Source organism: Monodelphis domestica, chromosome 4 (genome assembly GCF_027887165.1).
Source record: "Monodelphis domestica isolate mMonDom1 chromosome 4, mMonDom1.pri, whole genome shotgun sequence".
Lineage (NCBI taxonomy): Eukaryota > Metazoa > Chordata > Mammalia > Didelphimorphia > Didelphidae > Monodelphis > Monodelphis domestica.
In genome coordinates, this window is record NC_077230.1 from 224004601 (window position 1) to 224076689 (window position 72089).

The 72089-nt window shown below is 36.4% G+C and overlaps 3 protein-coding genes and 1 pseudogene across 3 annotated transcripts; 2 read left to right on the forward strand and 2 right to left on the reverse strand.

Annotated features, from left to right (window-relative positions):
• Window positions 1-9566, reverse strand: part of LOC100618854 (olfactory receptor 10G9-like) — a 10446-nt pseudogene extending 880 nt beyond the window's left edge.
• Window positions 9567-32018: 22452 nt separating this feature from the next.
• Window positions 32019-33308, reverse strand: LOC100030333 (olfactory receptor 10G7-like). The gene has a single exon (XM_001379833.4). It carries the CDS (start codon window positions 33001-33003, stop codon window positions 32071-32073), a length of 933 nt encoding a protein of 310 aa, XP_001379870.2. The 5' UTR covers window positions 33004-33308; the 3' UTR covers window positions 32019-32070.
• Window positions 33309-53134: 19826 nt separating this feature from the next.
• Window positions 53135-54188, forward strand: LOC100030343 (olfactory receptor 10G6). The gene has a single exon (XM_001379841.4). The coding sequence runs from the start codon at window positions 53145-53147 to the stop codon at window positions 54186-54188; it is 1044 nt and encodes a 347-aa protein (XP_001379878.3). The 5' UTR covers window positions 53135-53144.
• A 7085-nt stretch (window positions 54189-61273) lies between these two features.
• On the forward strand, window positions 61274-62215 carry LOC100030353 (olfactory receptor 10S1). Its single transcript, XM_001379849.5, has one exon. The coding sequence runs from the start codon at window positions 61274-61276 to the stop codon at window positions 62213-62215; it is 942 nt and encodes a 313-aa protein (XP_001379886.4).
• Window positions 62216-72089: the final 9874 nt, after the last annotated feature.

Below are 72089 nucleotides of genomic sequence, written 5' to 3' on the forward strand. Positions count from 1 at the left end.
GCAGCGGAAGCCCCAGGCAGTAACTTTCACCGGGACTGTAGAAGGCCCTGAGGGTTCTGCTCTCTGAGCCCGGCAGGGCTGCGGCTTCCGGGAGCCTTGGACTCTGCGCTCCTACCCCTGAGGTCCGAGGGATCTCGGGTTCTGGCTTTTGAGGGGAGCCGTACCTTTTGAACCGGGTCCAGGTCCAGGAGGAGGGTTCCCAGGGTCTGTGCTGTTGATCGTTTTGAATTTCGGCGCCTTAGGAGCTTATCGTTTGAGATCGGTCAGGAAGGGTTTTCAGGAGATCTGAGCTTTAGCTTTCTCTAAGCCGCCATCTTAACCGGAAGTCTCAAGACCTATCTGTAACCCATGATCCAGGGCAAATCATTTCATCAATTTGCACTTTGGCTTTTCCTATTTCTAAAATAAGAATAAAAATTTCAAGATTTATTTCATATGGTGATTGTCCATAAAGTGGTTTGTAAATTTAAAATTTCTTTAGAAATGCTGCTTGATAAATAAATTAATATGTTTTTAAACTCATTAAGAGCAGAAGTTGTAACTTATCATTTTAAATTCCTTAGAGCACTTAGCATATTGCCTTACCCCACAGTAGTAACTCAATAAATATTTGCTAAAGAATAAGAAGGAAAGGGGGAAGGGCAGTAGTGAATCAATAAATAAATCTATATCTTTTTTCCACCAAGGAAAATATGAATCTAATTACTCAAATTTATAAGGAACTAAATCAATTGTACAAAAAAAATCAAGCCATTCCCCAATTGATAAATGGGCAAGGGACATGAATAGCCTGTTTTCAGATAAAGAACTCAAAACTATCAATAAGCACATGAAAAAGTGTTCTAAATCTCTCATAATTGGAGAAATTCAAATCAGTATCTCCCAAGTTGGAAAAAGAAAAACACTTAGTTCCCTCAGGACTTTCCCTCCTTTTCTTCTGGCTCAGACAGTAAGGGAGAGAGAGAGAGAGAGAGAGAGAGAGAGAGAGAGAGAGAGAGAGAGAGAGAGAGAGAGAGAGAGAGGAGAGAGAGAGAGAGAGAGAGAGAGAGAGAGAGAGAGGAAGCAGAAACAGAAGCAGAAGCAGAAGCAGAAGCAGCAGAAGCAGAAGCAAGAAGAAGAAGCAGAAGCAGAAGCAGAAGCAGAAGCAGAAGCAGAAGCAGAAGCAGAAGCAGAAGCAGAAGCAGAAGAAGAAGAAGAAGAAGAAGAAGAAGAAGAAGAAGAAGAAGAAGAAGAAGAAGAAGAAGAAGAAGAAGAAGAAGAAGAAGAAGAAGAAGAAGAAGAAGAAGAAGAAGAAGAAGAAGAAGAAGAAGAAGAAGAAGAAGAAGAAGAAGAAGAAGAAGAAGAAGAAGAAGAAGAAGAAGAAGAAGAAGAAGAAGAAGAAGAAGAAGAAGAAGAAGAAGAAGAAGAAGAAGAAGAAGAAGAAGAAGAAGAAGAAGAAGAAGAAGAAGAAGAAGAAGAAGAAGAAGAAGAAGAAGAAGAAGAAGAAGAAGAAGAAGAAGAAGAAGAAGAAGAAGAAGAAGAAGAAGAAGAAGAAGAAGAAGAAGAAGAGAAGAAGAAGAAGAAGAAGAAGAAGAAGAAGAAGAAGAAGAAGAAGAAGAAGAAGAAGAAGAAGAAGAAGAAGAAGAAGAAGATATTACCTCCTTAGAAGCCCTCATTTAAGGTCTGACTCTGCCAACTGCCAGAGACCAACTGCCACACAGAATAATCCTTAGACTTGAAACTGACACTCTGTCTCAGCTCTGTTTGAAACTCCAATTCTTTCTCAAGCCAGTTTCTCTACTTCTTATCTCTAAACTAATATAAGAAGACTTAATTTCTAATATCCTTATAATTTCCCCTTTGAGCATATAGAGATAGAAATATCTCCTGTATGCTTGCTATTCTATGTAATTCTAAAGCTATACCTAAGCTTACTATTATTATATCCCCCAAATAGTCTTAATCTTATGCTTATCTTATCCTATTTTTATTGCTACACCTTATTTATGCTAACCTGCACTAGGGGTATAAATCAAAGAAAAGAAAATTTCAGTGAAAACAAATAATTAATGAAATAAATGCAAGTGCAAAACACACAATTACATAAATTCAAATGCAAAATACAAAATAAAAACTTTGAAAAACTTTTGAAACAATAAAATACAGTTACAAAAAAACAATTTACTTATGTTTTACAAAAAACTAAAGTCTCTCTAAAATAAAACTATGCAAAACTCATGCAAACTGCTTTTAAAAATCCTATTTAAACAATTTAAACAAAATTCTTTGCCATGCTAAGACCTTATCCTATTGGTAATACAGAAAAAAACCAACTACGTTAAACCTCAAATCAACTTGCTATATTAATAAAATCAAAACTTTGCAATAATTTAACTATATACATAACCTATGTAAATATACAGATCTACGTAATTTCTACACATATGTATATGTTATGTACAAATTATATTATAGACTGTGTAAATAGTATTTTCAAACTATTTACATGTTGCAGTAGGAAAATAAACTTCCCCCTCAAAACAGTGTCAGAAAACCTTAAAGATTTTCTTTAGAAAGATATTCATGTTCTCCTGATGCTATCTCCTAGGAACACATAAAGTCTATGTGTTCACATACAAATAAATCACCTTATTAATTTAATGTGTACAATCATCATTATCTTCCCAAGGTGATTTATCTGTACTGATTCATTTCACCTGGTTATGATGTTGCAGAATTGTGAAAAATGTGTCCTATATGTTTATGTTATTTTTTAGTGAATACTTACCAAATCTTTAAAGTCAACTCCTCTGCTACTGTCTTCTGTCTTCATGCTGTTACTATGTAGTGTTTGTTTGCAACTATAGTGAAAGTATATAATGTTAGAATGGGGCAAAAATCTTACAGTTCATGTCCATAATAAATCTGTATTCTTCTTTGTGTTTATTTTTTCTGCAATGTCTTTGTTTCAGTTCAGTTGTCCTTTCCCCTGTCATCTTCTCTGTTTCTTCTATGTTGTTTTCTCCTTTGTCTTGATCTTGATTTCTTGTTTCCATTTTCTTCTTGAAAAATTTCTTCTTCTTACATCTTTTTGACTGTAGCCATTTTGTCTGATGTAATCTCTTCTGCTGCTATTGTTTTTTTTTTCACATGCAAGCAATGCAGCCATGATTCTTTCTCTAATACACAAACAGCTGAAGGTATCAAATAACATGGAAAGGCCCTACCAAAAATGGTTGTGTTGCGCTAGTTCTATTAAAGCTTTTTTTTTGTAAACTAAATCTCCAGGTCTTATCATATGGAGTGCATAATCTAAAGGACCCCCTTGAGTTAATCCTGGGTTATTTGTTTTGGCATTACCTCACCCTATCTCTTCACAATCACAGACTTGAAATTTGACTTTGCACTTCTGAGAAAGACTGCATTAGAAGTAGGGGACAATAGATGCAGGAAAAAGCCTTTGATAAAATACAACACCCATCCTATTAAAAGCACTAGAAAGCATAGGAATAGAAGCTCTTTCCAAAAAATAATAAACAGTATATATCTAAAACCATCAGCTAACATCATCTGCAATAGGGATAAACTAGATGCATTTCCAATAAGATCAGGAGTGAAACAAGGATGCCCATTATTACCTCTATTATTTGACATTGTACTAGAAACACTAGCTGTAGCAATTAGAGAAGAAAAAGAAATTGAAGGCATTAAAATAGTCAAGGAGGAGACCAAGTTATCGCTCTTTGCAGATGCCATGATGGTCTACTTAAAGAATCCTAGAAAATCAACCAAAAATCTAGTCGAAATAATCAACAACTTTAGCAAAGTTGCAGGGTACAAAATAAACCCACGTAAGTGATCAGCATTTCTCTATATTTCCAACACAGCTCAGCAGCAAGAATTAGAAAGAGAAATTCCATTCAAAATCACCTTAGACAAAATAAAATACTTAGGAATCTATCTACCGAGACAAACACAGGAAATATATGAACACAACTACAAAACACTCTCCACACAACTAAAACTAGACTTGAGCAACTGGAAAAACATTAACTGCTCATGGATAAGATGAGCCAATATAATAAAAATGAACATCCTACCCAAACTTATTTATCTATTTAGTGCCATACCCATTGAACTTCCAAAATTTTTTTTTACTGATTTAGAAAAAAAAATAACAAAGTACATTTGGAAGAACAAAGGATCAAGGATATCCAGGGAAATAATGAAATAAAATGCAAAGGAAGGAGTTCTTGCAGTACCAGATCTCAAACTATATTATAAAGCAGCGGTCATCAAAACAATTTGGTACTGGCTAAGAGACAGAAAGGAGGATCAGTGGAATAGACTTGGGGTAAATGACCTCAGCAAGACAGCATATGATAAACCCAAAGATTCCAGCTTTTGGGACAAAAATCCATTTTTTGATAAAAACTTCTGGGAAAATTGGAAGACAGTGTGGGAGAGATTAAGTTTGGATCAATACCTCACACCCTACACCAAGATAAATTCAGAATAGGTGAATGACTTGAACATAAAGAAGGAAACTATAAGTAATTAAGTGAACACAGAATAGTATACATGTCAGACCTTTGAGAAGGGAAAGGCTTTAAAACCAAACAAGCCTTAGAAAGAGTCACAAAATGTAAAATAAATAATTTTGACTACATCAAATTAAAAAGCTTTCGTACAAACAATACCAATGTAACTAAAATCATAAGGGAAGCAACAAATTGGGAAACAATCTTTATAAAAATCTCAGACAAAGTTCTAATTACTCAAATTTATAAAGAGCTAAATCAATTGTACAAAAAATCAAGCCATTCTCCAATTGATAAATGGGCAAGGGATATGAATAGTCAGTTTTCAGATGTAGAAATCAAAACTATTAATAAGCACATGAAAAAGCATTCTAAATCTCTTATATCAAAGAGATGCAAATCAAAACAACTCTGAGGTATCACCTCACACCTAGCAGATTGGCTAACATTACAGCAAAGGAAAGTGATAGATGCTGGAGGGGATGTGGCAAAGTCAGGACATTAATTCATTGCTGGTGGGGTTGTGAATTGATCCATCCATTCTGAAGGGCAATTTGGAAACTATGCCCAAAAGGCGCTAAAAGACTGTCTGTCTGCCCTTTGATCCAGCCATTGCACTGCTGTGTCTATACCCCAAAGAGATAATAAGGAAAAAGACTTGTACATGAATATTCATAGCTCCCCTCTTTGTTGTGGCCAAAAATTGGAAAATGAGGGAATGCCCTTCAATTGGAGAATGGCTGAACAAATTGTGGTATATGTTGGTGATGGAATACTATTGTGCTCAAAGGAATAATAAAGTGGAGGAATTCCATGGAGACTGGAACAACCTCCAGGAAGTGATGCAGAGTGAATGGAGCAGAAACAGGAAAACATTGTACACAGAGACTGATACCCTGTGGTACAATCAAACTTAATGGACTTCTCCATTAGTGTCAATGCGATGTCCCTGAACAATCTGCAGGGATCCAGGAGAAAAAAACACTATCCACAAGCAGAGGACAAACTGTGTGAGTAAAAACACTGAGGAAAAGCAACTGGTTGACTACAGGGTGGAGGGAATATGACTGAGGAGAGACTCTAAATGAACACTCTAATGCAAATACCCATAACATGGAAATGGGTTCGAATCAAGAACATATGTGATACCCAGTGGAATCGCACATCGGCTATGGGAGAGGTGGTGGGAGGGGGGACAGGAAAAGAAAATGATCTTTGTCTCCAATGAATAATGTTTGGAAATGACCAAATAAAATAATGTTCAAAAAAAATAAGAAGAGAAAGACTCCTCACCACCCTGAATATCTAGTCACATGCAGGAAAACAAGCAATGTTCTTTATATGCCTAACATCTAGGGGGACCTCATTAGACCCTACAAAGATTCTGTGAAGGTCCAAAGTAAGGAAATGAAAGACTTTTTATTACTTACCTGAGGCTCTTGTTCGGTGGTTGGGTAAAAAGGACTTCCAACTATTTGCCTCTTGGCATGCTCCACACTTCTTTGAACCAACTCTTCATTGATGAACTCTTCCACAAAAATACGGGATCCTGCTGTACAGCACTGACCTTGATTGAAGAACACACCCTGGTGGGCCTGCTCCACAGCATAGTCCACTGCAAGATAAAGTCCCTTTTCTCTGTATTGCTCTTCCCCACTAGAGAAGCCAGCACCTGTGCCTTATCCCCAAAGCACCCAGTGCAATATTATACATAAAATGGGCAGGAAATGGAACTGACGTGAGATGTCCATGGAATTGGTGTTTGGTGCCCGAGAGGTATGGACAATAGTATCCCTTGCATTTTGAATAGGAACAAGAAAGAGAATATACCCTTCACTTTTCTGATAAACATGTATGATATTTATATAAAAAAATAAAACCATGCTAACATTAAAAAAAAGAAGTAGGGGACAAATATTTATTAAACACTATTTAACAGGCACTGCTCCTAATAATAACTTTTTGAGATAGGTATTATTATGATCCCCATTTTAGAATTGAGGAAACTGAGACAGATGAAGGTTATGTGTATTGAAGGCCAGATTTGAACTCAAGTCATTCTGACTACAGGTCCAGAACTCAATTTACTCTATCATCAGGCTGCTAGTTGCCACCCAGACTATAGTCTGTTCACCCTCAAATTAGGTGTAATATATTCTACCTTGAAACTATTTTGAGCCAGGATTAGAATTTTGTAAACATTACAAAATGACACAAGGCACCCATTTTCTTTTAAGTAAGACTTTTCTAGATGTTTGACAGGGTCCAGAGAAGTAAACAATGAGTACATATTAGATAGTTATTTTTCTTTGTTTAGAGAAGCATGGTAGTCAAGGAAGAATGCCAACCTAATCTAAGGAGACACAAGTAAAGTCAAGATATGACAATAAGTAATTATGAAATACTTAGTTTATGTAAGACATTTTGCTAGGTAGTAGTGATAGGAAGATAAAAATGCCAATTTGTCCTAAGGTAATTATAGAAATAAGCTTCTACTAAAGTCATCACTCAATATCTCATTGATTACTATGGCACTGGTTTTCAAATTCCACGCCAATGGATTACAAAATCCAGCACATCTTGCTAAATTAGAAAAGTTTCATGAACAGGTTGAGTGATAAATTGAAAATGTGTCATTGGAGGACCAACATCGCTAATTTAAAAGAAGCTTAGCCCTAAAAAGGTGTCATATTTACTTATCCAAAACAACTCAGAGTGTTACTTACTAAACCTTAGTAATTAAATAATGGAGCCATTGCATTTTGTGTCCTGGAGGAAAATTCCTCTAATACAGAAATGGATCTATGGTAGCAATGATATAGCTATTCTCTCCAATGATACCTGTTCATATTTGTCCAACCAAGGTTATTTTTGTTCATATGCTCCCACAAAATCACAATAGGGAATATACCCAAAATATTAGAAGCTACAATGAGAAAATCAGGCAGTAATAAGCAAGTATACTACCAGTCTTTTATCTTCTTTTAAAAATCAGAACTGTAGGCATTAGGAATGAACATTTCTCTAGTGTTTAACTTAATTTTTTGGAACCACTAAAACTCAAAAGTCATATAAAAAATACAAAATACAATCTAAAGGAGGGGTTCTTATGCTGAGGTTCATGTCTTTTAAAAATTATGAACTGTTTTTCATTAGAAATGGAATCCTTTGTAACTCTATATATCTTTATTTTCTATATCAAAAAAAAATTACTATGAGTAGGGGACCCAAGGTTTGTCAGTCAGTCAAAGGGCTCCAATATAGACAAAAAGGTAGGAACTTCTGGTAGGGAGTTACATATAAAATTTTATTAAAATCTCATTGAGCACCTAAAGATATCCACCTTCTAAGAATGCAACTGTAGCTTCATTTGAGAAGGCTAAAGATAGCTAAACAATCTTCAGACTGCCAAATAGTGTTCTGAATTAATATTTTCGATTTTTGTCATACTAGAAAAATATATCTATAGATTAAGTTGATAATATTTTTTATTTCTGTTGACCCCAAGAAGTTGATCAATGTCTTCTTATATAAAAATTATTATTCATCCCTAAATTAAAGATTTGTCCTCTATTATAAAGATTTCCCTGGGGTGGTAAAATATTGAATTTTTCCCTACCTCTCATACATTAGTCTGGAGTCATTTCAGTAATTCAGTTTTTCAAATTCTTGTTTTCTGTCAGCCAGAAAAGTATACAATTGGATATGATAGAAAGAACATTAAGGCATAAGGAGAAAGGTGATTGAGGATAAAAAATGGAAGGTGAAAGGATATCACATATAAACAATACCTATTTTATAATGTTTGCATACGATAGACATTGGCTTTTGCTACCCAAAATATGTAAATCTTTGACTCTCAAGAGTCTTGAATTTATCATAGAATCATAAAATTAGAGCCAGAAAATTAAGATAAACACTCTAGTCCTCACTCTCCACACATATATACAGATGAGAAAAGAAAGATCCATAGAGGCAAAATCCAAGATCAAACATTGAGTTAGTGGCTTATCTTTTGAGTTGTTATTTCTACTGCCCAACAACACAAAGATGTTACAGTCATGGCAAATTTATTTATATAAAAACAATTAAGGTGACATTCTTCCAGTTGTTATAGACTATACAAAATTCCCTCGATCTTTCAGTCTGAGCAAAGCCATCTTTACCTCTTTGTTCCTCAGTGTGTATACCAGTGGGTTCATTAGGGGTGTGATCACTGTTTGGAAAATGGCCACAATCCTATCCATAATGTATTTTGAGCCTGGTCTTAGATAAATGATGAGAGCAGACCCAGAGAAACAGAAGACCATAATACAATGGAAACCACAGGTCTGGAAGGCTTTGTGTCTGCCTTCTGCTGTGCAGATCTTCAGGATAGCACTAACGATGGACACATAGGAAAGGAAAATAAGGAAGCCACATCCAGAGGCCACTGCTACAATGTTAACAAAGGTCACTCTCTCATTTAGTGATGTATCTGCATGGGCCAATTTGAGAATGACTGGTACATCACAAAGGTAATGTTCAATCTGGTTGGGGCCACAGTAGGGCAGGCAGAAGATCAAGGCAGTCTTGACTGCTGAGTGGATAGCACCACAAAGCCATGTGCTTCCTGCTAATAAGGCAGAAATTTACCCATTCATCATGGTTGTATAGCTCAGGAGATAAGTGATGGCAAAGTAGCAGTCATAGGACATGACTGTGTAATGGAAACATTCAGTGCTCCCCAGACCATGAAAGAAGCTGTGCCACCCAACTGTGAAATGAAATAGCCCAGCCATCTGGGAAGAGGAGACCCATAAGTATCTTAGGCACAGAGACTGTGGAAAACCATATATCAATGAAGGAAAAGTTGGCCAGAAAATAGTACATGGGAGTGCGGAGGTGGGAATCTACCTTGATCACCAGCAAGATGAGCAGGTTCCTAACCAAAGTCAGTACCTAAATCACTAAGAAGATCCCAAATAGGGTGGTCCCCAGGTCTGGTGTATGGGGAATCCCTGTGAAGATGAAAATAGTCACAAAGGTCTCATTCTGTCTGTCCATTTAGATAACAGACTCTTTTCCTAAACAAATAAAAATCATTCCATGAAATGGAAAACATTTAAAAATGCCTACTATGTGCTAAACATCCTATGGGGCTCTGGAAGTACAAGCAGAAAAATAAAACAGTTCTCATACTGAAGAATTTTATAATATCTCAGAGAAAATAACATATACTCCTCGAATTGTAAGGAGGATGAAAACTGACATTCTCTACATGTAATCCATATGATTATCCCTTAGCCTTCCTGACCACAATGTATCTCATTTGAAAAATGAAGATAATAATCTCTATATTGTGTTCTCCACACTATTGTTGTGAGGAAAATGGCTTTAGACATTAAAGAACTGAACAAATGTGATAAATGTGTGTCCTAGATAAATAAAGAGTATAATCATGATTCCCTGAATTGGTCAGTTGATGTGATACTCAGAAAATAAACAAACAGAAGCCATTTTCCTGTCTTTGTGCAAGATCACATGACATCTGTACTTGCAATTCTATGCTTTGAGACTGACTATTATAACTCAAGAAAAACATATTAGAGGAACATAGCATGTTTGCAACTATAATGAACTAGAAATTTTTGAGTCTGGCTTCTAAGAAGTGACTAAAAAATTAAGAATCAAGGGATATTTGATGGCTGAGCATACTTAAAACAACATCTATAAATTTATGAAGGAAATAGCTGAACATGTACATGGTTATCAAACCTTTGCATATACAGTGTAGTACACTGAGGACAACTTCTTTAAATTAGAAACACATATCAAAATAATAAAATTAACTAACATGTTGTATAGTGAGTATAAACCATTTCCCAAAAGTGATTTCCCTAAGAAATTATCTATCTATCTATCTATCTATCTATCTATCTATCTATCTATCTATCTATCTATCCATCTGTGTATCTATCCGTCTATCCGTCTATCTATCCATCTATCTATCTATCTATCTATCTATCTATCTATCTATCTCTATATATGGATAACATAAATGGGTTAAAATATAGGTCAGTTTCCTTGCAATGCAATATTTGTAGTAGAACTTAAAGACCTCTTAGCTCAATTTATTCATTAAACAGATGAAGAAATTAAGTTTGAGTAAGTGACTTTCTCAAAGCAATTAGGTGGCAATGGCTAGAAACACCTGAGTTCAACATTGCTAATGTAGAAATTTGTTTTGCATAATTGTACATATTTATAATGGAATCTATTTCTACTGCCTTCTCAATGCATAATGGAGGCAAGGGGAAAGGGAGAAACTTTGGAACTAAAAATAAAATAGAATTTCGATGTGCTTTTGAAAAATGCAATACAAAAATACAATTTGGATATGTTTAACAAGATAAGTAAAAATTCAGTATAAAAAAATAAAGACCTGAATATGAGTCCTGCCTATATATTTGCTACCTGTAATCCCAGATAAGTTACTTAGCCTCTCTGAACCTTAATTTCCTTGTCTGCAGAGATAAAAATGAAATTTGTTTTGCTTTCTTTGTGAACAAATATTATCATTTATTATATGTCTATCACTGATAATTATGTCACATCAGGATAAGATTTTGAATATTATCTAGGTTCCCTTCCAATCCTTTGTTTTTCCTTGCCAAATGAATAAATTTTGGATCAGAAAGTTCTGATCTGCCCCAAATAAAACTATTCAAAGGAGGAGAATCAAGTCTAAAAGCCAAGTCTTCTGAGAATGATAACTGCCAATCCTTTATTCCTTTGAATACATCATGCTCATAGAATTTGAAAATATAGGTGTTCTGTTTACAAATGCAAAGATTTTACCATTACTTAAATTACCATTACTACCTCTCTAGATGACAGGAAATTTGAATGTTTTAATTTTATACTGGAACAAACTGTATAGGATGAAAGGACAAGACATAAATAGGTATATAGATATATGCATGCATAAATACATACACATGTGTATGCATATATATATACATATATATATATAACTAGAGCTATAAAAATAGGTTAATATTAAAAGAAATAGGAAAAGAAACAAATGGGGGTAATTTACATGTCACAAAGAAGCTCAGGGTGGGAGGGGGGAGAACATTAATACACTGGAAGGGTAAAGAGGTTGGAGATAGGAAATACTCAATTCTTACGTGCTTTGAAATTGACCCAAAGAGAGAAGAACAATCCAATCCACTGGGGAAGAGAATAGATTTGCGCCCTGTAGAGGAGCAGAAGGGTAACAAATGGACTGGTGGGGAGAGAGGCAGTAGATGGGAGGGAGGGGGTGAGGGGTTAATTTTAGAAAGAATACAGGGAAAATAAGGGAGGGAAGTAGAAAGGGAAGTAAAATAAGGGTGGGAACTAGGGGGACTGATTAAAAACAAACATTGGTGGAGAAGGAAATAGTGAAAGAAGAAAAGGCAGGAACAGGAGTAGAAATCAAAATGCTGGGTAAAAATACACAGCTAGTAATCATAACTCTGAATGTGAATGGAATGAACTCACCTATAAAATGCAAGCGAATAGCAGAGTGGATTAGAATCCAAAACCCTACCATATGCTATCTACAAGAAACACATATGAGGAAGGTAGATATGCATAGGGTGAAAGTTAGAGGGTGGAGCCAAATCTATTGGGCATCAACTGATAAAAAGAAGGCAGGAGTCACAATCATGATATCCAACAAAGCCAAAGTAAAATTAAATCTAGTTAAAAGAGATAGGGAAGGTAATTACATCCTGATAAAAGGTAGTATAGAAAATGAGGAAATAAAGGAGAAACTAGAGAAGCTCAAGGATGAAACAGATAGAAAAAATATACTAATGGGAGACCTGAACCTTCCTCTATCAGAACTTGATAAATCAAACCAAAAAATAAATAAGAAAGAGGTAAGAGAAGTGAATGAAATCTTAGAAAAATTGGAGTTAGTAGACATGTGGAGAAAAATAAATAGGGATAAAAAGGAATATATCTTCTTTTCAGCAGCACATGGTACATTCACAAAAATTGACCATCTATTAGGGCATAAAAACATTGCAAACAAGTGCAAAAGAGCTGAAGTAATGAATGCAACTTTCTCAGATCACAATGCAATGAAAACAATAATTAGTAAGGGAACATTGAGAGGTAAATCAAAAATTAATTGGAAATTAAACAATATGATTCTTCAAAACCAGTTAAAGAACAAATCATAGAAACAATTAATAACTTCATCAAAGAAAATGACAATGATGAGACATCCTTTCAAAACCTATGGGATGCAGCCAAAGCAGTACTCAGGGGGAAATTTATATCCTTGAGTTAATATATTAACAAATTATGAAGGACAGAGGTTAATGAATTGGGCATGCAAATTAAAAAATTAGAAAGTGAACAAATTAAAAATCCTCAGATGAAGACTAAATTAGAGATCCTAAAACTCAAAGGAGAAATTAATAAAATTGAAAGTCAAAGAACTATTGATTTAATAAATAAGATTAGAAGCTGGTACTTTGAAAAAACAAATAAAATAGACAAAGTATTAGTCAGTCTAATTTAAAAAAGGAAAGGAAAAAACCAAATTGACAATATCCAAGATGAAAAAGGAGACCTCACCTCTAATGAAGAGGAAATTAAGGCAATCATTAAAAACTACTATGTCCAATTATATGGCAACAAATATGGCAATCTAGGTGATATGGATGAATACTTACAAAAATATAAATTGCCTAGACTAAAAGAGGAAGAAATAAATTACCTAAACAACCCCATATCAGAAAAAGAAATTGAACAAGCCATCAAAGAACTCCCTAAGAAAAAATCCCCACGTCCAGATGGATTCACAAATGAATTCTATCAAACATTCAAGGAACAACTACTCCCAATATTAAGCAAACTTTTTGACAGAATAAGCCAAGAAGGAGTTTTACCAAATTCATTTTACAACACAAACATGGTACTGATCCCAAAGTCAGGCAGGTCAAAAACAGAGAAACAAAACAATAGGCCAATCTCCCTAATGAATATAGATGCAAAAATCTTAAATAGGATATGAGCAAAAACACTCCAGCAAGTCATCACAAGGGTTATCCACTATGATCAGGTAGGATTCATACCAGGAGTGCAAGGATGGTTCAATATTAGGAAAACCATCCATATAATTGACCATATAAACAAGCAAACTGACAAAAATCACATGATTATCTCAATAGATGCAGAAAAAGCCTTTGATAAAATATAACACCCATTCCTATTGAAAACACTAGAAAGTATAGGAATAGAAGGGCCTTTCCTAAAAATAATAAACAGTATATATCTAAAACCATCAACTAACATCATCTGCAATGGGGATAAACTAGAAGCCTTCCCAATAAGATCAGGAGTAAAACAGGCATGCCCATTATCACCTTTATTATTTAACATTGTACTAGAAACACAAGCAGTAGCAATTAGAGAAGAAAAAGAAATTGAAGGCATTAAAATGGGCTTTGAGGAGACCAAGTTATCACTCTTTGAGGATGATATGATGGTCTACTTAGAGAATGCTAGAGAATCAACCAAAAAGTTACTCAAAATAATCAACAACTTTAGCAAAGTTGCAGGATACAAAATAAACCCGCATAAGTCATCAGAATTTCTATGTCTCCAACCTATTTCAGCAGCAAGAATTAGAAAGAGAAATACCATTTAAAATCTCCCTAGACAATATAAAATACTTAGGGATCTATCTGCTGAGACAAACACAGGAACTATATGAGCACAACTACAAAACACTCTCCACACAGTTAAAAGTAGATCTAAACAATTGGAAAAACATTGATTGCTCATGGGTAGGATCAGCTAACATAATAAAAATGACAATCCTACCCAAATTAACTTACTTATTTAGTGCCATACCCATTGAACTACCAAAAAACTTCTTTACTGAATTAGAAAAAAACATAACTAAGTTCATTTGGAAGAACAAATGATCAAGGATATCCAGGGAAATAATGGAAAAAAATGCAAAGGAAGGAGTTCTTGCAGTCCCAGATCTCAAACTATACTATAAAGCAGTGGTCATCAAAGCAATTTGGTACTGGCTAAGAGAAAGAAAGGAAGATCAGTGGAATAGACTTGGGGTAAATGACCTCAGCAAAACAGCATATGACAAACCCAAAGACTCCAGCTTTTGGAACAAAAATCCACTATTTGATAAAAAAAAAAACTACTGGGAAAATTGGAAGACAGTGTGGGAGAGATTAGGTTTGGATCAACACCTCATACCCTACACCAAGATAAATTCATAATGGGTGAATGACTTGAATATGAAGAAGGAAACCATAAGTAAATTGGGTAAACACAGACTAGTATACATGTCAGACCTCTGAGAAGGGAAAGATTTTAAAACCAAGCAAGCCTTAGAAAGAGTCACAAAATGTAAAATAAATAATTTTGACTACATCAAATTAAAAAGCTTTTGTACAAACAAAATCAATGTAACTAAAATCAGAAGGCAAGAAACAAATTGGGAAACAATATTCATAAAAACCTCTGACAAAGGTTTAATTAGTCAAATTTACAAAGAGCTAAATCAATTGTACAAAAAATCAAGCCATTCTCCAATTGATAAATGGGCAAGGGACATGAATAGCCAATTTTCAATTAAAGAAATCAAAACTCTTAATAAGCACATGAAAAAGTGTTCTAAATCTCTTATAATCAGAGAAATGCAAATCAAAACAACTCTGAGGTATCACCTCACACCTAGCAGATTGGCTAACATGACAGCAAAGGAAAGTAATGAATGCTGGAGGGGATGTGGCAAAGTCAGGACATTAATTCATTGCTGGTGGGGTTGTGAATTGATCCAACCATTCTGGAGGGCAATCTGGAACTATGCCCAAAGGGCGCTAAAAGACTGTCTGCCCATTGATCCAGCCATTGCACTGCTGCGTCTGTACCCCAAAGAGATAATAAGGAAAAATACTTGTACATGAATATTCATAGCTCCCCTCTTTGTGGTGGCCAAAAATTGGAAAATGAGGGGATGCCCTTCAATTGGAGAATGGCTGAACAAATTGTGGTATATGTTGGTGATGAAATACTATTGTGCTAAAAGGAATAATAAAGTGAAGGAATTCCATGGAGACTGGAACAACCTCCAGGAAGTGATGCAGAGTGAATGGAGCAGAAACAGGAAAACATTGTACACAGAGACTGATACCCTGTGGTACAATCAAACTTAATGGACTTCTCCATTAGTGTCAATGCAATGTCCCTGAACAATCTGCAGGGATCCAGGAGAAAAAACACTATCCACAAGCAGAGGACAAACTATGGGAGTAAAAACACCAAGGAAAAGCAACTGGTTGACTACAGGGGTTGAGGGGATATAATTGGGGAGATACTCTAAATGAACACCCTAATGTAAATACCCATAACATGGAAATGGGTTCAAATTAAGGACACATGTTATACCCAGTGGAATTGCATGTTGGCTATGGGAGGGGTGATGGTAGGGGGGGGGGAGGAAAAGAAAATGATCTTTGTTTCCAATGAATAATGTTTAAACGTGCCCAAATCAAATAATGTTTAAAAGGGAAAAAAAACATAGAAAAAACAAAAAAAATTATATTGGAGAGGATAGATAAGAGCATTCATGCTTGCCATTGTTAGATAAAGAATGCTAGATGAGAAGGATCATGGGCCTAACAGCAAAAAAAATTATCCTATTTCTATTTTTTAATATCTCTCTCATTTATATTCCAACCCCCCCCCCATACTTTAGTATTCTCTTCCTTTCTTAAGTTGATTCTTAGGAGAAAGTTGTTCAAAAATCTTAGTAGAAAATTAGATACAACACTCCTCAACATTGTAACTGAGCATATCAATCAGTCAGTCCAGAGCAACAGATTAGAAGAAATGCTGGTCATATTGCAGATGTGAAATGTGCCAAGTCTCAAGCTGAGTTGAGTTTGTAAAACCCCCCAAAACATGAGAAACTACCAGTTTCAGCACTGTATTAGGGAAGAGTACAATTCTACATCAATATTTAAATATAAATGAAAATGTTTTGCCAAAATGTGATCCTAAAAGTCAAGTATAAAAAAGTGGACAAAGGAGGAGAAATAAGAGTTGACTTGAGTCAAGGAGAAAGGTTTCCAAATTTTAGTTGAAACAAAAATGTGAGAGGTATCAGTTTTCTATAATTCTAATTCCATCTCTCAGTGAAATTACAATTTCACTCATATTAAGTTCTAGATTAGGTCTCTGTATCTTAAGATCTGATGCAAAACAAGCCAACCAACAAGCAAAACCTATAGAAGTTATCTTGGGAAAAAATGTAATGTTATGGAAAGTTCAGTACAAAAAAATTTCCCTTGTATGTAAATTTTCTCTAAAGGAAGTGATTCTCCTATTTCTTTGATTTTACCTACATTTCTGTACATTTCTGTGATAGGAGTGATGGCCCAAGCCCTTAGATAGCTGAGGCAAAGAAAAGAGATCAGTCCCTATCACTCACGTGACCAAAATGGAGAAACTGTCTCAGGGGCCTCCACCTCCAGCTTCCTTCAGAGCAAGCTTCTCAGAACACAACCTCTCAGAGCAAAACCTCTCCAACCTCTCCTCTCAATCCTCAGACCCCGCTATCTTTAAGGAAATCATCCAAGTTCCCTCCCCTCAGTTCTCACATCTACCAATCAAAAAAATGTCCATGTCTTCCCTGTGCCAATGGTGGCTCTAGCTTAACCCAGGACCGCCCAGAGGTCTGTGGCTTTGCACATGTCTGTTGAAGGTCATATTCTCAAATAATTAAATCTTGATCCTTTGCTGCAGCCCTTCCTAAATCCTGTTACCCTGAGTAGGGTAGAGATTGGAAGTTCCAAGACCTGGTTCTGTCATTCCAAGTATCTCTATTGTATCAATTCTAAAATCAATCACGACTCAAAGAACTTCCTGTTCTATGCTTAAGCATAGGTCAAAGCCCTTTCCATTGTTCAGCAAAAGGTTTCTGTCCTAAAGTAATCTTAAGTAGGGAGGAGAAGGACCCTCCTATGCCAAGGGTGGGGGGGTTCACATTCCAATAGAGTATCAGTAGGAAATTTTTCAAGTATGAAATTTCCCAATGATGAAATTTCCAACATTTATAAGTCTAAGAAATTTTAAGGTTTACACTATGAAAGTCAAACCTTTCCAGTACTACCTTTTGAGATCAGGAAAGTGTTAATTATACAATTTGCTTGAGGGGGTAGAGTTGAAGATGAGTGCAAAGTCTACAAATTTGAATTCTGCCAGCTACCAAACAGGTCTTTGTTACCAATCTGGCATACACCTTACTCTTTCTAATCACTGAACTCAGATCACAATAAAACAAAATTACAGTCCCAAAATCATAATTGAGGCAGTAAATACTACCTAATCTACTCAGTATCTTAATAGGACATCCCCCTGTAACATCTCTGACAAGTGATAAATCCAAGGTCTAACCTTTTCTCTAAGATCTCCAGTGAGGAGGTCTTCTCAATGTATTCTATTACATTTTTGCCCAGTTAGTTCTACTCAATATTATGCTTCTTTTTTTTCTCTTTCTAAATCCAAATTTATGTCTGTGCATTATACATGCATTTCTATTATTTCTGTCATCTGGAATAAAACCAAACAAATATAATCCGTCTTTATAAAATGACATCCTGCATATTTTTTTATTTTTTTGTTATTTGAATTAATTTATTTAGTCGATTTAGAACATTATTCCTTGGGTACAATAATTACATTATTTCCCTCCTTCCCCTCCACCCACCCTTCCTGTAGTTGACACACAATTTCATTGGGTATTACCTGTGTCCTTTATCAGAACCTATTTCCATGTTGTTGGTGTTTGCATTAGGCTCTTCATTTAGAGTCTACATGCCCAGCTATATCCCCTCAATCCATGTATTCAAGCAATTGTTTTTCTTCTGTGTTTCTACTCCCACGGTTTTTCCTCTGAATGTGGATAGTGGTTTTTCTCATAGATTTCTCCAAGTTGTTCAGGATCACTGCATTGCCACTAATGGAGAAGTCCATTACATTTGATTGTACCACAGTGTATCAGTCTCTGTGTACTATGTTCTCCTGGTTCTGCTCCTCTCACTCTGCATCAATTCCTGGAGATTGTTCCAGTTCCCATGGAATTCTTCCACATTGTTGTTTCTTTGAGCACAATAGTATTTCCATGTGCTCAGTTGAAGGCTCCTAATCCTCCTGGGCAAGCAAGAAGGCCAGGGCAAAGAGAAAGCATCCTTCGAGGGGTTTGAGTCCAGCCCACAGCAGCCCTCTTCTCCAGAGTCAGAAGGGAACAGGGAGGTGGAGGAACAGCCACAGCTGCTGTCAGAGAAGTCCCTGGAGGAGGGGGCTGGATTGGCTGCTTCCTCGGAGCAGGAGACCCAAGATGGGAAGGTAGAGCATCAGGAGGGAACTACTCTCCTCAAGAAGCCCACTTTCCAGTTTTTGGAACAGAAATATGGCTACTTTCACTGTAAAGACTACAAGACCAGGTGGGAGAGTGCTTTTGTCTGGTGTATTTCTGGGAGTAATAAGGTTTATTTTAAACAACTCTGTCGCAAGTTCCAAAAGAGATTTAACCCTTACTGAGTAGAAGGGATCCAGATGGAATACAGTATTCCATCACCACTCTATACCACAATTTGTTCAGCCATTCCCCAATTGAAGGGCATCCACTCATTTCCCAATTTTTTGCCACCACAAAGAGTGCAGCTATGAATATTCTTGTCGTGTCTTTTTCCTTATTATCTCTTTGGGGTACAAACTCAGCAGTGCTATGGCTGGATCAAAGGGCAGACCTCCAGAATGGTTGGATCAATTCACAACTCCACAAGCAATGCATCATTGTTCCGATTTTGCCACATCCCCTCCAGCATTCATTACTTTCCATTGCTGTCATGTTAGCCAATCTGCTAGGTATGAGGTGATACCTCAGAGTTGTTTTAATTTGTATCTCTCTGATTATAAGAGATTTAGAACACTTTTTCATGTGCTTATTAAGAGTTTTGATTTCTTTAACTGAAAATTGCCTATTCATGTCCATTGCCCATTTATTAATTGGAAAATGGCTTGATTTTTTGTACAATTGGGTTAGTTCTTTTTAAATTTGAGTAATTAGATCTTTGTCAGAGGTTTTTGTTATGAAGGTTGTTTCCCAATTTGTTTCTTCCCTTCTAATTTTGGATGCATTGGTTTTGTTTTTACAAAACCTTTTTAATTTGATGTAATCAAAATTATTGATTTTACATTTTATGATTTTTCCTAGCTCTTGCTTGGTTTTAAAGTCTTTCCTCTCCCAAAGATCTAACATGTATACTATTCTGTGCTCACCTAATTTGCTTATAATTTCCTTATTTATATTCAGGTCATTCACCAATTCTGAGTATATCTTGGTGTAGGGTGTGAGATGCTGATCCAAATCTAATATCTCCCATACTGTCTTCCAATTTTCCCAGCAGTTTTCATCAAATAGTGGGTTTTGGTCCCCAAATCTGGGATCTTTGGGCTTATCATAGAGTATATTCCACTGATCCTCTTTTCTGTCTCTTAGCCAGTACCAAATTGTTTTGATGACCACTGCTTTATCCAAATGAACTTGGTTTTTTTTTTTTCTAATTCAGTAAAAAAGTTTTTGGTAGTTCAATGGGCATGGCACTAAATAAGTAAATTAATTTGGGTAGGATTGTCATTTTTATTATGTTAGCTTGTCCTACCCATAAGCAATCAATGTTTTTCCAATTGTTTAGATCTAGTTTTAATTGTGCGGAGAGTGTTTTGTAGTTCTGTTCACATAGTTCCTATGTTTGTCTCAGCAAATAGATTCCTAAGTATTTTATGTTGTCTGGGGTGATTTTAAATGGCTTCTTTGTGACATATAAATTTACCCCCTTTTGTTTCTTTTCCCATTTCTTTTAGTATTAGCCTCTTTTTTAGCTCTAGTTGTGTATGTATATATATATACGTATATCTGTATATATATATATACACATGTATATGCATTTATGCATACATATATCTATATTGTCTTGTCATTTCATCCTATACAGTTTGTCACTGTTCCCTCTAAGTGTAATTCTTCTAGCTGCCCAGGTGATAATAACAATTTTTAAGAGTTACCAATGACTTCTTTTCTTATAGGGATACATATCATTTTAACTTATTGGGTCTCTTAAAAACTTTTTGTTTATTTGTTTGTTTTGTTTTTCTTGTTTTTCCTTCTTTTAAAATTACCTTTTGATGATTCTCTTGGGTTCTGTGCTTGGGCATCAAATTTTCTGTTCCGGTCTAGTCTTTTCTTTACAAATGCTTGGAATTCTTCTATTTTGTTGAATGACCATACTTTCCTCTGCAAGAATATAGTCAGTTTTGCTGGGTAGTTGATTCTTGGTTGTAGACCTAGTTCCCTTGTTTTCTGGAATATCATATTCCATGCCTTTCGGTCCTTCAGTGTAGGTGCAGCCAGATCCTGTGTTATCCTCACTATGATTCCATGGTATCTGAATGACTTCTTCTTGGCAGCTTGTAATATTTTTCCTTGGTCTGATAGTTCTTGAAATTGGCTATAATATTCGTGGGTGTTGTCAGTTGGGGATTAAGTACAGGAGGTGATCTACGGATTCTTTCAATATTCACTTTTCCCTCTGGTTCTAGAATGTTGGGGCAGTTTTCTTAGATAATTTCCTGTAGTAGTATGTCCAGGCTTTTTCTTTTGTCATGGTCTTCTGGTAGACCAATGATTCTTAAGTTGTCTCTCCTAGAATGGTTTTCGAAATCTTCTGTTTTGTGAATGAGATGATTCATATTTTCCTCAATTTTTTTTCATTCTTTTGTGTTTTTTTTTTATAGTATCCTGATGCCTTGTGAGGCCACTTAATTCTAGTTGTATTCTGGTTCTTAAAGACTGGATTTCATCCCTGGCTTTTTAGTCATCATCCTTCTTGTCTGATTTTCTTTGGAGGTCATCTTTCATCCTCTTTCCCTCATCTTTCATCTCCTTTGCCTCATGTTTTGTCTTCTTTGCCTCATCTTTCATCTCTTTTGCCTCGTTTTCAAGCTAGTTGATTTTTGGTTTTCAAGACACTATTTTCTGTTTCCAGATGACATCTTATTTTTTAAGTTCTTTTCCCAATTGTCTTCAGCCTCTCTTAATTGTGTTTTGAATTGCATTTTGAGTTCTTCCAAAGTCTATATCCAATTCACTGGGATTTCTGTTTTATTGCTTGATATTCCCTCCTCCTTCTCTGTTCCATTTGCTCTTTGTTCATTGCCTGTATAGAAGTTGTCAATTGGAATTTCTTTTTTCTTTTTCTGTTGTTTGCTCATATTTACCCCTTATTTGCTCCCTGCAATATCTGTGCTCTTGCTCCTCTCATTTTTTTGGTTTTGGGGTTTTCTGTCAGTCTCCCCCCTTGGAGCTTTGTCAGGAGATCTCTCAGTGCAGTCTGTGGGGAAGGGGTGTTGGAGCTTGAGCTTCCCTGTCCTCTGGAGGCTTTGATTAGATTAAAGTCCAGCAGTCTGTGAGGGAGGGGTGTTGGAGCTTGAGCTTCCCTGACCTCTGAAGACTTTTAATGGGATTAAGTTCAGCTGGGTTGGGCTAGATGTACTCTGAGGCTAAAACCTCCTGGAAGGCTAGAACACAATGGAGGGTCTCCGCCACTGTGACCAGGATGCTTGCTCTGTGATACCTCTCCAGTTCCTTCCCTGCTTCCTGTTTTTGACACTCTGAACCTGGCACAGCCCTGCCTGCAAGGTACTCCCTCCACACCAGTGCCTTTGCCCACCCAGAGGTTACAGCTGCCACTGGAAGTTAATACTCTATGTGGGGGAGGGGTCCTGGAACCTTCCTTCTTCCTTACCCTTAAACCCGAGTGTTCTCGAATTCCAGATTTGGGGGGGGGGCATACCTTTTGAATTGAGTCCAGCAGGAGTGTTCCTTGGCTCTGTCTTATTGTTAGGTTTGATTTTCATTCCCCTAGGAGCATTTAGTTTGTAATTGGTAAGGAAGGGTTTTCAGAGGTCTGAACTTTTGCTGCCTCTATGCTGCCTCCCATCTTGCATATTTTTGAAGATCACCCCACCCCAATTTTTCATTGAGCAATTGAATAGTGCCATTAGAGGCAAGAGATGTCTTTCTCTACCCCTAGTCCCAAGAATTACCCTTTCCTTCACCCCCATTTCTTTACAAATTCTTCTCCATTGCTAGAGTTTGACTAAGGAATTGTCAAGTTAAATTGAATTGGTGAGAAGAGTTGAGAGTACAAAACTAGAGCTGGGATCCTATTCCTTATATGGTAAGGCCAAGAATTGAGACCCTTGCTCATTTAAAAATAAGAGCACTAACTTTTCCAAAAAAAAAAAAAAGGATTGACATAGAATTAAAAGTTAGGGAATTGAGGTAAAGTGATATCAGGGTCACACAGATAAGAAGGGTCTGAGATCAGACTTGAGCTCAGGACCTCCCTTCTCTAGACATGCCTCTCTAGCCACCTATTTTCATTTAAAAATAAATTATTTTATTTTAGTTAGTCAAGATTCAACTTTTGCCCCTATACCCTACTCAACCCTCACATATTCCTGCCCTACCAAATTGAGAACTTGAAAAACTAAAACCCACATCCAAAAAAACTGTCTTATCCTTCATTCTGAGTACTTCATCTATCTGGAGATAAGTAGTACATTTTATCTCTAATCCTCTGGAACTCTGGTTGATAATCATACTAATAAGTATATAGCATAATAGTATTCTGTAACCTTTATGTTCCATATTTTCATCAACCATTCCCCAATTTATGGCCAGACCCTTAGATTTTCATTCTTTGTCATCTTAAAAAGAATTATATAAATGTTTTTATACATTCTTAGAGTTTGTTTTACCTAGTACTAAAACTTCCCTTAGTCTACTATCCCTCTAATTTGTCCTCTTTTCTTCCCTTCCATTTTCCTGTTGATAGAAATGGATTTTCACACTTAATTCTGTGTATTTTTCCATCTTTTGATCAGCTTAGATAAGAGTGAGGTTCATGTGTTAACCACTCCACATCTGCTTTCTCCATCTTGTTTGTATAGATATCTACTTGTGCATCTTGGTTACATAAGATGCATTTCCTCAACTATCCTTTCCCTTTTTCTTACACCTTCAATGTATCCTTCTTCCCCTCTTTTCCATTATTTTTTTCAGATCATCAAGGCATAATAGAACTTCTCCCAGACTGTTTCTAATTGACTCCTTCTATGAATCCTGATGATTTGGATGTAAATTATTTATCTTTGTTTAATACTTTATTCATTCACGTTTACCTTTGAATACTTCTCTTCATTCACATGTTTAAACTTCAAGGTTTCTTCACACTTGTCTTTTCATCAGGAATGTTTGGGATATCACTGTTTCATTAAAAGTCTTTCCTCCCCTATACTAGCATACTCATTTTTCTGGATAAGTTAATTTGGGCTTATAAGGAAGGTATTAGAAAATAAGTACTTTTTTTTAGTTCAGAGATAAGAAGTAGAATGACTGGCTTGAGAGTTTGAAGCAGAGCTGAATGAGAGCATGTCAATTTCAAATATTGACAGTTATAACCATTTTTCTGTGTCAGTTACTCTGACTGGCAGTTGGGAGTTGGTCTCTGGAAGTTGGCAGAGACACACTCAGAGACTCTCTCTCAGGGCTGGAGGAGGTAATGTAATATTTATTGGGAGAAGACCCAACTGCCACTCCCAGTTGTCCCTTCCCCCACCAACTGTTAGTCTAGTTTCCTTTCCACAGTAACATCCTTGCCTCTTTCTCTGTCTGAGGGAAAGACCTGAAGGAGCTCAGTGTTTTCTTTATCCAATTTGGGAAACACTATTGACTATTTATTTCTGTCTTAATAAATTAGTTTAAATCTGAGAAGACCAAAGAAAGATCTGGTCTTTGGTTTGGACTCTGAGTCTGTTAAGACTTAGAGTACTAATGTGATTCTTGTTGAGACTCAACCAGCTAGCCTTTTGTTATTTTATAACTGGAAGGCAAAGTTAAGGATTAGAAGGATAATAGTGGCAGTTTTATTTAGAATAGGATAAATTTGGGTTAGTCAGATCAGGGAGAATTAGTGTAGCCTGTGAAACACAGGAGAAGCAGATCCTTGTGGAACCAGGGAGTTTATTTGGGTGGATTTAGAATCCTTTAGAATTAGAAATTCTTTTTATCCTGATATATTTCAATAAATATTTTATTTTTTACAATAAGAGTCTATTTAGCATTCTTGCGTCTGACCCTGAAGGGAAGATCACATTTGAGGTTCATGTCACTTTATCACTGAAGATACTTTTGATTACATCTAGCAGTTTTGAACCTGTATTGGCATAGTTTTCTCATCTACTTATGTAACTTAACATTATTATTTTTACAGACTCTAAGTTCATATCCTTTGCAGAAGTTTTTTTTTCTTTGACTTAGAAATTTTGGAATTGATTATGATGTTCCTGGGAGTTTTAATTTTGAAGTTCCTTTCTGGAGGTAACCAGTGGATTCTTTTTATTTCTACCTTTCCTTTTGGTCCAAAAAGATCTGAGAATATTTCTTTTAAAATTCTTTGAAATAAGGTGTCTGGGAACTTTTCTTGGTTATAGTTTTCAAGTAGTCTAGTGATTCTTAATTTCTCTCCATCTGTTTCCCAGATCAGTTGTTGCTCTGAATTTTTTTCAATTTTTTTCCATTTTTCAGCTTTTTGCTTTTGCTTTAATGTTTCATATCTTGTGAAGTCACTGGTTTCTCTTTTGTTCATTTGAATTTTTAAGGAGTTTGCTGCATGGGCAAGGTTTTGCCCCTTTTGTAGCAAGTATTTAATTCACTTTCCAATTCTTTCTGCTATAGCTCTCATTTCTTTTGCATTCTTACTCAATATATTCTCATTCTATTAAATAAAAACATTTCTAAAGATTTTTTTTAACTCATGCTTTATCTCTTCCAGATATTTCTGCCTATGCTACATTTTTCTTTTAGGTATTTTTGTCTAAGGCATCATTTGTACATATTTTGGAATCATTTTCCTCATTTGTGTTTGTGTCTTAAGCATCACTAATTCCATTGTGATGGAATGTATGATATGTGATATGGTTCATTTCTGGTTTACCCATTCTTTCAGACAACTTTCCAACTTCAAATCTGAAAGTATTATTGTACACTGTAGAACTTTTGGAAGAAAGCTGTGGGCTGGCCCTATTGTTGCTTTCTTTTCTTTTGGGGGAGAGTAGCAAATAAGAGAAAGATGAAAGATTTGTATATATACCTCCTGGAAAAAATCATGAACATTTTCTGCTAATACCTTAAATAAAACATTTTTTAATATTTTGATCAACACTAAGAAAACTGTTTAGATAGAATTTAATTTCTAGGAAAACATCAATTTTGGGTCTTGCATTTGGTACCTTGATAAATGAGAAGGCATAACTTAATGTCAAGGATTTCTTGTTCTTTCATCTTATTATTTTTATTTCCAAATTACATGTAAAATTGATATTTAATGTTTTTCTTTTTAAATTTTAAGGTCAAAATTCTCCTCCTATTTCCCAACCTCTCCTCCCTACTCCTACCCCCTCTTTAAAACAGTAATCAATTTGATCTAGGTTATACTTATGTGATTATGCAAAACATTTCCATTCAGGTCATCTTGGAGAAGAAGGTATATAAATATATACATATATGTATACACACACACACACACACACAATTCTTTAAACCCTGAAAAAAATTAAGTGAACAATTGTATGCTTTGATCCGCATTCAGAGTCCATCAATTTTTTTTTCCTTTGGAGGTAGAATAGTATTTTTCACAAGTCCTTGAAAACTGTTTTGGATCATGTATCACTGAGAATAGTTAGTCATTCATAGTTGATATTATATAATATTGGTGTTACTGTGTATAATGTTCTCCGGGTTCTCTTCACTGAACTTTATGTCAGTTCATGGAAGTCTTTAGTACATTCCTGGATCTCTTTTTTCATTTTCCAATTCTATTTTTAAGAGTTATTTTCTACAGTGAATTATTGTATATCTTTTAGCAAGCAGTTGATTCTTTTCGAGCTCCTCCAGTAGTTCTTTGGGGGCTAAAACCATTATGCATTTTTCCTTAATGGTTTCACTTGTTAATGTTTCAGAATTGTAATCCCCTTGTGAGTTTGTGTTTTCATCTTCCCTATCAGTAAAGTAATTTTGTATAGTCAGTTTTTTCTTTATCGTTCATTTTTTATGCTGTGCCCTGCTCCAGTGAATATGGGCAGCCTGCTTGCTTTGCATGCCTGAAGAGCTTGTGTGTGTGTGTGTGTGTGTGTGTGTGGTGGTTTAGGGCTGGTGTATTGTTACGAGTCTTGCAGCTGATTTGCTCAGATGGTGCCAGTACTGTTTTGAGCAGGATTTCAATTCCCTCCACTACTGGTTTGCCAGACAATGCCTGCGCTGAATTATTTTCCCCTCTTACAAATCCACTATATGGGCCTTTCCTACTTACCTACTGCAATGTCATTGGCAAGGAAAAAAAAATTTTTTGGCTGCTGCCCCAGAATTAGTTTTGGGGTGGTAGTGGTTTATAGTTGTTTGGAAGGAGATCTGGTTAAACTCATAGTGTTCCTTCCTTACTCTACCATCTTGTCTCCCATAATAAGAACACTCCCCCATTTTATTTTAACTAAAGCTTGTCTTTGTAATAGAGGTTCCAGATAAGCAAACAATGGGTACAAGCCAGATGGAATTATTCTTTGTTCAGAGGAGACTAGAACCCAAGGAAGAATGCCAATCTAATTCTACCTGGCCCAAATAAAGTCAACTCATGACAGCAAGAATTTATTAAACATCTACTGTATGTAAGATACTTTGCTAGGTATGAGCAGTAAGAATATAAAATGTCAAATTATCTGAAGGTAATTCTATAACAAGAAGCTTCCACTAAAATCATCATTCACTACTTTATTAATTACTGTTGTTGTTCAGTTGTTCATTTCAGTCCAACTCTATATGACCCCATTGGAGTCTTCTAGTGAAAATACTGGAGTGGTTTGCCATTTCCTTTTCCAATATGTCACCATTTTACAGCTGAAGAACTGAGGCAAATAGATTTTAAGTAACTTACCCTGGGTCACACAGCTAGTAAGTATTTGAGACTGGATTTGAACTAAAAATTATCCTGATTCCATGATTACCTCCAAGGTTACCACTGAACTGCTCTTATTAGTTAATAGGGCAATGGTTTTCAGATTCCTTAACAATGGAGCACATGTCCAGTAGGTTTTAGCATAATGAAAAGTATATAATATATATATACTTTTAATAATATATATTATTATATGTATATAATAATAATAAAAATAATAATAATATAATAACATAATGAAAAATGTATATGTTGGATGATGGACTGAAAATGTGTCATTTGAGGAACAGCCTAGCTAATTATAAAAGAAGCTTATCCTGAAAAAGTTAATCAAGTGTCAGGTTTCCTTTTCCAAAGCAACTCAGAAACACTATTTACTAATCCTTAGTCAATAAGCTTTGGAGCCATTGCATTTTATGCTCTGGCGAAAGAGCCTCTAAAACTGAAATGGAGTTGGAAATCAATGAAATTACTATTTCCTCCAATGATACCTGCTCATGTTTGCTGATATGAGGTTATTCTCCATATTCTCCCTCAATTCAAAATACGGAATCCATTCAAAATGCTTGGAGAAGAATCTACATTGAAGAAATTAGGAAATTAAAAGCTAGGAGGTTAAAAGTCTATGTTGATTTATATATCATAGAAATGAATACTGGGAATGAACATTTCACTAGTTTTTTAGTTATCTTTTTGGGTCTGCTATAGCTCAGAATTCAAATAAAAGAATAAAATCTACTTGAGAATAGGAGTTTTTAAAATGAGGTTCATGAAAATGTTATTTTAATTCAAATTATATAAAATCAAATAAAACAATTATTTCCACAAAGAAAAAATGTACATCAATAAAATCACAAATTTCATATGTTTAACTTATTTTTCTTCATATTTACAAAATGAATCCCATGAACAAGTTTCTTATCCTCACCTCATCCTTTCTGCATTACAGAAGGTATCATCTAGGACACCAACAAGTTCATAGAACTGTCTTTTCATTTTTAGTTTACAATCTGGGGGTAACATTCAGTTTATTCTAGTATTGATTTTGAATCTGTGTGTAATGTTCTCTTGGTTCTACTCTTTCATTGTTTATTATCTTGTGTAGTTCTTTCTACGTTTTTTTAATTACCCTGCTCATCATTTCTTATGGCACAACAGTATTCCATCACAATTAGATACGCATAAGTTCATCTCCTATTTATATATCTGATAGATATTATGTTCCCTGTTCTTCTAATTTACTTTTGATATTTCCTTTTATATCTAGATCATATATCCATTTTGATCTCAGTGAATGGTGCAAGCTATTGGTCTATACTTAGTTTCTGCCAACCTACTTTCCAGTTGTCCCAGCAATTTTTTACCAAATAATGACTTCTTATCTCCAAAACCTGTATCTATGCTTTTGTCAAATACCAGGATACTATAATATTTTACTGCTATTTGTTATATATCTATCCTGTTCCACTGATATTTCTATTTCTTAGTCAATACCAGGTACTTTTGATAATTCCTGCTTTATAATACAATTTAAAATCTGGTACAATACTTATAGATCCCCTTACTTTATATTTTTTCACTAATTCTCTTGATATTCTTGAATTTTTTTGGTAATTTAATTGGGATGGCCTTGAATAAGTAGATTAGTTTAGATAGGATTGTCATTTTACTTATATTGACTCTACCCATCCATGAAAAATTAATATTTTTTTAATTATTTGAATCTTACTTTATTTGTGTTAAAAAGGAGTTTTATACTAATGTTCATGCAAGGAGTCAGCTGGGTGGCTCAGTGGATTGAGTCAGGCCAAGAAATGGGAGGTCCTGGGTTTGAAGCTGTATGACTCTGGGTAAGTCTCTAAACCCTCATTGCCTAGCCCTTACTGCTCTTCTGCCTAGGCACCAACATATAGTATTGATTCCAAGATGGAAGGTCAGGTTTTAAAAAAAATAATAATAATGTTCATGCAGTTCCTGGGTTGTTTTTTGTTTTTTGGCATATAATTTCAGGTGTTTCTATCTACTACTATTTTAAATGCTGTATATATTTCTATCTCTTCTTGTAGGACTTTGCTAGTAATAAGTAAAAATGCTGATGGTATACATGGATTTTATACTCCTGCTACTGTGCTAAAATTATTGATGTTTTCAATTAATTTTTGTTTGAACCTGCATGAACATTATTGTTATTTTCCACATATGCCACTGTCATCTTCAAATAGAGATAGTTTTACTATCTCTTTGCTCATTCTTATTCCTTCAACTTCTTTTTCTTTTCTCATTCCTATTGATAGCACCTAAAAATATGTTGAATAATATTGGTGATGGTGATGATCCTTTTTCACACCTGATCTTATTGAGAATGCTTCTAGCTTCTCTCCATTAAAATAATACTTGCTAACTGTTTTAGAGAAATGCTTCATGTCATTTTCAGGAATAATCCATATTCACCTATGCTTTCCAGTGTTTTTAATAGGAATTAGTGTTATATTTTTTCAAAGGCTTTTTCTGATTCAATTCATATAATCAAATGGTTTTTATTTCTTTTGTTATTGATATTATCAATCATGTTCATAGGCTGCCTTATATTAAATGATCCCTGCATTCCTGGTAAAATTCCTATTTGGTTACAATATGTTTGATATCTTTGTAACATAGTGATGCATTCTCCTTTTTTATTTATGATTTTTGCCTTCATATTCATTAATGAAATTGCCCTATGATTTTCTTTCTCTATTTTTTGCTCTTCCTGGTTTAGAGATCAGCTCCATATTTGTTTTGTAAAGGAGTTTGGTAAAACTCCTTCTTCATCTATTATTTCAAATGATTGATTTAATATTGGAATTAGTTGATTTTTAAATTCATGGCAGATTTGCTTATAAATGCATCTGGTCTTGATGCTTTTTTCTTAGGGAATTCATTTTTGACTTGTTTAATTTCTTTTTCCATGAAAATTTTTTAAAAATATTTTATTAACTGCATTTCAACAGAAATGCTTTCCTTTGAAAATCTATATATTTTCAAAACTATCAATAAGCACATGAAAAAGTGTTCTAAATCCCTCCTGATTAGTGAAATGCAAATTAAAACAACTCTGAAGTTCCACTTTATATGTAGCAGAGTGGCCAATATGGCAGCAAAGGAAAGGGATAAATGTTGGAGGGGAAGTGACAAAATTGGGACACTAATACACTGCTGGTGGAGTTGTGTTGATCCAATCATTCTGGAGGGCAATTTGCAACTAGGCACAAAGCCCTTTGATCCAGTCATACCATTGCTGGGTTTGTACCCCAAAGAAATAATATGGAAAAAGACATACAAAAATATTCATAGCCACACTCTTTGTAGTGGCAAAAATTGGAAAATGAGGGGATACCCATCAATTGGGGAATGGCTGAACAAATTGTGGTATCTGATGGTGATGGAATGCTATTGTGCTCAAAGGAATAATGAACTGGAGGAATTCCATGGGAACTCGAAAAACCTCCAGGAATTGATGCGGAGAAGGAGCAGGCAGAGGGGATATTTAATCATATAACCATGGGAAAATATCCTAAATAAAAAAGGAAAAAAGAGAAATTCTATATATTTTATTTTCTGCCTGTAAAGTTAGTATAATGAGAAGAGAGCTCAAAGATTTTGCAAATTGTCAAAGATATCCATTATGCAAAAAAATAGAAACTTTTGTTCCAGAATGTTATGTTTTTTCCCCCTAAGGAATAGTATCCTCCTTCTATAAGCACTATTATACAAAAGGCCAGAAGCTGTCTTAAGGATATAATGTTTTAAAAGTGAAAAAAATATGTTTTTGTCATAATAGGAGAATATATCTGTAAACAAGGTTGACTTTTCTTTCATCTCTGTGGGCCTCAATTAGTATTTTAGAGTCCTTTTATGGAGAAATGATTACCCATTTCTGGGTTAAGGAATGGTTTCCTATTCAATGTAAAATTTTCCAATCATTTAGCTTTTCATATTCTCGATTTGAATAGGGTTCAATAGAAAGAACATTAAAGAATAGAGAAACAAGGGGTAGAGGGTAGGAAAGTGGAAGGAAAAAGCATATCCCATAAAAACTTTGTCTTTTTATGATATTTTCCTGTTGTTTGCTAACCAGAAAACACAAATCTTTAACTTTCAATATTATTAAATTTATTAAAGAATCATAAAGTTAGAGTTAGAAGAATCTTAGAACCTCTCTAGGTCAAATCCTCCAAACATATTTTACAGATGAGGAAAGTGAGGTCCATCGAGGTAAAATTTAAGGTCAAATATTGTTTAAATAACTTAATTTTTGGATTTAATACTATTTCTCCCAAGTTGTAACACAAATAAGACACAAATGACAAATCAATTACTTTCTACTAAAAAAAAGGTGATGTTATTCCAGTGGTTACAGTCTACACATATTTCCCTTGATCTTTTAGCCGGAGCAAAGCCATTTTAACCTCCTTGTTCCTCAGTGTGTATACTAGAGGGTTCATCAGAGGTGTGATCACTATTTGGAAAATTGCTATAATCCTATCCATAACATGTTTTGAGCCTGGTCTTAGATAAATGATAAGTCCAGGTCCAAAGAAACAGAGGACTACAATGCAATGAGAAGCACAGGTCTGGAAGGCTTTGTGTCTACCTTCTGCTGTGCGAATTTTCAGGATTGCACGAACAATGGACACATAGGAGAGGAATATCAAAAAACAACATCCAGAACCAATCACCCCAATGTTGACAAAGATCACCATCTCATTGACTGAGGTATCTGCACAGGCTAATTTGAGAATGGGTGGTGCATCACAAAGGTAATGCTCAATCTGACTGGGACCACAGTAGGGCAGGCGGAAGGTCAGAGTTGTCTCAGCTGTTGAGTGAATGATACCACTAAGCCATGTGCCTCCAGCTAGAATAGCACATGTTTTCCCACTCATCATGGTAGTATAGCGCAGGGGATAAGTGATGGCCAAATAGCGGTCATAGGACATGAGGACAAAGAGGAAACACTCAGTGTTTGCCAAAGCATAGAAGAAGTAGAGTTGGGCCACACAGCCATGAAATGAGATGGCTCCACCATCTGTGGAGATGAGAGTCATCAATATCTTGGGCACAGTGACAGTGGAGAACCACATGTCAATGAAGGAGAGATTAGCCAGGAAATAGTACATGGGAGTTCGGAGGTGGGAGTCTATCTTGATCACCAGCAAGATGAGGAGGTTCCCCACCAAAGTCAGTACATAAATCACTAAGAAGATTCCAAATAGCATGGTGCCAAGGTCTTGTGCATGGGGAATCCCTGTGAGGATGAATGTAGCCACGAAGCTCTCATTTTGCCAGTTCATTTAGACAAGGGACTCTTTTCCTAAAGGAGGCAAAATTATTTACTAAATCAATAAGCACTTTTAACCACCTACTTAGTGTAAGACATCATTAGACATTGCTATGTAACCCTAAGAAATTATCTCAATTGGGGAAAATGGGTAAAAAAAAAAGATTTATAACAGTTCCTGGACAAGGAGAGTTGAAATAGAATTAGAGAGCCCTTTGTTATACATTTTATTTCTTAAAAAGGTAAAAAAAAAAAGCCTGAGAGTGGTTAGTTTGCCCAAAGCAGGAAGGTTACAATAGCTAGAAACACACAAGTTCAACATTGCTGATGCAGAAATTTGTTTTGCATGATTATATGCATTAATAATGGAATCTACCTTTTTTTCCCTTTGTAGTGGATGAGGGAGCAAAAGGAGGAAGGAAAAGAATTTGGAATTAAAATGAAAATAAAGTTGAATTTTAACTCATTTTTAGAAAGCTACATCACAAAAATATAATTGGGGATTATTTGACAAAGGAAATAAAAATACAATGAAGCATAAAAAACAAAGATCTGAATATGAGCCCAACCTTAGATATTTGCTATCTGTGATCCTGGATCAGTCACTTAACCTTAATTTTCTTATCTGTAGAGATAATAATGATATTGCCTCACCTTTTTTGTGAGGATCTCAAAATTTTAAAGCACTATATAAATGTTATATTCAATTGTATGTGCATCACTAATCATTATGTTCGATCTAGAAATGATATCTAGGCTCCTGTACAACTCTTCACTTTTCAGCTCAGGAAACTTTGGACCACAAAGTTAATGTTACTTCCCCCAAATCAAACAATAGGAATAAAAGAGGAGAATTAAGTCTCAAAGGCAAGTCTTCTGAGAATTGGGTCTAAAAGTCCCATGTCCTTGTAAATATACCACACTCAAAGGACTTGAGAATTCAATTATTTTCATTATGGGTACAATGAATTGCTGCCTTTCAAGATGGTTGGAAATTATAATGTTTTAATTTTTTTTATATTAGAGAGGATAGCTCAGCACATCCCTGCTTGTCATTGTTAGCAATAGAATTCTGGGTGGAAAAGATCATGAACCTAAAAGTATGTAGCTATTTTCTTATTTCTATTTTCTAATATCCTTATTCCTTCTATTTCTTTTCTTTCAGAAAAACCCATACTTTGACCTCTCCCAGGATTCTCTCCCTTCTTTAAACTAGTTCTTAGTAAAAGTTTATTAGAAAAATCTTAGAAGAAAATTAGACTCTTCAACAATGTATCTGAGCATAATAATCATGGTCATACCAGAGCAACAGACTAGGGCAAATGCTGCTCATATTGTAATGCTGAAATGACCCAAGCTCATCCCAAATTGAGTTTGTAAAACCCAAAATACATGATTGAAGGTCCATGCACTTTTTGGCAATAGAGTGCAATTCTACATCTCTCCTTAAATGTAAATAGATATGAGTTATGCCAATATATGGTTCCAGAACTCTACAGTAAAGAATATGACAAGAAAGTAGAAATAAAGGCAACCTTGGGTAAAGGAGAAAGGCTTAATAATCTGAATGGAAACAAACTAAGAGATAATAGTTTTCTGGAATTCTAATTTCTTCTGTCAATGAAATTACCATGTCTGGAACTAGATTCTAGGTAAGGTTCCTGCATCATGTTTCAAGCAAATAATAAAATAAAATAAAACTAGAAAAGTCACATGAGAATAAATATATAATGCAGCAAATGCAATGTTATCGATATCTCAGTAAAATGCAGTTTCATTTATTTGAAACTTTTCTTCAAAAGAAGGGAATCTTGTCCTCTTTCTCTGATTTTGTCTCTACTTCCTTTGCAGTTCTTCATACTTATCTTGTGTAGGCATCATCCAGAGTTTTACCTTTCCATTCTTTCCCTTTTCCCCCTGTGCTCTCTTTTATAATTTCACCCTCTACCATGATATTAACTCTATTTATGAACCCTAAATATATATATATATATATATATATATATCAATCATCATCCATTACTTCACTCTTTCATTTCAAAATCCCTATTGGATATCTCTATCTAAGTATGTCACGAACACTTCAAACTCATGTGCAAAGCTAAATTTAATTCCCTTCAAATTGATCTCTTCCTAACTTTTCCATTTATTATTGGCACCACCAATCTCTCACTCACCAGGTCTGGAGTCTTTTTAAATTTCTGCTTCTTCCTCAAGCTCTTTAAATTAATTACCAAAGTTAACAGATTCTGTCTCCACAGTTTCTATTAAATCCATGTGCTCTTTTCAGTCCTAGTGCAATTATCTTGCTTCAGTTCTTATCCAATATCTCTCTTCTACTTTATAGTAACAAATATATGACTAATCTGTCTGCCTCCATTTCCTCCTGTTTACCACCCCAACCAAGTAGTCCAAACCCTGAATGTTGTTGACTCAATAGTACTAATGCATAGCTCAATGGTTGTTCATAGTTCCTAATTGTTTATAAAAGCATATTTTGTAACTAGGAATTTAAAAGTCACATAGAAGGAAGAACACTAGGAAGGATTTCCCAGAGAAATATGCTTATTTTACAATTGTGTCATCTCCTTTAATGTATGATAATGTGGAGAAAACAGTAGTCTTCTGTTCAGAACACCTCTGTTCCAAATTCTTTCTCTAATTTTTGGTCAGATGCAAATCATTAAATTAATCTGCACATCAGGATTTCCTACTTTTACAAACAGGAATAATGCTTTTAAGATCTATTTTACAGAGCAATTGTCCAGAAAGTGGGTTGATTTTTTAAAAATTTCCTTATAAATAACAAATGTGGTTCCTGCCCTCAAAGGGCAGGAACTATGTTTTGTTCATTTTTCATTCTCTAGAAAGATCACTTAGCATAGTTATTTGCCCACAATAGCCAAACAATAAGTGTATGTTGAAGAATTAATAAGGAAGGAAGGGAGGGAGAGAAATGAATGAAAAAATGAAAAAAAAAAACATGAGTTTTTTCCAATTCTTTGCTACTGACCTGCTAAATGTTAACTCTGGGTCAGGAGATATACAGCAAAGGTTAGAGAAATGAGGAAAGAGGTATTTGCTTTTTGCAATGAAGAGTCCTCCCAAGAACAAACTCCACAAGGATAACAATAGAAGTAGCTCTGCCACCACAAAGAGAATGAGCTTAAATTAAATTGGCTTCATCCCATAGGGGGTAGGATTGCCCTGAAATCCCTTAGTGCTCAGGAGAAGAAAAAGCAAAACAGCTAAGACTGAAATGTTTACACGTATTATCTACATTGGATTATTGATATATCTATTTATATATTTTAGTTAGAACATTAAATGTTCCATGAAGAAAAACTAGGTTTTCACTAATGCTTCTCCATGGACACTGTGAACATAAAGAATTTAGGAACTCTTGATAACAAAATATTTGTAGTTTTTTTGGCTAAAACATTAATAAAAGTATGGTGCTGATCTCTAAAGATGTTATTATACCCCAGTTTTATTCTCAGTCTCTTTGGAGACTCCTCCTTTTTTCCCAGATATAAATTTTAATCACATCCTAAATAGGTGCCAGTATGGAAAGTACATCATTCTCACTGCTATTTCATGGTTACTATGCAAATGAAAGCTTTACATTACCACCTTTTGAGCCTAGGAAAGTATTAAATATGCAGCTTCCCTCAAGGGGGGATGAGTATGAAGCCTACAGACCTGAATTCTGCCATCTACCAGATGTGGTTGTCATGGTTACTAATGTGGCAAGTACCTTGCTGCCACTAATCACTGAACCCAGATCACAGCACAATAAAATTACAGTCACAAAATAAAATAGTTGGAACAGACAGGAAATATCACCGAGTCTACTCACTATTTGAACAGAATTCCCCCTTGAAACATCTCTGAGAAGTTATAAATCAAATATCCAAACTTTTTTTCCTAAGACTTTCTCTGGATAGAGAAATTGGAAAAGACCTCTAGTTATTTACTATTTATAAAGATGCCAGTTTTAGTTCTTGTAAGGTCAGATTTGAACTCAGGACCTCTCCTCTCTGGGCATGGCTCTCAATTGGCTTAGACACCTCACTGCATTCTGGGCCCTATAATTCTTGATCAGAGAGCTTTTCCATATGAAGACTGATTTTTTAAAGCATTTATATTAAGGAGCAATTTGAGATTGTTGAAAGTACTACACAATTTCCCAAATGCAATTCATGCGTCTTTCTTTTTTTTCATAATAAGCCAGCATATCCTCATAGGCATTGAACATACATATTATTTTCTTCCCTAGTGATCAGTCAACCCCATTTTCCTTAGTGTGTCAAGAATGGGAAAAAAATTGAGGATAGTAGAGAGAGAACATGTCTTAGCCAAAGTTCCAGACAATGTATATCAAAATTCTCTATAATGCATCTGTTTTGATTTAAAGGAAGACACTAGCTTTTATTCTTCTTCACATTTTGCTAGCCTCTTCCTATTCCAAGTCCTATTAGGAACTCTGTAATTAAAAAAAATCAACCCAAGTCAGAGTAAAGCTATTACCTGTGGGCTTTCTTGTATGGTTATAAGCAGGCAACTAACTCTGCAATAATTTTATTTTTAATACTATGAGAAATGAAAGGGATGTGGCTCCTTATTGGTTTATAGATTCAATTTTATTGAAATATGTCCTCATCCATGAAAATAATATTTATTACCATCTGTTTGGGAATCATGAAACCTGGAAATCATTCCTGCAATTTTTGTTATGTTCCTATTGAAGTAGGCAAAATGCCAGTCAATGTTATATCAAATGAATTTTGTCTTAGACTTTCTCCATGATGAATACAGCAAACTTTATTTAGACTTGGGTCTGACATGATGCACCTTGCATGCTCCTCTCCTTAAGGAAGTAGTCATGCTATATGGAAGCTAAGGCTAGGTGATATGGTTTTAGCCATGTGTGATGGGACAAACTGGGTAGTTGTGATCAGTCAGGTTCCACAGTGGGTGTTCCCCCTGAGGGTCCATATCAATGTCTGGTAGCTAGGGTGCTGGATATGTGTACCCCCTTATCCTCCTCATTCTTCCTAAAGTTGAGAGGGCTAAACAACAATGCTAAGAGCTTGTTTGTACAAAAAAAAATTATAGCCACATTTTTTTGGTGGCAAAGTATTGGAAACTAAAGGGACATCCCTTAATTGGGGAATGACTGAATGAATGGTGGTATAGGATGGTGATGGAATACTATTATGCTGTGAGGAATGATGAATAGGATGATTTCTGAAACAGCTGGAAAGACCTACTTGAACTGATACAAAGTGAAATAGGCAGAACCAGGAGAACATTATAGACAGTAAGTGAAATATTGTGCAATGATCAAATGACTTTGCTATTGTGAAGATTAAATTAACTCCCCTGCCCATTTTTTTAGATTTAATCACCAAAAATATAAACATTCTACTTAATATTTAAATGGGGGAGGTTTGTGACCCACATGTGCAATAGCAGATAATGAATCAGAATCAAACTGACTGCCCCTGGGCAGTCCTAAGCAAAGTTTTATCTGTAATTGGTAGATGTAAAAGTAGAGGAAGTCACAAGAAGTGACACAAAAGAAGTCTTTAAAAAAGAATTACAACTTCCTGTGAGGGGAGATCTTCATTCTTGGGAGTTCTGAATTTGAGGTGGAGGCTGATGAAGAATCTGCTGACTAGACCTGAGACCTTTCCTGGTGAGACTGACCTTGAATCTCTCCCTTTGGACTGAAACATGGTGAATGAAAAGAACTGACTCCTTTCCTGAATTTTCTGAAGAGACTAGCCTCAGGAGAGGAGAGACTCCTTGCATCCCCAAGTCCTCAGCTCAAAGCCAAGGCCTTCTCCAGCTAAGGACTAAACTCTCCCCTGCCTGGGTCGAGCCAGGGGTTGGAGCAAAATACTTAGTGCTTAGGCTAGATATCTTACCTATCCTCTCTCTGATTTCTTACTTCACTCTTTCTATATTTTGTAAATAAATTGTAAATAAATCTCTGGAATTTCTAAAAATTCCTGGTGACCCTATTCTCAAATAATCTGTTATAAACTTTTATTAAAAAAAAAAAACCTTTTTCTTCCCCTTACACTATTAATAGCATTCCAATGATCCAGGACAAACAAATGGGACCCAAAATCCATTTTGGAGGAGGCTGATGAAGGTCTTGTCTTCTATAATACCTTAAGGTTTATAAAGGGCCTAGAGCCATCCCTGCCTGAGGTGGGCCAAATCTCAAGGTGGTCAATGAGTGGAAGAAGGTATAAGTAGTGTTCAATGGATGTGGATGTTGGGTAGACAGATAAAATTCCAGAGCTATCATCAAAAATTTAAAGGCTTAAAGGAAATAAATCTAGAGAGGAAATTTAAAAAAAAAACATCAAAAGGAGGAGGAGAATAAGTGATTGGATTAATATAGGAGCCAGCAAGGACAGTAACCAAGATCTTCAACCAGAGGTGAAGCTTGTCAAAACTGGGTGGAGATGACTCCTAAATTCTCTCACAGGGGCCTCCTTGGGGATAACGTGAAACTTCTCACAGTCCTTGTGAAGTCCCTACATACATGCAGCCTAATCCAGATGACAAGGGAGATGTCCTAAAAGGGCTCAGAGGTTGTACCTGCAGAAAGAAAGATAAATGTGTCTAGAACAAAAATAAAAAGCATAGTGGGTAGAATACAGAAAATTGTTATTGGAATCTGGGAGGAGGTAGTTATGATGGAGACAAATAAAGAAAATCAGAGAATGAATAATAAAAGCAATATCACTCAAAGCGTATCTTCATTGCTCAATTGGGGAATCCTTCAGGGTTTTCTCAAACAGGTACTTAAGGTCTACAACTGGCTTGCAGGTATACAAGTCCAAGGCCAAGAGTGACTCTTGGGGGAGAAAAGATTTGATATGGGAAAGATGGATCCAGCAAGGCTGTACCTGACATTTGATAGCAGTGGGAGTGGTCAGAATGATCTGATAACATCCATTCCACCTTGGGCTGAGTTGCTCCATACCCTCAGTCTTCTAGGTCTTCAGATAGACTAGGTCCCCTTCATGGTATGGGGCAGGTATAGTCTTCCCCCCAACCCTGTGTCAGGTTTGGGGGAGTATTCAGCATAATCACCTTAGGTCTTCTGCACAGTTTCCAATTGCATGGCATGTTGGATTTCAAGGTAACACTCTGGATATTCAAGACCATCTTTAGTTTATAAGTGTCTCCCATAGAACAACTCAAAAGAGTTAAATTTAATATACTGAATCTCATTATACCCACAAGCAGACTTTGGAACCAATCCTGCCTTGTTTATTGCCTCAGTTTAGCAAGAACCCACTTAAAGATATGGTTCATTTTCTCAACTTTCTTGGAGGATTAGGGGTGCCAGGCAGAGTGAAGGTAATAGTTGAAGTTTAAGGCTCCTGTCACCTGCTGTGTGATTTGAGAGGTGAAGGCAGGTCCATTGTCACATTGGAGCAACTGGGGAAGGCCAAAATGGGGTATCATCTCCTTCAGAAGGACCTTAGTCATTTCCTAAGCAAGCTCAGTTTTGCATAGAAAAGCCTAAACCCATTTGGTGAAAATATCTATAAAAAACAAAAGTAACTTGAAACCTCAGCAAGGGAGCATATAGATTAAATCAAGTTTCCAATCTTCCTCAGGGAAAGAGCCCCTCCACTGTACTTGTTTCAGCAGGGAAAAGGGATTTGACTGTTTCCTCAAGGTGAACCTCAGGGTAAATGGGCAGGCTCAACAGATTTGTTTGAATGTCTCCTCAATCCCAGTGCTATGAAAATAGACTTAAGGAGGACATTCTTTCCCAGGTGTGTAGTACAATGAAACTCAGAAATGACCTACTGGCTTCTCCCTGGGAAAAGAAGGTGCTCTGTGAAGGTCTGGTACCATCTCCACAGTTGTTAGGGTATACTCTTTCTTCCTGGCATTGGCATGCTCAAATTTTGGGAATATTCTAGTCTAAAGGATTCTAGTAGCTTGGGAACAAGAGTCAACAGTGGCATGGGTAAATAGGCTGTCACTTTAGCTGCTTCATCAGTCTGTTCTCCCTAGCCAGAGCATGATTCTCTTTTTAGTGCCCCTTACAGTATATAACTGATACCTGCATTGGTTCTTCTACTACCCAAAGAAGTTGTAAAATTTCTCAGGCATGCTTTATATGAAAGTTCTTGGCTTTCAAGTGTCCTCTTTCCTGCCAGTGTGGAAAGGAAACTAAAATAAGTTCTGGACTTTCTGCCACTGTGTTGGAACAAGCAACAGTAGGAATATTAGACAGAGAAGAAATTGACAAGACTGACAGTTGGTGGGGAAAGGGGCAACTGGGAGTAGCAGTTGGTCTTGTTATTAGCACGCACTTCCTGGTTAGGGAAGTAGGAGGGGCTTTTCTTCTGAGTCTCTCGATAGAGGTGCCTCTACTTTCTTCAGCCCAAAGAGACAGGCCCAACCAGCTCTGAAGGTCAGAACTTTTATTGTTGCTTGATGTCTACTGCTAAGATTTTGAAATTAAGAAAACTAGCACAGATGTAGCATAGACAGGAATAAGAGAAATTCTCCACCAGCCTGTGAGGCCTGGCCTCAGCTCCAAAGTTGAGAAAGACTCCAACCTTATTTAGGGACATCTGTCTTTCCTCTTTCCTGATACTTCTCCAATCCTAACTGGTTATTAAAATTGAATATTCCAGTCATTTAAGGGGACTATCTTTTCTGGGGCAAAGAGGGATCTGAACCTCAGTTCAGTCATCCAACTACAAATGGTCTTCATCGAACCCCTGCAACTAAAGTCTGGGGAAAGGCTTGTCCCTCAAGAGGGTGTGTATTTACCGGCTCTGTGGCATCTTTGGTGTCAATCCATAGAGAAGACATCCCTGCAGGTGTTATATTTAAAATAGTTGGAGACCATAAACTGTGGCAGTTAAAAGAGTTGGGGTTATAAACTGTAGTGATTAAAATAGTGGAAGATATAAATTATAGTAGATATAAGAGTGGGTGAGTAAATTTGTGACCGCAGAAAATATGTTTCACTACAGTGTCTTGAAATCAAATATAAGGTGGTTGCCAGGGAAATATTCCCAATTATGAATATACCCAAGTTAACTGGGTTTTATAGAGAATTTAATGAATAATACAATGAGGAATTAAAGAAAAGAGAGAAAGAGAGAAAAAGGAAATAAGTATGAAGGGCCTTAAGCCAACATGGCCTAGACCTGAGTCTTAAGAGAGAGAGATCAGTCAGTCAGTCTTTTATCACTCACCACAAGGTCTGTCTAAGCAAGGATTCTAGTGACACCAGGCCAGCCCCATCTCAGCTGACTTCACTAGAGAGAGTTCCATCCAGAGTCCTCCTCAAAGAGAGATCCAGCCAGAGACTGTTTCAAAGGGCCTCTCTCCAGAGCTTCCAGAGGGACAGAGTCCCCTCAGAGGAGCTCCAGTAAGACCTCCTTAGAGATTGTCCTCCAAAAGCTTCCCTTCTCCAGAGCCTCTATCAAGAGATTCTTTTTCAAGTGATCCTCATAAGAGTTCTCTTCTCAAGAGAATCTCTTTCTTATATAGGGGGTTTTCTCCTATGTCACCTCCTCTAAGTCCTTACATCTACCAATCACAGTAGACATTTTCCAAAGGACAACCCATTCTAAAAACACTGCTGGGTCGACTTTAGTAAGTTTGTACCAGAAAAAACTTCTGAATAAGTTTTCACCTCTTTGCTCCTGGCAAATTTACAAGTTGCCTGACCTTTAATAGGTACTTAGCACCCCTTTGTATTACTTCTAAAAATAGGCATGGCTTAAAGAACTTTTTGCCTCACTATAAGTATGGGCCCAAGCACCCTCATTGTTTAGCAAGGAGTTTTTTCCCCTAAAGCAGTCCTAAGTATGGGTGGAGTAGAGGTCCTCCCATTTCTGATCCAAGTAGAGTTCTCACATCCAAATGTGGAACGTTCCCAGTTGGGAATTGTTCCAATTGAGAATTCCCCGATGGGGAAATTTTTAACATTCACAAGTCTGAGAAATTTCAAGATTCACAATCCCCCCCGATGATCATTGGGAGACTAGTCTCCCCATTGATCATGTAACATAATCAATTTGTAATCCTAAATGCACTTCTAACTATAGATATACACAATATTCAATTTTCTAAGAGGAATTAGAATAGTGAGGGAGGAAATAGAAAAGAAAGCAAAATCAATGTTTTGCTAGGTGCATTGACAGAAAGCCAAATTAGGGGCAGTCCCTTTTGGCATAAATGTGTACATTTACAATAAATGTTCAATCAAAGTTCAGTTCAATCAATCATATCCAAAGTTCATCCTTGATCTTCTTGATGAAGTGTAGGTTTTTCTGGCATCTTTCTGCAACAATTCATTCTCTGGATATAGGAGTTTCAAGCTTCTTTCTTGAAGATATTTTTTCAAACAAAATTCAATCTTGGATATTTATAAAAGTACAATCTTAAACAAAAAAAATTCAAAAATTCTTAGATTTTAAATTAAAATACACAGGTTATCATAAGTGGCTCATTTCTTTGATACCCCATTTTGTTCAAAAATAGCCTCTTGGCAGGGGACATCTCTCTCCTTTGCCTCACCAGCAGCCATATTCCCTCTCTCCCCTCAACTCCTCCATTCCCTGCTACAAGCCTTCCATATCCCCTGTTCTTCATATCCACTCATCTTTCTCTATAAATAATACACCAGATAGCACCATGGCATATTTGTAGTCAGCATATATGTTAAGATTCAGTCCCCTTCCCAATTTTAAGGTACATGCTGCTGCAAAAAGTTCTGCCTTCTGGGCAAAGGTGTCTGGGAAAAGGAGTTGTATTTCTATTGTTTTACAAAGTCTACAGATTATGCTACTTCCCTGACATCCTCTTCCATGAAACTGGAGCCATTGGTGTACCACTCCTCACCTGCTCTCATGAGGGAGTAGTTCTTTAAATCTGATCTACTTGTACACACTGAATCAATCTACTCCTCACAACTGTGGAGTGGAGTTTCATCATCTGCATTTCCAGGAGTAAGGAGAAGAGTAGATGGATTTAAAACTTGGAAGACACTAAGTGTCAAGTCTAGGTTGTCAAAGAGAAGGGCCTGATATTTAGTTAATCTCTCCCCAGATAGCCATCTTTGGCCCTTTGCTTCAAGGATCCTCAGGACTCTATGTGGGGAAAGGATTTCTAAAGATCTCACTGTCATCTTAGAAGCCTCCTCAATTTTCACAGCTGGGACTACTATTTCATGAAGATAAGGGGGCCATCTTTGGGTCAGACTATCTAGTTGTTTAGAAAAGTAGGCCATGGGTCTAGGATCAGGATCCAAAGTCTGAGTGAATACAGACAAAGCATGTGTGTATACCTCTTGTACAAAAACAGAATAAAGGGCTTGTCTAGATTAGGAAGTGCCAGGATGGGAACAGATGTCAATTTTTTCTTAATTTTTTTCTACTTGTTGCTCAGACCTCCATAAAAGAGGATCAGAGTCTGACTCTGTAATGGTCTCATTGAGAGCCTTTGCAATGCGACTTGAAAAGTGAGGGTCCAAATGCAGCAAAATAGAACCACCCGTAAGAAATCCTTGAGTTGCTTCTTTGAGGGAGGAGCACAAATTGAAAGTATGATATTCTTCCTTTCAAGGATGAGGAACCAAGATATTAGAGTAAGCTCATGTTCCAAATACTTTACCTTTTAGCTGGAAATTTTGGCTTTTGTTAGGGATACCCTGTAACTCCAGATTCTCAGGAAATTAAGAGTTATCCTCATGTCTTCAAAGGAATATTCAAGGTCTAGGTGGAGGTAAGAATGTTGTCCACATATTGGACTAAACTGCTTTTTTTCAGCTGTATTGTCCTCAGGTCTTTTCCTGGGATATTGCCAAATAAATGAGGGCTATCTCTAACCCCAAATGGAAGGAAAATCCAGATGAAATGTTGAGACGTGGTTTCCTGTTTAAAGGTAAAGATGGATTGAGAATCTTCATGTAGAAGGATCTGAAAAAAAGCATCTTTGAGATCAAGATTAGTAAACCATTGGATATTACTAAGAATCTGAGTAATGGTATAGCATTTGGGGATAATGGGATGAGTGGGGACAAATGCCTGATAAATATCCTTCAAATCCTAGACCATATTCCCCATTTAGTTTCTTCATTGGGAGGATAAGAGTGTTGCAAGGGGATTGGCATAGCTTTAGCAGACTATAATGAAGAAATTTATTTATAAGGGGCTGTAATCCAGCCCAAGCTTCTGGCTTAACAGGATATTTGTGGAAGTGAGGGAATTTATTGGAATCCCTTAGTCTAATTTTGACTGAGGATGTAGACCTGATTAGAACCCTTTGATCCCACATGGTGGAGTCTACAGTGTCCCAAATGGCAAAGGGGATATTAGGTGGTCAGGAGGTCAGATGGAATGTCCCAACAGTAGAATTTAGGAGTGAAAAATGAGTCCCCATTTTTAGCATCTGATTTCTCCCCAGTAAGGGAGCTGGACACAAAGAAACAATTAGGAAGGAGTGCGGGAGCAACAGGTCCTCATACCAGCAAGGTAAGGAAAGGGTTCCTTGACATTTCTTGATACCACCACAAAGAGTGGACCCAGAGTGCTAGGGAAAGATAGAGTAAGTGGCTCCTGTATCAATTAAGAAATTAATGTTTTTACCTGCCACATCTATGACAACTCTGGGTTTGACCACAAAGATGAAAGAGAGGACCCTGACCATTCCTCTGGCCTCAAGACTACAAGTCTTGAAAGAACTGGAGGGCAGGGAGTTCAGAGGCCAAGACTCAACCACTCTTAGGGTGCTCCCCTCCAGTGACTTTCTTGAATACATACTGGACAGGGGCCCAGAGGTTTTTTCTTCTGCGGAAACTCTTTAGACCAATGGACCTCCTTTCAGCATTTGAAACAGAAACTGACAATCCAGGAGCTGCCTGGATCCTCTTCTGGGTATTGGATATGGCAGTAGTCAAATTTTGAGCCTCTTTTCTTTGCCTTGTGGTCCTTTTCTTCTGCTAAAGCTTGATCCTTGTTATTAAACATTCCAAAGGTGGCTTCCAAAAGTTGAGACTGGGGTGTCTGGAACCCAATAGCCAGTTTGGGGAGTTTGGTCCTGATACCTGAAGCATATTGGACCATGAAGTGCATGATCAGGATGGCAGTACCTTTTGGGAATTTGAGATCTAAATTAGCATATTTCTGTATTCCTTCAACTAGTCTTCCTTGGAAGAGAGCAGGATTTTCCTCTGCTCCCTGGTAAATCACTTTAAGTTTTTCAAAATTACATGTTTCTTCACCCCCTTTTTCATCTTTTCAGTGAGATAGGTGAACATGTGGTCTCATCTGTCCCTATGAGGGTGGTTTCCCACATAGACCTATCCCTGATCTGCCACAGAGACTATTGCCCCAGGTGGATATTGATCATCTCAGTTGTCTCAGCCACATTAGACCAAATTTCTAAGCCAAGTCCCATAGCCTTCTCTTCTCCTCTATGGTACAAAAGGACAAGAGGATGATATTAATATTGCCCCAAAATAGATTGAATTCTAGAACAACTCCCTTAAAGATCTTGACAAATTTAATGAGATCCTCTGTATATCTACAGTTTTTCTTTAATTTAGGAGAGTTCAGTCATAGAGAAAGGACATGTTCTCTTGTAATTGCCCAGGCTCTAATTTGCCACCTTCCTCCAGTGCAAAGGTTAGGCAGTGGAGGTAGTTATGAAAGGGGCAGGTAAGGGGTCACATTTCTGGTATTTAAAGGGCTCAGAATCAGCCTTTGAGAATAGGAGTGAGGTAGGATGGCAGTTTTTCCCCTGATTTATCTCTTCCTGGCTTAAGTATCAGGATAACATTTGTAATAATCTCCTAGTTCTGTTTATTTCACTTTGCATGAGCTTATATGTCTTCCCAGGTTTTCTGGAAACCATCCTGCTTGTTATCTCTTATAGCACAATAATATTCTATCACAAATATATGCCACAACTTGTCCAACTATTCCCCAATTGATGGGCATCCCCTCAATTTTCCATTCTTTCCATCACAAAAAGATCTACAATAAATTTTTTTAACAAGTAGGTCCTTTCACTGTTTTGATTGTTAATTCTGTTTTTCTCTTCATTATAATTTCCTGTAATTTTTCCTCTCTTTTCTTCCTTTACCCTTCTGTACAAAGAAAAATGAAAAGAAATAAGATTAAGATGAATAATCTATAATTTAAGTGACCCAAATCTATTTTTCTCCTGCTCTATTCTTCCACTAGTCCAAACCTGGATCACAAATATTTACACTTTTTTGTCTTTTTTTTGTTGATCCTCCCTCTATGATCTTCCCTCCCAAGTTATAATTTGTTTTTCTTATGAATATTCCCTCATTCCTTGCCAAAATTCCTTTTATCTTTTCTATGTTCCCACTTATTTCTCTTTTATATTTATGATTTTTACTATAACAAAGTCCATGTCTGTCTGTCTGTATATGGATACTTAAAACTCCTTTGTTCAGTTAAAGTAAAAGGGATTTTTGAGGTGTCCACTCCCTTCATCCTCTTTTTCATGTTAGTATACTTCTCTGGCATACATTGACAGCTATGTGGAAGGGGGATTGGAAAGGCTTAGGGAAGTGAGAAGGAATATCAATTTTTTTGCAGTAGTCAAGGCAAGAAATTATGAAGATCTGAACTAATGGGGTAGGGGAGAGGTGAGAAAGAGGCACATGTAAGAGATGTTAAGATAAAAAATGACAAGATATTTAGGGTGAATGAGAATTGAGGAGTCAAAGATAATACCTAGAATTTTTGCATTTTCCTCATCTTTTTTGCCTGATGTAACCAAAGTTTACATTTTCTTTTTAATAAAACCCATGACAATTCATTTCAAAGGAACATAATTGCTCTTAAATAGTGCTGTTAGTAAGATATAATTAACCTTGTGCCCACAGGGGAAAGTTCCACAGGAAGGAGATCCTAGGGAATGAAACCTCTTAGATAAAAGGTTCAGGGAAGTCAAAAAGGGATATGAGTCCAGTGACTGAATGTGCTGAAAGAAGCATGTGACAGATCAACCAGAAAGCCTATTAGAGGGAAAGAATCTATCCTAATTTAGAAAAGGAAACACAAAGGGAAAGGGAAAGGACAAGAGGACACTGACAATAACTGCTCCAGCTTGAACAGGTGATGACTTCTCATTATACATATTCACAGGAAGAGGCCTGAGAATAGACCACACATAAAGAATAATATTCAAGTGTGGGAAAGAAATACTAATGAATTTAATTCTTATTATAAGGAAGTTAGTTAGAGAAGCACAGAAATAGGTGAATCGCATTAATGCAGGGGATTAGTAAACCAAAAATATTCTCTACTCAAAAGTTCTACAAAAAATGGTCACCATGCAAAAAAATTCCTAAGCTATGTATGTCTTTACATCTTTAGATTCAGGTGGGACTCAAAGTCTCATCTCAGTCTAGTTTTATCTAGGCAGATTATGTTAGCATCCTTGATAACCGTGTATTTTTCTCTAAGGCCAATGAAAATGGCTTGTCTTCAACAAAAGGAGGTGGGATTGAAAAGGGAAGGGGGTAGAAAAATATGTAAGATTTTAGTGTAACTATATCTCTTAATTTCATGTTTGTTTATATGAAATAATTAGAATAGTAAATTAATTATCAGAAAATCAATAAATCAACAAGCATTTACTAGGCATCTTCTTTGTACCAGCAATTCTGCCAGGTGCTTGGTATGAAAAATAAAAAAAAATAAAACAATTCAGTCCTGCCTCAAGTTTACAATAAAGCTGAAAGGTACAATGTGCATAAATAGACATACACAAAGTAGATACTAGGTAATTTGTGGATAAATTAGTTAGAAACTGAAAGATCAGGTAAAGCTTCATTTAAAGGTAGCAATTGATCTAAGTCTTAAAGGAAACTATGGAAACTATGGATTTTATGAAATCCAGATGAAGATAGAGTTCATTCTAGGCATGGGAGCAGGACAATACAAAATTATGGAGACAAGAGTAATGTCATGTATGAAGAATACTAAGAAAACCAGTTTGTCTAGATAAGATGGGCAAGTCTTTAAATCCAAAATGTAGAAAATTATATTTGATCTGAGAATTACTAATGAACCACTGAAATTTATTGAGTAGGGGAACAACATGGTTATGTCTTTAGGAAAACACTTTGATAGCTGTGTGGAACATGGATTTGAAGCTGGGGTAATAATTAAATTGATGTTTAAAGTGATCCCTAAAAAGGTAAAGAGAGAAAGAGGAGATTGGATGGACCATGGGATATTTTAACATAATTAAATTTTTGCTTTTAATATTTGTAATATGAACTAGAGCTATTAATGCTTAATCAGTAAAAGAGGGACGTTTCTCTGTCTGCATCAGGAAACAATCAGTAATTCTGAGTTGATATTGAAAAGGACCCAGTAACAAAAGCTGGAAAAAGGCAAAAGAAAGACAAGGAAGTTTGATTTAGAAGAATTAAGACCAGAAGGGAAAATATTTCTTGAACATCCCAGAGTGGATGAATTCAGTTTAAAGTGAAAGGAAGATGTGATATGGGTTTTAAGACAATGGGACTTCTTCATTTTCTAATGATGAGTGAGTAAACTTAATACAAACAGAAAGATGATCAGCATAGTTAGCTTAAGGAGTCAAGTAACAGGACCCTTGATTCAAAAAGCCAGGAATGGACATAACCAGGCCATGGGAAGGCAGTGAAATGTTTTCCAAAGAGGTAAAATCTGTACTTTTATTTCTATCTATGGTCACATAACTGTTCGGCCTTCATAGTTTGTACATTGATATCTCTCACTAACTAGAATAGTCTTTGAAGCCATTGAAAAGACTAGACTGGGAAATAGTAATGCTATCAGTAACTCACAAGGAGGAGAGATACACGAGAAACGTAGAAGGAAAGAGAGAAGACTAAGGATATGATGTCAGAGCTATAGCTGTTTCCCTCTAGAAATAACATTGCATTTATTTATCTGTGTACATGGTGTATTTCTCTAGTATAGAAACTCTTGAGTTGGAGTTTGTGACAGATTTCATGAGGAGTTGGAACTTTTATGGATAAAATTGCACCTTTATTTCAACATAATTGACTTCCTTTATAATCCTTTGTAGTTTATACAATTAAAAACTCTTCTGAGAGGAGCTCCATGGGCTTCATCAGATTGCCAAAATGGTCCATGGCACAAAAAGAACCTCTGCCCTACTAGAACCTAAGATTATTAAGGGCAGATGTCTAACATTTCCTTTGGCAAATTCAAACACAAGCCTTGTAGCATAACAGACTTTTATCAACTGAATTGTGATTTGAATTATTCTTCCTCTTTGGGGAAAGAATAGATGGAAAACCAAAAAGGATAGTAACCAAGGACATTGCTGTAATCACACACAGCTTTTGGAGCATTGGTGTTCATTTGGGACAATGCTTGGGCACACAAAAAGGTAAAATATCTGCTAGACCATTTACTTATTTGTAGTTTGGTGTGACTAAGCTGCTAGGGCAAACATGAGTAACAACAATACTTCTCACTCTTATAACACTCAAAGGGTAGAACCTTAATGAACCAATGAAACATGAAATGAGCAGACCCAGAACACTGTACACAGAAAGTAAAACACCGTGGAAAAATCCAATGTAATAGACCTTGCTACTAGTAGCACTGCAACAAGCCAGGTCAATGTTATCCACATTGAGAGAAGGAACTATGGGGGTATAAATGCAAAAGCAAAACATATGACATCACTTATCACTGTATATACGGGTATGAGATTTAGGGTCTGGGCTTTAATAAAATTACTGTATAGCAAAAATGATTAATAAGGAAGTAGGTAGCAAGTGACAACATTTGTACAACCAAATGGAATTGTTTGTTGGCTCTGGGGAGCAAGGAGGGAAGAGGGGAAGCAAAGAAAATGAATCGTATAAACTGGAAAAATATTCTAAAATTAAATTAATTAAATTAACTTTCCCTTATCCCCACCCCCAAAAAAATAAGAGTCAAAGGGTAGATTTAGCCTCCCTCTGCTTCTTTCTGGCTGTCTCTCTGCAGAAAAAAACTCTTGTAGTCTAGCTAGGTGATAGCTAAAATACCTGACTTATTAACAGTTTCTGACCTGTCCCCTCATCTCCTCCATTTTACTCTTAATTTTGCAGGTTGGGCTGGGTTCTGATCAAGAAACAAGGCCCATGTGTCATGGGGAGAGAGCAACATACATAATCCTGTGGGATTCCTGCATATAAAGGATTTTGTAGAGTGGGTCATAACAGACCCTGTTTCTCTCTCTCTCCATAGAAAGAGGAATACTTGATCTTATTTGGTTAATGAATTAATATGAGGAAGCATTGGGATTTTAGCCCAAAGATCTCATACAAGAATTAATGGTCTTATATAACCTGCCTCCTCTCTACCACCTATATCTATTCTACCTGAACTAGCGGCAGGAATGCCTAAAAGAAAAAGAAGATGTCCTCTGGTAATGTCTACAACCCTTAGATCTCTTAACAACAAGTATGATAATGACCCAAATTCTCTGAGGCTTAGTTTAGAATCCAGAAACTTACATAAGGCCCTCTTTCTAGAGGTTTCTGTAAATCTAAGATGTGTATGACACTCTCCCCTCCGTGGGAACAGGACAAGCACCAGTCCAGTTGCCTTGTGGTGCTATGTTGAGGATTTCTGTGAAGATTATTGGCAGTGAGCAATTTCCCTCTGATCCAAAAGACAGTATCAAGTTAAGTTTAATCAACAAGAATTTAAGTATCTATTATGTGTGGTGTACTATGCTAAGAGCTAGGGGTATAAAGAAAGCTAAAAATGGTTTCTGCCCTCAAGGACCCCACAATCTAATAGGGTTGACAAGAAGAACAGCTATGTACAAACAAGATATATATGGAATGAGTTAAAGGTAATCTCAAGGGTACAGATCGGTGGCTCAGTGGATTGAGAGTCTGGCCCAGAGATGGGATATCTTGAGTCCAAATCTGGCCTCAGACACTTCCCAGCTATGTGACCCTGAGCAAGTCACTTAACACCCATTGCCCAGCCCTTACCACTCTTCTGCCTTAGAACCAGTACATAGTATTGATTCTAAGATGGAAGGTAAGTTAAAAAAAAAAGGTAATTTCAAAAGGAAGGCACTACCAATAGGAACCAGGAAAGACTCTTTTTAAAAGATGGAATTTGAGCTAAAACATAAAGGAAATCATAAAATCCAAGGCATGAAAACAGAGGAGGAGGATTCCAGGCGTGGTCAGTTAGTGAAAATATATAGAATCAAGAGTTGGATTTTTGTGTGAGGAATAGCAGAGGTCAGTATCACTGCATTGCCAAGTCTATATCGGGGAAACAGGTAAGAAAACTGGAAAGGTGTGACAGGAAGGTTATGAATGCTTTTAAAAGCCCAAGAGATCTTATATTTGATTATGAAGACATAGTATGAAGACAATTAGGAGACACTGGAGTTTATTGGATTTGAGGGGGACAATGCAATATGACAGACTTGTGCTTTAGAAAGATCAGTTTGAAACTGAATGTCGAAAGGAATGGAGTGTGGAGACATTTGAGGCAGCAAGACCAGCCAGAAGGCTATTACAATAACCCAGGCATAAAGTGATAAGGGCCTGTACCAGGAGGTAGCAGTGTCAGAGGAGAGAAAAGATTTATATCAGACTGATTAGAAAATTGAATATCCAGAAAAAATTCAATGTGCACTTTGTCCTTTGCTTGAAGGGAGGTATATAAATTCCCTCAAGTTTCTTTCAAGCTTTTGTGTAATATCACTACACCTTTTCTTTCAACAAAGTGTTTGCATTCCCTTCCCATGCCCCACAAAGGACTGATGAAAGGTCAAGAGAGGGGTTATCAACAGATCTGAAAAGTGTATATGAAGGAGAAAAGTGGAAAAGCACTGAAGTATCATGGGATCATATAATTAAATCTGGAAGAGAATTTAGAGATTGTTAAATTCAGCCCCTTCATTCTACATATGAGGAAACTGAGACCAGGATAAGTTTAATAGCGACTTGCCGAGCATGGCTTAGGTAGTAAGTATCTGAGACAGGTTCTGAATGAAGACCTTCCTGACTTTAAGTCCAGTACCCCAGTCACTACACTAAGCTGCCTACTCTCTCCTTTCTTCTCCATGCTTGCTAAATATATAGACCTTATGTACAAGGCTCGATGCCATAGGAAAAGTCCTGAATTCTCCCTCTTGCCAGTTTCATTAGCAACAGGAGTTTGCATCAAGGCAATGCAAAGTGGCAACCAAACCTTTGTGACCCATTTCATCCTGGTTGGCCTTCACCATCACCCCAAGCTTGGTGTTCCACTCTTCCTCGTCTTCCTTGCCATCTACCTTCTCACCATATCTGGTAATGGGCTAATCATCCTCACTATCCTAGTTGATGTTCGGCTTCATCGACCCATGTACTGGTTTCTATGCCACCTCTCTTTTCTGGACATGACTATTTCTTGTGCCATTGTCCCCAAGATGCTGGCTGGCTTCCTGTTGAACAGCAGAGCCATCTCCTTTGGAGGCTGTGTGATTCAACTCTTCTCTTTCCACTTCTTGGGGTGCACTGAATGTTTTCTTTATACCCTCATGGCTTATGACCGCTTCCTTGCAATCTGTAAACCTCTGCATTATGCCACCATCATGACCCGAAGTGTCTGTAATTGTCTGGCCTTGGGCACTTGGCTGGGTGGCTCTCTCCATTCAATCTTCCAGACATGTTTCATGTTCCGTCTGCCTTTTTGTGGCCCCAACCAAGTTGACTATTTCTTCTGTGACATTCCTGCCATGCTACGACTTGCCTGTGCTGATACTGTCATCAATGAACTGGTCACATTTGTGGACATTGGTTTCTTGGCCCTGACCTGCTTTGTGCTTATTCTCACCTCCTATGGCTACATTGTAGCTGCCATCCTACGCATCCGCTCTGCTGATGGGCGCCGCAATGCCTTCTCTACCTGTGCTGCACACCTCACAGTAGTCATTGTGTACTATGTGCCCTGTACTTTCATCTATTTGCGGCCTGGCTCCCAAGAGCCATTGGATGGGGTGGTGGCTGTTTTCTACACAGTCATTACACCTCTGCTCAATCCCATCATCTACACACTCCGTAACAAGGAGATGAAGTCAGCATTATGGAGGCTAGGGGGCCGGAGGGAAGTGCAACCACATTGATTCCACCTATCAAGGCATGTTCAAGCAAAACTTTGAACCAAGGGACGCAGGACAATATTATGGGAGAAATTTCCCAGAAGAGGGAGAGATGTCTATATAGATAGAAGAACATAGAGGTCCTGAGAAGGGAACCTAGGTAATATTAGCACAGAGACCATTTCCCTCATTTCTTATTGTAGTTCCAATGGAAATGCATCAGATCAACTAAACTGGGCACTTTGCTAAGAAAAAAAATTAGAGGAGTATAAATGAATCTTCTAGGAGTCCTTTTCTTCTCCCAAGGAGCTTGTTTATCTTGAGATTCCATCTGAGTTTGAAGAAGACAGATGTTTCTGCAGTTTTGCACTTAACTGGAAGAATAACAAGCCATTTGGGATCCCTGGGCCCTAGCTGTCAGATTCATGAAAGCCATACTCTAGCTAGGAGCTAAGACTTTTAATGAAACTGAAACTTAGAGTTTTCTGGACTAATAATATGTAATCTACTCTATCAAACTATGGGGAACTAAGTCAAGGGCACCAATTCCATTCCTCAAAAAATGATTAGGTTTTCCTTCTATGTCTTTGCATGAGAATGTGTAGTGAATGATTGAGGCAAGTCAGCTCTACGGGGCATGAAAACAGATATGTGCTTAGTAACATGTGAGGAAATCTGATTTTTTTCATACTAAAATTATGATAGAGGGAGATATGACAAGAAGCCATTGTTACCTATCCCCCAGGGATATGTCCACTATGACTATTCTCAGAAATAGGAGATTGGGAATGCAAGAGGCTCCTGCAGAAGGTTTCACATACAAACCTAGCAGCACAGGTCTCTCAAAGTCACTCTATCCCCCAAACATATGTCCCTTATCTCTCACATGTTCAAAATGTCAAGAGCTTGGTGGAGTTGGGAAGAAGTTGCTTCAGAAGGTTATGGAATGTTTCTGAGAACAAATGTATGCCAGCTACTTACACTTTTTGTGCATGGCACAACAGAGATGGAGGAATAAAAGGAAATAACCCCCCCAAAGATACTAGAACATTCAATTCATGTCTAGAATGATTTATCGAGTATCCCACATATGCCCAGAAAAATTCAAACACACAAAGATGTCATGGCACAGTTCTTGCCTTCTTAGTCTTTTGAAAGAAAACAGCTTACCAACATGAAAAGTAACCAACTTACAATATAAAAAAGTAAACAATTAAGTGCCAAAGTATGTGGTACATATGGTAAATATCAAAGTAGTCCATCAATTTAACACATGAATTAGAACTATAGGATTTAAAGGAACCTTCACAGAAGAGATAGTTATTGTACATGAACCAGTATTCTATAATTCATTTGAATTTTTAAAAATGTTTGAATATAGTTATGTTGCCCTCAAGTCCTCACTTCTTGAGGCTAAACATTGTTATTTCCTTCAAATGGTCTTCATATGACATAGTTTGAGCCCTTTCATTATCCTCATTCTCTTCACCTTGTCTCACCAAGGCCTAGTGAAAAAGAAGGGCTATAATCTTCTGTATTCTAGGTATGATAGTTCTATTAATTCAGTCCCAGATTAAATTAGCATTTTTTGCCTGCCACATTATACTGTTGGCTCATATTGATCTGGAAGCTGTAAAAAAGATTCAAAGTTCAACTCCTAGCTGACTCACCAAAACTGTAAAAATAATGAGTGAATGAATTGATTATGAATATAAACTGATTAGAAACTCTGCTAGCTGTGCTTACAAAGTGTCTTCAGTTTATATCAATGAAGTGAAGCTCATAAGTGAACTTCTCTTCAGAGCCAGGCTCAAGGATGCTAAGGAGACTCTTGTTATAAAAAAATAAACTATTTATTAAGAATATAAGGATATAAAAGGATTTCTGATTCTAACTCCACACAAATAAAACTCCCTGGTTCTTCAAGGAACCACTTCTCCAGTTTCCACAGGCTACACTGATCCTTCCTGATCTTACTAACCCAAATTTTCCCTATTCTACAACAAACTCACACTATTGTCCTTATAAGAAATAAATAATTCTTAACTTTGTCTCCAAGTTATAAAAATAACAAAGGCCAGTTGGCTGAGCCTCAATAAGAACCAAGTTAGGACTCTGAGCCTTAGCAGAGTCAGAGTCCAAACCAAATACCTGGTCTTCCTTTGGTCTTCTCAGGATAAAACAATTCATGAAACAGCAATAGACAGGCACTAGTGTTTCCCAAGTTGGAAAAGGAAATCACTTAGCTCCTTCAGGTTTTTCCCTCCTTTCCTTCTATCTCAGTGAGGAAAGAGAGAGAAAATATGTAACCTGCTTCCAGCCCTCAGAAAGAGAGAGTAGCTACCTGTCCCAGAGAGTAACTGCCACAGAAAACTGTTACACCTCCCACACACACTGTCAACATTTGAAAATGACACTCTCTCAGATCTGTTTCAAACTCCAATTCTTTCTCAAGCCAGCTTCTCCACTTCTTATCTCTAAACTAATGTAACAAGACTTAATTTCTAATATCATCTTATAAAGCCCACCAAAACCCAAAGATTGCTTTCATATGTAAATGTTATCTACCTATCTACATCTTCCCATCCTGTATTTCAGGAATTTATTTTTGTAACCAATATATCAGACCATCCAAATCCCTATGTATATGTATATGTGAGAAAGGGATAAGAGTAGAATTAGTCATTTTGGTCATTTCCAATTCTTAATGACCCCATTTGTGGTTTTCTTGGCAAAGATATTAGAGTGGTTGACCATTTTCTTCTTCAAGTTTATTTTAGAGATGAGGAAACAGAAGCAAACACAGTCCAGTGACTTGCCCAGAGTCACACAGCTATTATGTGTCTGAAGTCAGAGAACCTGGGAAAATGGGTCCTCTTGACTCTAGGCCAGCACTCTATCCATTGTGCCAGATAACTTCCCCATGAGTAGCATATCCTACATATTTCAAACTCACTGCATGAGAATCCTATGCTACAAAGAGAGGAAAAAAACATACACACAGAGTCTTTCATAAAGTAATATTTCCTATTTGTTGTAGCCTTTTCCAATATGAACCCTAACTTGCCTGTATTGCCCTCACATACAAAACATGTCTTCAGTCATACTGCTATTTTTCAACTATAATATTGGTCAATACTATTAACACTCTTTCCCAACATGTGGCATATATGCATAGGGATAGTTTGTGGTGTGGGATTCACTTGGAGTATTGACTCATAGGTAGTTCCACAGGTAGAACTACAGCAAGAGATTAGTGAGAGGATAGTAGTCCCTAGATGATGGTCTATTTAAGCTACTCTTCTAGATCTGCCACATGTGCACCTTGGCTGGTTAGTTATGAAATATATTTGCCAGCACACTAGAGAAGTGAAAATGTAGGCCAGGCAGAAATTACATAGCCTTACAAAATGTGTTGAAGGATATAGCTACAGCCAACAGGATCTAAGGCAAGGAACTAGATAACAAAATCATATCTGCTGAGTTTATTTTAGAAGTTTCCAAATGATAGATGTGACCTTGTCTCTATCTCAGGTCAATACTCAGTTGCCAAAAAAACATACCACTTACAGACAGGAGATATTGTGATAATAGGGCAAGAACCCAAGGGAACTAGCATTTCTTTCTCTTAAAGAGAGAAAATGACCCATTTCTGATATGTTATTGATATCTCCCATTTTCCATGCTTCTTGGAAGTCTTAAAACTATGGTTAGTTGAGAAAGAATCAATTGCATATCCTATTGGAATACTTGTTCCTTTTTGCTCAATAGTCCTGAGCTGGGAGATGCAAACTTTCTCATCTATACTTTCCCAGATCACATGGTATTTCTCTTCTCAAACAGAGAACAATAATTCATAGGACTATTATTCCTGGGAGTTTAAACAATAAAGCTCATGGTTATGGAATGCAGGGGCAGCAAAATCTTTTAATTTTTTTCCTGAGATCCATAACCAAAATATTATTACAATTATATGCCAAAGGGTTTACACTAACCCCTATGTGAATTTTAGCTTTTCCTTAATTAAAAATGTAGACACCAATATAGTATTCTGACATAGATTACATATGCTTCACAATACTGCCAAAGAAGAACATGACATACAAAGGTTAAGGACCCTTGAACTAGATGATTAAAAAGAGGTCTTCAAGGTATGAAATTCCTTTTCTCTATTTTACTCACATTGGACTGGACTGTGATTGGAAATGCAACCTCCTTCTGGCCCTCAAGAATCACCTTTGAAAGAAGTCCCAGACACAAACATGTTATACTTCACTGGGAGGTAGAAATAAGGATGACACTTGCAGGGTAGGGGTGGAGATATAGTGGCAGGCTACTACACTATATTCCCATAAATCCTAAAACCAATGAGTTTTCTTTGCCATCACATTTATTCCATGGAGAAGTCAGCTTTGAATTATCTACCTTCCTTGCTATTCCCCATATGATCAGTTTTTAAATACTGTAGGTTCTCTATCCAAAGAGTATTTCAAATCTGCCCTTCCTTTCTATATCTACAGCTATCACCAGACTCTAGATTCCTCTCATCTGGGATATTACAACACATCTCTAAATGACTTTCCAACCTCCAGTTCCTTCCCAAAGTAATCCACCCTACATACTACATACAATCAGATTTACCTTCATAATTAATAGGACCAAACAATTTACCTACTCAAAAGCCCTCAAATACTCCCCATTACCCATTAAATGAAGTCAAAATTCCTTAATCTTGGGTTCAAAAATCCTCATTATTCTACTTCCTACCTACCTTTTCAATTTTACTTTATGTTATATGATATACCAAAAAGAGCACTGGAATAAAAATCAGGAGACCTGGGTTGAAATCCTATCATTTGGAGTGGCAAGCTGTAAGGTCATAAACAAGTCACTTTCTCTTCTTGATATCAGTTTCCTCATATGTAAGTGAATGATATCTGTTTTACCTAATTTATAGGTCTATAGTGATGAAAGTGGTCTCTAAATCTTAAGGTGCTATACATATATACTAATTTTATTATTGATAGTTTCTCTGATCAAGCAAACTAGATTACTTGTTGTTCCCTGAACATATCCAACTTTTTCCCACTACTGTCCCTTTGCTATCTATTCATAAGATTAGTTATATAGAAATGGAAAGGACCACAGAATCCTTTCAGTCTAGTCATTTCAGTTTCCAGATGTGGAAACTGAGTCCCAATGAGGTTACTTGCCCTTGTCCCCATTGGTATTAAGTACTGCCAATGGAATTTGAATATATGTTCTCTGACTCTAGAATTAGTGGTCTTTACACTGGACCAAAGTTGTATGGTTTAGTGGAAAGAGTATAGAGTGGGAGCCAGCCAGTCTGGGTTATAATCCTTGCTCTTCCTTAACTAATCATGTTTTCTTGGACAAGTCACATATTTGTTTTTTCATCTTCAAAATGAGAAGCTTGAACTAGATGACTTCCAATGTGTCTTCTAGTTATCATAGTCTATAATTCCTGGGAATTTCTTGCTATTTCTGCATGCTGAAAGTCTAATCATCCTTGATGTTCCACTTCAAATGCCACTATTGCAATAGAATCTTCCTTTATTCTCTCAACTAGAAATAATCTTCCCTTATTCTGAACTCCCAAAGGACTTTTAGATTTTGTTCATATCACACTCCACTTTGAATCATATCCATTTGGCCATCACAGTATTAAATCATAAGTTCCTTGATATTATCTTATTTCCCTTTGTAGGCTTTTCATTTCTAAGTCTAGAATTTTATATCCTGTAAGCACTAAATAAATATTTGTCTTGAACAAATTAATGTATAATCAACTCAATGAGTTATTTAATAAAGATTACTTTGATATATATACATATAATTTAATGTATATCACAAGGAAGAGGAAAGAATCAAAGATGACTTGTTTCAAGTCTTAGCAACTAAGAGAATGTCAGGTAGGTAAATTAAGAAAGCTGAAGTCTATAGGAAGGCAGCTTATTGAAATTGAGGTGAAAAGATCAAGGTGAATGGCAATGATTTTTGTGATAATTATTCAATCAATCCTTAAAGGTCTCATTGTTACACTCAGTATTAGTGTATATTATTAGCCTGTTACTCTCCATGTGGTTTGACGTGACAGGAATTCTTCTCCATGCACATGAGATACAATCTGGACTGCAAAAGCAACTTTCCCAGGAGATGTATCCAAGCTCCACCCAAAGCTTCCCAAGAGATTGAATGATATCTCCTGGATGGCAAAAGAAAGCATAAAAGATTGCTCATTCACAACTGCAGAATCGAAGAAGAAATACACAAAGAATGAGAAGGCCATTAGCACAAAGGAGAGAGCCATCTCCATGGGAAAGCTATCAAGAGCTGGACATGAAGTTCTACCTAGGCACAATGGCTCTCTCTGAGTGGGAAACTCAGCTAAACATCCATGACAGATGTTTGAATTACTCATATAAGCCATTCTCACCACTAAGAAAGTGAAACAGCAAGAAAAAAGAAGAGTAAAATACTAGTGACCACCCATGCCAGCCAGGTAGTGCTGTCTTCTGACCATTCTGAGCACTTTGACTATGGATCAAGATATCTATGTTGTTGCTCTGCGAGTGATCATACCCTAAGAGCGATAAAGTACCCTTTTACATTGTCTGTCACAAGCCAAAACAGTGCTAGAATTTAGTCTAACAAATATTCAGTGTCTATTATGTGAAAGGGGGCTAGTCCAGGCACTGGAAGGGGAAACATTTTAAATGAAATGTGATCCCTCCCATCACTGAATTTACAGGCCAATAGGAGGATCACACACACACACACACACACACACACACACACACACAAATAATTGTGACATAAAATATATGCTAAGTGAACCAGAGAAGGGCAATACAAAGTTTTATGTGTAGTCCAAGAGGAAAGGTTGTTTCCAAGGGGAAAGAGGAGTGAACAGAGAGTTAGCAAAGACCTCCTATTCCTGGAACTGAATTATGAATATTTTATTTATGGAAAGAATTAAAATTTATAGTTAGAGCAAAGCTACTCAAGGCTCTGAAGAAAGGGTAATGAAATATATCAACTGTATAAAAGTATGCAATAACTCAGTTCTCATGATCAAGCAGAGGGCTATGGAGACAGAGTGGTCAAACCAAACACTGGTGACCCACTTCATTCTGGAGGGGCTGGCAAACACATCGGAGTACCCCATATTATTCTTCTTCCTCTTCCTCCTCATCTACACCATCACTGTGGTGGGGAACTTCTTCATTCTGCTGACAGTGAGCTTGGATCCTCACCTTCACTCCCCAATGTACCACTTTCTGGGCCACTTGTCCTTCCTGGATGCATGTTTGTCCACAGTCACTGTGCCCAAAGTCTTGGCAGGACTCCTCACTCCAGAAGGAAAGGTAATATCCTTTGGGGGCTGTGCTGTACAGCTCTATTCCTTTCATTTCTTGGCCAGTACTGAATGTTTTCTATATACTGTCATGGCCTATGACCGATATTTGGCCATCAGTCAGCCCTTGAAATACCCAGTTGTCATGAATCAGCAGGTGTGTGCAGGATTAGCTGGGGCTACTTGGGCTACTGGTGCCATACACTCTGCTATCCACACTTCTCTCACCTTCCGCCTGCCCTACTGTGGGCCTTCCCATGTTGACTATTTCTTTTGTGACATCCCCCCTGTTCTGAAGCTGGCTTGTACAGAGACTGCCCTCAATGAACTAGTCATGCTGGCTAACATTGGCATTGTTGCTACAGGCTGCCTACTCCTTATCATCATCTCTTATGTCTTCATTGTGGCATCTGTACTGAAAATTCGTACTGCAGATGGGCGCCGCAATGCCTTTTCTACGTGCACAGCACACCTTACAGTGGTATTCCTCTATTATATGCCCCCCATATGCATCTACATTCAGCCTCGCTCTAGTGGGGCAGGGGTAGGAGCCCCAGCTGTCTTCTACACAATTGTCACCCCCATGCTTAACCCTTTCATTTATACCTTGAGAAATAAGGAAGTGAAACGAGCTCTGAGAAGACTTCTGGGCCATGGACCTAGAGAGTCATGATCTTCTCATCCCACCTCTTAACATGTACTATTGCTCATTCCCATGACCCTTCCAATATTTTACCTGACCAACTATAATATAGTGCTATGGAAATGGGACAAGATGGTAATGAGAAAATATCTGCAAATGTGGCCTGGAGAAAATCATTTTACATCTCCAGACACATTTCTCTCACCTATAAAATAAAGCATTTGGAGTAGATGCCCTCTAAGGTCTTTCCTTCTTCATATATTCTATGATTCTCTGGACTCCCAACAAGGGTGGAGAACTTAGCTTATACGTTTGGAGACAGAACCTTCCTTTGCATCCGGTTTTCTAAAGCTCTGAGCATTATTAACCTTTATATGGGTACTAGGTGGTGAAATTCCATTTCAAGAAGAACTCACAGTTCTGGCCATGGGGCTCAGCAATATATTAGTGTTAGATTAATGGACTTGTGTAGAGACATTGACAATCTCCATTTACAAAGAGGTAAGATGGTAGAATAAAAACAGAACAAAATGTTTTCACTAAATGGATCTGGGCTCTGTTACATACTAGCAAAATCACTTCTCCTTTCCAGACCTAACTTTTGTCATCTTTAAAATGAGGAGTGTACAAAAGATGATTGCTCCCTAAGGCCCCTTCTCACTCTAAATCTTATGCCTTCACAAGATCCCTCCATCTGCCCTTGATTTAGAAATATCACAGGCATCAGAGACCCTGAGGAATTATGAATGAGCCTAGGATAAAGGTAAAAGTATTTCTGGGAAAGGGGCTGCACCAAAAGCTGAGTAAGGAGCTAGGAAAATTCCTCAAGTTATTTTTCTACTCTGAATTCTCTTCTGCCCAGGTTCAGAACATTTTGTAATAAAGCACATATAGACTAGAATGTGAGCTTGAGACTGCTCAATCAGCCTTTCACTGAAAAGTAAAAACCAATGCTGATTAACATGTTTCCAGCTAATTCTTCCAAATAACTTTCTTTCTCTACTGCTGTTAAAAAAAAAGTAAGTAACTAAAATCAACTTTCCCTCAAGCCGGCAGAACCTGCTATACCATATATGTTTGTTAAATGTGAAATAGGGAGTCTGCCTTCACTTAGGGGACAATAGGAAGTTTCTCATTGGTAATGGGAAGAAGCAGTGTAGCAAAGAGGATAGGAAACTGGCTTCAGGACAAGGAACCTGAGTTCAAGTTTTGCTTCAGCCACATACAGACTATGTAGTGTTAGGCAAGTTACTTAACCTCCCAGTGCCTTTAGACAAGTTTGAATAAGATTCTAATTTGCTTATCTGCATTGGTGAAGAAGTTTCTTACTGGGAATTCCCTACATAGAAGAAATTCAATCCCAGTTTAAAAAATGAGAGGAAGATGGAAGTCTTGCAGAGAGATAAGTGTCAGAGCTAGAATACAAGGACAAGTCTTTCCAAACTTAAGATCCTATACTCTATGGTACTATGCTGACTCTCAAGAAGAGAATTCACATTAAAAAAATTTTAAAAATTGAAGTTATTGATTAGGGAAACTGAAAAATAAGCAACTTATTTCCACAACATCTGGTATTCTTAAAAAATGTAAGGTACTAAATGACTTTTTTCAAAACTTAATGAGAAAGAACAAAGTTGCCAAAAAGGGGAATGTATCCATAAATGAGAAAGCATGAAGGTATTTTAGGAAGTAAAAGAGTTATACCAGGTTATACTTTGGGACAAATTTGGCAAAACCAAATTCAGATGTCACTATACTCATTCCCAATCTCAGATATCAAGATTATTGAACGTTTTCTGAAAGAGAGGTAAAGAGAAGCAATTGGGGAAAAACCTACAAAAACATATGCACACAGAAATGACTATATACATATGGGAAATAACAATCTATAGGATTGACTGAAATAGAACAGAAAATAGATAATTATCTCTCATCTTACACTGTTTTAATTTTCTTCTTCTTGTGAATGTGTCTTCTGATTCCTCATTTTCATATGGAACATTATAAAACACCTTTACCAAAGTAGCCCCTAAAATAAAATACTTAGCCCCAAAGATGGAAAAGAGACATAAATAGCAGTGACTTTATATCCCCAATCTCCAATCCTGGATTGCTGCTCTTCCCTCTCTCATTTGGTTTTCTTTTCTGTACACCTGTCTACACAATCTGTCCACCCAATAGGAATCCCTCACCCTTCTGGGCCATAGCCTCTGCTCTCTTGAAAATTATTCCAAAAATGATATATCCAGATATGTTCACTATTTATTCCTTCATGGCTCCACCCTGCTGAGGAAGTATTGTCTGGTGTTGTAAGTTAGATATTTAGTATATGTAAACTTTATCTTCTTAACCAGGCCAAAAGTGTATTGATGACAGACTTTCTAATAGATCTCTCTTCTGTACCTTACAGCACTTATTAATGTTCAGCAGGTGTATGCTGCAGTGAGTTCCAACAAGCCTATGAGATAAAAATGTTAAATTTTCAGTGTAAGCATTTACATTTTTTGAAATTAGCAAATAAAGACATTTTTTTATTTCTCAACTTGAGTTTTAGGAAAAAATATTAATAATTAAATGTATTGTGTGTACAATTTTTCAGAGGTTTAGCCTTCTATAAACATGCTTTTGTGCTCAGCAAATAATTATTGGTTGAATGTGTTAATGGATTTCCCAAATATGGAACCTACAGGCTAATGATATATGCCTACCTGTCTTTTGTGAGAAGTCAGAAGATGTGTGTTGAATTCAGAAAGAGGGAGATAGTATTGACAATATGACTTTTCCACTTCAAGGTCCTAGATGTATTTGTATTTGGAAGTTTGGATATGATTTACTAAGAATTGTGGATGGGATGATTAAGACTTAAGGAATTAGGGAAAGGATGAAGGGGTGAGAAGAGATAAGAAATATTTAAATAATCAGAAAAGAGCATTTCTAAGTCAGGACAAAGATGTAGCTCAACACTTTCCCCCTAGTCATGTTCATAGTAAGTACTCAGACAAGTTTCATTCTTGTTTAAAGTGACTAAGAATCAAAGGCAGCAATTGTCATACAGGGTAGAGAATCCATCATAACTAGTTTCTTTATAGGTAAATGCTATTTTTATGGGCCATTCATGATAAAGGAAAATAATTACTGTGTAAAACACACTTAATGAAAATTTATTCACAGTGGGAACATTTGCAGTCAAATAGTTAATGTGTTAGTATAAATAGGAATATCTATTATAGTGGAGTAGGTAAATGGTACAATAGATAGAGTTCCAGCCCTGAAGCCAGGAAGTCCAGTCTTCCTGAGTTCAAATTTGGCCTCAAACATTTACTAGCTGTGTGACTTTGGATAAATCTCTTAACCCTATTGGCCTCAGTTAGCTCATCTATAAAAAATGACTGGAGAAGGAAATTGCAAAACATTGCAGTATCCTTGCCAAGAAAACTTCAAATGGGCTCAGGGAGCATTGGATACACTGAAGACAACTGAACAACAAAAATTTATCAGCTCTTGGAATGTTCATTTCTAAACATTTCATTTTAGGGAGGAGCATTAACCAGCTGGAGACCACCAGAAACAGAGAGACATAGATATTGAGGGAACTCTAAGAAATAGGACATGAAGATGAACTCAAAGAATTAGGAATGTTTAACTTTAAAAAAAGACTTGAGGAGAGTTGTAGGAGGTTGGATATATAGATGTCTTCCGATTCTAACATGTGAAAAGGAGAATAGGTCTTCTTAGCTTCAGAAGGCAAAACAAAAATAAATGCGTGGAAATTTATGTGGAAACAAAATGGAGAAGGGGAATCCCTAATTGTTAAAACTATCTAAAAAATGAATGGGATGTCTAAAGAAGTAATAAGTTTCATAGCTCTGAAGAGCTTCAGAGATGCTAAAGAAAGGTTTCCTGCAGCAGGTATAGGTTTTGATAGATGGCTTCTAAAAACTTTATCTTTAAGCTTCCAAGAGTCAACATACCGTCTAATATATGATTTTGTTCCCTTTCCTCTGCCAGCAGTGTTAATGTACTTGAAAATAATAAAAATGCATTTCTTTAATATTATTCTATTATTTAGTTTCATTAGTATTACTATTCTTCTTTTTCTTCTTCCCATTTTCCACTTAAATAACTTTTATTATAAGATATAACTATTTGTTGAAGCCTTGAAGACAGTTTAAAAAAAGAGTAAAAGGCAGAGGGTTAGTATCAGAATAGAGCAGTAATTGTGTAGAGATGGTGGAGGCACATTAAAGATATAAGGGAATGGGAGAGAAAAGAAAAACAGAGAGGAATGGGTCTTAACGTATGATGGAGAGAATCCTGGTCAGCTAAGGAGACCTGTCTTTTCCACACAGTGTTATCACTAACTTTTTGTGTGAGTTTGGACCTGTTACTTAACCCCTCTTATCCACTATTTCTTCATTTATATAATTATACAATTAGCATGTAGGATTCACTAATTCCTTAAGTGTCCCTGAGAAACAGTTGAAAGGGGGAGAGAGAGAGAGAAAGAGAGAGAGAGAGAGAGAGAGAGAGAGAGAGAGAGAGAGAGAGAGAGAGAGAGAGAGAGAGAGAGAGAGAGAGAGAGGAAGAGGAGGAGGAGGAGGAGGAGGAGGAGGAGGAGGAGGAAAGAACAAAGAATGAGAAAGGAAAGAAAATATAGTGTAAAAATAAAGGCAAAGGAGGCAAATGGCAAGAGTAGGGAGAACTGGAGAAATACACATTTTTAAAAGGAGAAGAAAAGAGGTACCCTATGAAGAAGATTAGAAGAAGAAAATTAAAAGGTCCAAGGAGCATGCACATAGAAATAAGGTATTATTTCATGCTTCAAACTTCAGTGCTTTAAAAAGTTTTCACTGCCATTGGTAGACATTGAACAGACTACTTGCCTACACAGGACAAAATAAAAAAAAAAAAAATATTACTGACTTAACAATGCCTATCATTCAAACTATGGTACAAAGTTGGAAGGATAAGCTATAGCAGTTGTCCATCATTTTAGTCATCTTAAACACTGCAAATGGGCCATGAACTGAACCTGTTGACCAGAAGGAAGAAGGTGGGCTATAGATTGCCCTTACAAAATTGCATTTTAATGTCTTCAAGTTTCTTCCTCAAATGAAAACCCATCTTTCTAACATAAGTAGTCTTCTAGGAATATTATATGACTTCTTTTCATGGAATATTATAGTCTTCAAAGAACTGAAGTAGAAAATGACCCAAAGGGCAATAAGGAAGTGTGATTGTTTGCAAAGAAACATAATCAAAAAAGAAATTCCACCAAAATAGCAGTATAAAGGATAGCATCATAATTTATAGAATGACCTCTTGTGGTGACAAGTGAAAGAGAGAAAAGCTTCCTGTGTCTTAGTTAGACCCATTGTGTTAAACTTTTGAAAAGACACACTTCAGAATATCATGAGGTAGGTGACACTACCAGAGGGATTACTCACATCAATGATATCACAGATTCATTGGAGGTCTTAAAGAATCTGCATTCAGTAGTTCCTGGGACCAAAAAATATATTACCACATGGTAGAAAATATTCCTACATTTACCTTAATTGGTTCTCAGACTACAGACACACAGTCTATCACATATTAAGACCCTCAAGTCAGTAGAATACATAAGAGACAATACTCTAGTGGCACAACTTGACAATTCCAGGTCACCCCCAGGCCATAATAAAGCAGTGGAGAATCACTTTAATGGAGTTCATTTTTTAAGCAGACCAGGATACCTTTGGTATAGAGAAGACCCGATAAATAAGCATGCTCTACTAATACAGAATGGTACCTGATCAACATCATTCATAATCATAAAGCATTGCCTGGTCACTGAGATGCTAGGTGATTTGCTAGGGATTACATAACTATTATGTATCTGAAGCAACACTTAAACCCAGCCTTCCTGTCTCTGAAGCCAGTTCTCTATCCTTTGTGTGACATTGTGTCTTATCTCATGAACCTCTAAAATTCAAAATATTTAAAACTTTTCTAGAAGAATTTTGATATGAATTTCCACTAAAACTAAGAAGGAAGAAATGGAGCAGTCTTCAAAGGACTGGAAGATTTCATTATTTAGATAGATATGGAGAAGCACATACATATATATTCACATACATATATTCACTCATTCATATAAATATACATGTGTATATCTACCCACATTTATATTTATTTCATCATCTGGGTCATTTTTTCTATCTTTTTTAAAACCCCTAAATTATATCTTAAAATCGATACTGTGTATTGGTTCCAAGGCAGCAGAATGGTAAGGACTAAACAATGAGAGTTAAGTGATTTGCTCAGGGTCACACAGCTGGGAAATGGGATAATTTTTTCCCTAAGATTTTCTATGTGCTAAGTGCTGAAGAGACAAAGAAAGTCAAAATATAATCTCTGTTCTCAAGGAGCTCACAATCTAATGGAAGAGACAACATGCAAACAATTGTGTACAAACAACCTATCTCCAAGATAAATTTGAAATAAACACCAGAGAATTATTGGAATTATGGAGAACTAGAAAAAGCTTCCTGTAGAAGGTAGAATTTTGACTGGGACTTGAAGGAATCCAGGGACGACAGGAGGTAGAGATGAGAAGGACAGTAATTTCAGACATAGAGAATAACCAGTGGAAATGTCCTTAGTCAGGAGATTGGAGTTTCTGGTTTAAGAAACACTGACTCAGGCACACAAGTAAAAATGTAAAAGGGACTGATCAATAGTGAGAGATGGGCAAGGCTGGGAATAAGCTTTTAGATATCACCAGGTTAGGCAGTAAAGCACTAGGTTAAGTGCTTTACAAATATCTCATTTCATTCTCCCCTAACCTCTGAAATGTAGGTATTATCATCTCCCTTTTTATAGTTAAGGAAACTGAGATAGAGAGTGGATTTCTCTGAGGCCACATAGGTGTTAAAGAGTCTGAGGTAAGATTTGAATTCAGGCCTTCTTGGCTTACCACCTTGCTGCCTCTAGGCATGGAATGAAGAACCTAAAAAAGACATTTAAAAGGATTATTTTAATGGAGAAAAGGGACAAATTAGTCCCCAGGAAAACGAGGGAATAGATTTCAAATGTAGCTGGATTTAGAAAAGCCTGAAAAGGTCATTCTTCTCTTTGATATCTTGGATTTTTAATAGGTTTTGGAATATTTATCACTTAAAAATAACAATATTAAGAAAAAGAGATACCTTAGGGGGAATCTTATAAGCCTATAGTTTATTTCACAATTCAGAAAAATTATTTTCAACAGATAAAAATCCAGATATACTAGGAAATAGTGGTGAATGATAAAAATGAGGTCCCTGAGCTGTTTTTTTCCTACTCTTCCAATTCTTTCTCATCCCTAATTTGAGGCATTGGCCCTGTCTTTGTAAGCACAAAATACTGTCAACTAAACTTAATTTGGCTGGGGGAACTCAAGGAGCCAGGCTCAGTACCATGTGACCCATTAACATTCAGGATATAGAATTATTTGCATATGCTAAATTTACTTCAACTTCTTCCCAACTCATTTCACTCTTTCCTTCATCTCTTACTTTACATCTGTTTTTAAGTGCATTCAGGTACATTTCTTTCTTAGGGTTCCCTATATGATTTTTGGTTCCCTTCTTTTGCCTGACTCAATCCCTTATGTAGAACATTAACCAATTGTAGCAGATTTGTAGTTGGAAAGAAGATGAAGTTGGACAGGGTGTGTGTGTGTGTGTGAGAGAGAGTGATGTCGAGTTATGATTTTTTTTTTCTTCCTCGACTGCAAAGTTTTCCTCTATATGGAGTCTGGGTTCTCCCTCTGGCTTTACTTTTCAAAGTAATTAGCAAGGAAGAAAATAATAAAACTCTCCTCATTAACTATGGTATTTTCAAATGTATTGCAAAGAATGCAATTAAAAATCTAAGACATAAGTTAAAGGAGAAGATTTATAATAAGTTCCTTTGGGGATCCAAAGTTATTCCAAAGCCCTGAGCCTGAATCTCCCTGGGGCTTCACATTAACTTTTGGTAGTTTTTCTAAGTAGAGAAGTGCCCTATCCTTTCCATTCTTTCAATTACTTGGTAAGTGAAGGCTATGACAAGAAAACTCAGATCACAGATCAAAAAACCAAAGATGGAAGAAACCTCAGAGGTCATCTGATGCAAACTCTTTATTTTGCAGTTGAGGAAAGCAGGTCTAGGGAAGGGTTAAATGTGTTTAACTGTCTTACTATCAGACAGTTATCAGACCATAAGAATTGGGATTTAAATCTAGACCCTCTGACTTTGAAAACAGTGCTTTTTCCTTTAATTTACCAACTTTTCCTAATCTATGTTGTCCAGCAAGATCACTGAAGACTACCTTAACCTCCCTCATCAAACAATCTAGGTATCTATAATTCTAAGAAACACTTTTCATTAAACCTAATTTACAGATATGTAGATCCATTTCTTATCATTCTGCTTTCACATTGCATAAATTATTTCCATATCACAAAGGAAACACAGAAGAGGAATGGATGGATAACAACACTGATATTCATAGCTCTTACAATTACAGTTGTGCCTTACTTGATCAAGCTTAACATTTAAGGAAATTTGGATTTATAAAAATATTAAATAATTTTCTTTACTTAGTAATGTTTTCTTTTGACTTCTTTTAAAAATTGGTTCACTTAATTCCTTGACATAATGTTAGTAATGTAAGTGATAAAAATTACAATATTAAACCAATAGGTACTGAAAAGGTCTTTGACAAAATTCAGGACTTATTATAACAATAGAAGGCATAGAAATAAATTGATCTTTCCTTAATATATTAAGAAATATATTTCTAAAAACACCAATAACATTTGTAAGGTTTAAGGTTTGAAAAGTGCTTTTTTATACATTAGCACATTTGATCTTTTCATCAACCATGGAAGGGATGGATTATTATTCCCATTTTTATAAGATGAGAAAACTGAAGCTGACAAAAGTGATTTGCTCAGCATCACAGAAAGTTATTTAGATAAGATATTTGAAATAAAATATTCCAGACCCCAGACTTCAGCACTCTGTCCACTATGTTGTCTAGTTGTCCCATTGCAAGTGATTGGAGGGAGTTACAGATTTTCAATAAGAACAAACATTTTATATAATCAGTATAAAATGAGGATGCCAATTACCATTACAACCATTTGACATAATCTTAGAACTGTTACCATTTGCAATAAGAAAAGAAAGAGAAATTGATGGAATAAGCATGAAAAAAGATGAAAGAAAAATAAAGTTTTTTGCAGAGATAATATGGTGATTTATTTTGAAAAATTCTAAAAAGTCAATAAGAAATTAGTTGGAACAATGAATTCTGCAAATTTTTGGTATATAAAATACATCCAGATAAAGTATCAATGTAGTTTATATAAATACATATAGTATATATGTATATATAAACCATTTAAATGCACTAAGATTAGAAAGAGAAGTCTATTCAAAATAAATTCAGAAAGAATAACTTATTTGAGAATCTTTTTAAAAGGACACAGGCTAAAATTTTATGAGTCCAGCTTTAAACAGTCTACAGAAATAAATGCATACCTAAATAGGAAAATATTAATTGCTCATGAATGGACAGAGCCAAAATAGTAAAATGACAATAAGTACATAAATTAATTTGCTTATTTATTATTAGAGTAACAATCAAAATACCAAAGATAGTATGAGCAAGAAAAATAAAAACAAAATTCATATAGATGAATAAAAGATCATGAATCTCAAGGGTAATGTTTTTTAAATTGGGAAAGAAGGGATTACATGAGTATCAGATCTCAAACTATCGTCTGAGTACAAAGCAATAATTATAAAAAAAATGGTACTGGTTTAAAAAAAATAGCGAGAGCAGGTATCCAATATGCAGTAGCAAAAAACTCAGTAGCACAGTTTTTGAAAG

Bases quoted from the DNA above. Each gene is read 5' to 3' on its own strand.
- LOC100030333 (XM_001379833.4), bottom strand. From the start codon at position 33,003: ATGAACTGGCAAAATGAGAGCTTCGTGGCTACATTCATCCTCACAGGG.
- LOC100030353 (XM_001379849.5), top strand. From the start codon at position 61,274: ATGGAGACAGAGTGGTCAAACCAAACACTGGTGACCCACTTCATTCTG.
- LOC100030343 (XM_001379841.4), top strand. From the start codon at position 53,145: ATGCTTGCTAAATATATAGACCTTATGTACAAGGCTCGATGCCATAGG.